Here is a 58,268-nt window from a genome sequence, read left to right on the forward strand (position 1 = left end):
GTGGAAAACAAGGATTTGAAGTAACTTGTTCCATGAGACATAACTAAATAGAAGAGCTTGGATTTGAATCCAAGCCTGTATGAGTCTGAAGTTGATGCCCTTACTTATTTCACTTCATTGTCTCTCTTACTTTTGTCCTATGCTAAACTGACCACTGTTGAATCCTATATCTGTTGTAGAGTGATAACTTTCACTAAAGCCTTCTGCAATAGAGTTTTTTATTGTGACATCAGAAAACAAAAGAGGGAAATTTGGTGTAAGCACTCAGGCTACAAACAAACCAAAATCCAAAGAAGGATAATCCATAAGTGCTTTTTATACAATTTTGAAAGGTGCTGATTCATCAAGAGTCAGGGTGTTTCAACCGGCTGTTTACAATTCTTGGAATAATTACCTATGAGTAAATGACTTACAGACTATCATGGGTTAATGGAAAGACAAAGAACTAAGATCGTGATTGGGAGGCATTTTCTTGTTTCTCTTTTCTAACAATTTGGTCTGTTGGCTCAGGGGTCCTGGCTCTATCATATAATTGCTTTCTGTGGTGTGGGCTACCTGTGATATAGGGTAGATCTCCAACAAGCTTCCCGGGGTAAATTGTTACTTACTTTTGGTAAGCACTTCCTCAGTCCATTGAACAAGTTAGAGCACTCAGTCCTACCCCTTTGATACAAATTCTTAGTGTTTAAAGCCCTATGGATCCTGAGAAACAAATTGGCCTGTTGTGGTTATGGCCTTCTGTGGTTAGGTTAACCCTTTATTCTACTGATAATCTTTATATTTTAATATATGGTTGTTGACAGACTCAATGACCCTTTTGGGGTTGTTTTATGCTTTGTTTTCTGGGTAACCGCTTGCAGCTAGATATGGAGCTATCTGTGCTGGCACAATTTAGGATTGCCCAGGTCCCTGGGAACATAAGGAAAATGGCTGTTTAAAAGCAAACAGATGACATTAACCTGTAAAATTGTTACTCATTAGTTTTATTTGTCAATTCTAAGTGGCATTCAACAAAATCAATTTACTGATCTAAGCCCCACAAGTATTTTATTCATCTCTTTAGCAAACATGTAATTACGTAAATGATTTAAGTGATAAATTTCTGTTATAGGTATAAAGGAGGACACACTCACCCTTCAAAGCTGTGTTTACCTATGGAAAATGAAGTCAGAAGTTGAAGTAATTATCTGGTTGAGTCATGGAAATGCTTTCTATGGGGAAAGCAGCTGGTTTACTGAGTGAGGTAATAATAACCACAATCTGCAACACTTCTTTACCATAAGCAACGCTTTCACATTTTCAGAATTAGCCCTCATCGTAGTCTTATGAGATGCTTAGGTAAGCAATGCATGAACTATTTTACAATAATGTTATATAATTGTGAAAAAAATAAACTGTGAGGAGTGGCACTTGATCGTATTGAGTCACATTGTTTAAGCAATTGGTTAAGAATTAATAAAATCTTAATTAATTAAAGAATTAATAAAGACTGGCTTATGTTGAACATGTGGTTTCTATTCTTTACTTCTATGGTTGTTGCCCTTTGTGTATGTATTTGATGTGTATGTGTGTATATATATAGAGTCGGGCCAATACCCTCTGGTTATAAATCATGTGGAGTTTCTTTTCCCTGAGGTGTCTAATTTAAACATGAACAAATGAATCAGAAGGTTTTAACCTTGAGAGGTGTGTGGAGACTGTAGAAAGGCCATCCTTTCTCTGAAGTTCTTCCTAGAAAAGAAACGTTCTCACCACTTTCTTTATGGATCCAGTGGAATGGACTTTGGCTGTGGCACCAGAAAATCCCAGATCTACCTCTCAAACTATAACTTAGCTAATAGCAAAATAGGGATAATAAGACCTCACATGGACAGTATCCTAGACACTAGGCTCTGAGCAATTGCTTTTTTTCTTGCATTATTTCACTCAGTCATCAGCAGAACACTTTGAAGTGAGCTTTATTATTTTTGTCAGCTTCTGTTTACATTTTAAAATGATGACTAAAACAAAAACAAAGACAACCCAAAACTTAATACATCCTTATTTTTGTTAAACATACAGTTAAGGAATTTTCTGTTGGTCTTTATTATTTTATTTACTTATTTGTTTATTTATTTATTTTAATTAACTTTTATTAAGCTTCAAGTGAACGTTTACAAATCCAACAGTCTGTCACATATAAGTTTACATACATCTTACTCCCTACTCCCACTTGCTCTCCCCCTATTGAGTCAGCCCTTTCAGTCTCTCCTTTCGTGACAATTTTGCCAGCTTCCCTCTCTCTCTATCCTCCCATCCCCCTCCAGACAAGAGTTGCCAACACACTCTCAAGTGTCCACCTGATTTAATTAGCTCACTCTTCATCAGCATCTCTCTCCCCCCCGCTGACCAGTCCCTTTCATGTCTGATGAGTTGTCTTCGGGGATGGTTCCTGTCCTGTGCCAACAGAAGGTCTGGGGAGCATGGCCGCCAGGATTCCTCTAGTCTCAGTCAGACCATTAAGTATGGTCTTTTTATGAGAATTTGGGGTCTGCATCCCACTGATCTCCTGCTCCCTCAGGAGTTCTCTGTTGTGCTCCCTGTCAGAGCAGTCATCGATTGTGGCCAGGCACCAACTAGTTCTTCTGGTCTCAGGATGATGTAGGTCTCTGGTTCATGTGGCCCTTTCTGTCTCTTGGGCTCTTAGTTGTCGTGTGACCTTGGTGTTCATTTTCCTTTGCTCCAGGTGGGTTGAGACCAATTGATAAATCTTAGATGGCCGCTTGTTAGCATTTAAGACTCCAGACACCACATTTCAAAGTGGGATGCAGAATGTTTTCATAATAGAATTATTTTGCCAATTGACTTAGAAGTCCCCTCAAACCATGTTCCCCAGACCCCCGCCCCTGCTCCGCTGACCTTTGAAGCATTCATTTTATCCCGGAAACTTCTTTGCTTTTGGTCCAGTCCAATTAAGCTGACCTTCCATGTACTGAGTGTTGTCCTTCCCTTCACCCAAAGCAGTTCTTATCTACTGATTAATCAACAAAAGACCCTCTCCCTCCCTCCCTCCCTCTCTCCCCCCTTCGTAACCACAAAAGTATGTGTTCTTCTCAGTTTATACTATTTCTCAAGATCTTATAATAGTGGTCTTATACAATATTTGTCCTTTTGCCTCTGACTAATTTCGCTCAGCATAATGCCTTCCAGGTTCCTCCATGTTATGAAATGTTTCAGAGATTCGTCGATGCGTAGTATTCCATTCTGTGAATATACCACAATTTATTTAACCATTCATCCGTTGATGGACACCTTGGTTGCTTCCAGCTTTTTGCTATTGTAAACAGAGCTGCAATAAACATGGGTGTGCATATATCTGTTTGTGTGAAGGCTCTTGTATCTCTAGGGTATATTCCGAGGAGTGGGATTTCTGGGTTGTATGGTAGTTCTATTTCTAACTGTTTAAGATAACGCCAGATAGATTTCCAAAGTGGTTGTACCATTTGACATTCCCACCAGCAGTGTATAAGAGTTCCAATCTCTCCGCAGCCTCTCCAACATTTATTATTTTGTGTTTTTTGGATTAATGCCAGCCTTGCTGGTGTGAGATGGAATCTCATCGTAGTTTTAATTTGCATTTCTCTAATGGCTAATGATCGAGAGCATTTTCTCATGTATCTGTGGTCTTTATTTTTGATAAGAAATGAATTAATTCATCTTAAAGGCCCAGTTCAGCTCAAATTTTTAAAGAAATATCTGGGGGAGTAGGCATGATTTCCAATTGCCTGTTAAAATGCATGTTAGCTGTTCTTTTATTTGTAGGTAAGGCAGTCTCCTGGAGAGAGATGCATTTCCCATTCAAGTCATCCTGGTTCCCATGCCATGACAAGGGGAGGCATAACTAATACATTATAGTCCTCCTTTCCTCAGATCTTGGATGTGCTTCAGAATCCTCCTCGACATTTCACTCTAGGTAGCCACACCTAACAAGTCAAAGCTGGCACCCACTTTAAAAACTATTTGTCACCCCTACCACATGTGAAGGGTTCCCTTCCCCCATATTGAAACTCTGACTGTTTTAAAGAGTTTAACCTCAGTTCTGACTGATGCCTCAAGAAATTTCTAATTTTATATTCTTAACAACAACAGAAGCACTTAAAATAATTTTGATTATGGATGCACCAATACTTCGATGACTATACTGATAACTAATATCATAAACTGGTTTGAGACAAATATCTTTCTCATAATTTCAGATTCTACATGGTCACTGTGTTAGCTTCCACCTTTTCCTCCAAAATATGCAAAACCAAAGCTTTGTAACTGAGTTCATCCTCTTGAGTCTTTCATGGAATCCAAGTGTTCAAAAAATTGAATTTGTTCTATTTTTGTTCTGCTACATTGCAACTGTTGGGGCCAATTTGCTAGTTGTGGTGACCATTGTCAAAAGCCCGACACTCCTGGGATCCCCCATGTACTTCTTTCTGGCCTTCCTGTCCTTCCTGGATGCCTGCTATTCCTCTGCATTTGCACCAAAGATGATTGTGAACTCTCTCTATGAGAAGAAAACCATCTCCTTCAAGGGCTGTATGACCCAGCTCTTTGCTGAGCACTTCTTTGCTGGAGTGGAGGTGATTATCTTCACCGCCCTGGCCTACGACCGCTATGTGGCCATTTGCAAGCCATTGCACTACCCCTTTATCATGAACTAGAGGCTCTGTGGTATCCTGATGGGGGTAGCCTGGACAGGGGGCTTCCTGCATTCTGTGATACAAATTGTCTTTATTTTCCAGCTGCCCTTCTGTGGCCCCAATGTTATTGATCACTTCCTACGTGATTTGTACCCATTATTGAAGCTTACCTGCACTGACACTCACATCCTTGGCCTTTTTGTGGTTGCCAATAGTAGGTTTATCTGCATCATAATCTTCTCCTTGTTGCTCATCTCCTATTGTGTCATCTTGCTTTCGCTAAAAACTCATAGCTCTGGAGGACGGCTGAAAGCTCTCTCCACCTGTGGATCTCACATTGCTGTTGTGGTTTTATTCGTTGTCCCATGCATAATTGTGTATGCCCGACCTCCGTCTGCTTTCTCCTTCGACAAGATGGTGGCCATAGTTTACACCTTCGTAACTCCCTTGCTCAATCCTTTGATTTATACTTTCAGGAAAAAGGAAGGGAAAAATGTGATGAGGAAATTATGGACCAGATTGCTGGGTGTCTGGTGAAAAATAAAACTTAAAAATTTAAATTTGAAGAGGAAAGAAATAAAATGCACTTAACCAAATACTTTATAGGGGCTGGAACTTGTAAGGCAGAACGTAATGTACTGCCATAGAAAAATTCTAACGAGTAGGTCAGGAAATGCTATTACCACCCTCAGATCACTCACATCTTGGAGTTGGCAGCTCAGTATCCTTATAGGTAATCAAAGGAGAATTGAATTTTATGTTTGTCTAGAATATAGTAATGAAAAGAAATCACTAAAAAAGAGGATTCAGGTTATCTATTAAACTTTTTGCCATTGACACCATACTTTGAAAAACCTTTATGGAAAGAAGAAAAAAAATCTTAGATATCATTAATAGGAACTTCCTGAAACTATTTTAACTAGGAAAAAGTTTACTTTACGGTCCTGATCCCAGTTAAGCAGCCCTGGTGGCATAGTAGGTAAGCCCTCAGCTGCTGACATAAAGTGTGATGGTTTGAAACCACCACCTGCTCTATAGCAGAAAGATGTGGCAGTCTCCTTTCCTTATAAAGATCAATAATCTGGAAGCCTTTTGAGTCCAAATTCAGGAGATGGCAATTGTTTTTTTTGTTTGTTTTTTGTTGCTGCTGTTGTTTTTTAAGAAATATTGCTTCCTAGCTAAAAGACATTTCCCAGCATCCAATGTAGTTAGGTGTGACCATGTGAACAAATTATGGCCAAAAAAATGTAAATGAAAGTGACATATTAAATGGTAATTCTGTGAATGTGAAATTGTGGTGGGAATTCAGGCAGCCATCTTGGACTTTGAGGATGTGTGTTAAGGTTAGTGGAAAAGCAAAACTGAAGGATCCTAAAACCCTAATGTTGTAGAGTTGAAATAGCAGCCCCATACTACTTGGCTCAGACTTCCATATGTAAGAGGTAAATAAATTTCCATCCTGTTTAAGTCACTGCTAAAAAAATAAAGTAATATCAAAATCTACGTCATCTATTACATTTATGAGCTAGCTATTCTTTTCATGAATGCTGTAATAGTCCCTGTTAATTTGTTCTCACAAATTTCTTACAGTTGTATAAGGATCCCCAAATTAGTTCACATTAAATAGCCCATACCCGCTAAACATGTTTTTTAACAGCTCAATGTCTGACTTTTTTTTTTTTTTTTGACACCTTGGCATCTGAAACAAATCTTGTTCATACTGCTTTGTTATGGAGATTGGTTGTTACTAATACTAACTGGTAAATGATATGATTACCTCTGTATTAGAATTTGAAAAATTCTCACCTGTTCATGATTCTGAGGTTTAGCAAAGTAGGAATTGAAGGATACTTCAATCTGAGGAAAGGTATCTGCTTAAAAAATTACTACAAGCATCAAACTTAGTGGGAAGCATTGATGTACTTTCTCCCTATTTCAATGAAATAATTTAAACCATCAAAAGAGAATTTTCAGACTCCCACAACTATATCTGTCAATCTGCCAGCATCCATTCAGTTGTATTCTGCCTTCTAACTGCTATTGTAAATGAAGTGTCTGCGACCCTTACCAAAGACAAGCAGTCTCTCTTTTACATGGTACTTCATCTCCTCACTGCTTACACAAGGAAGCTAGTCTATGAATCTCTTCTGATTCTTATTTCATCCATGTTTTCTTCTCTACTGGATGAGTTACATCATCAAAGAAGCAATCTGTTACCTCTCTCATCGTTAAAAATATTTTTTTGACTCTACTTCCTTTATATCTAATACCCCATTTCATTCTCCCTCCTTTGCAGCAAAACTAAGGGATCTCTATAATGTCCATCTCCCATTTCTCTTTAAACTCCTTTCAGTCACATGTCAATAATTAAAATTATTTGAAAATCCTCTCTTCAAGGTCACCACAGACCTCTGCATTGGTAAATTTAACAGCAGTTGTTCATTTCTCATCTTATTAAATCCATTAACATCATTTAAGCCAGTTGATCTGTTCCCTCTTTCTTTCCATAATCTCTTTACATGACCAAGGTTCCCAAATTAATATTGCCAGCCCAGACCTTTTCCTTGAGGTTGAGATCTATACGTCCAACTGCTTCCATGGTATTTCCATCTAAATGACAGGTTGGTTTCTTAAACTGAATAAATCCAAAGCTGTGTTTCTGGTTGTTCTGACCCAATCCCCAAGCAGTCTCCACTCAGGTCATCCTCCATTTCTACCAATGGCTCATTTGGTTCATTTGTTTTTCTCCTTGCCCACATCCACTCTATCAGGAAATCCTGTCAGCTTTAACCTATACCTCAAATTCAAGAACTTCTTTTCATTTTGAGAACTGTCACTTAATTCCAAGCCACCATCCTCTTTCACCTCGATTATTGCAAGTCCCTCTTACTTAGTCTCCCTGCTTTACCTTGTATACAATACTCCAATTCTATCCTTAGCAAGAAAGTTAGAGTTATCCTTTAAACACATAAATCAGATCATATTATGACTCTACTCAACTGCACTGGTGCTCAGGATAAAAGCTAAAACCTTACAATTGCTAAAGATCAGGCAGCAGTCATCTTGCTACCCTTCCACCTCTCTGAAGTCCTCTCTCATGGCTGATCCCTCATTGATTCCCCAGTCCACGTGACCCCTTTCTGTTCTGCTTGGTGGCCAGGCATACTCTTGCCATAGAGCCTTCACATCCATAGGCTATTCCTTCTGTCTGGAATACTTTTCCTTCCCCTGAACTTTCTAAATGACTTACAATCTCATTTTACATTTACAGATTTGAAGAAGTGATATTTTATATAAAACTACCCTTGGACCTGGACAAGCAGAACCGTGCCCCTGCTTGCATGCTTTGAAGTGCCTGCTGCAAAATGTCCACCATTCTCCAGTGCCTGTGACTGGGAAGTCTGTAGTGCCTTCTGGGTAGAGCATCCCAACTTGGACATGACTCTATGGACCCCTGACTATTTCTACTTTTCATCTTGCTCTTCCATACTCTATCCCATCCATGGAGTCAACCAGAATCCTCCAGGAGCTCTTATTCAGCCCCAATCAAGTTATGACTGGTCCTGTGGCTGGGATCCCAGTTCCAGGTACATGGTCTGGCATCCAAATGGCTTCAGCAGGCTGGATCTTTATTTATTTATTTCCACAGGATTACTGTACTTTGGGTTACCAGAGTGGTGCTGACATGCACAGTTCGGGGGACACAAGTTCAGGGCTCAGCTGATCCTTGGCCTTGGGCCCTTTTTGTGGGGCCTTATCAAGCTCTCGTCTGTCTATGCTCTGACTGAGGGTGTTGAGAGTGAAGGAACACATCCTTTACCCTGAGTATCCATCTTGACGGTGCCTAACGAGATCACCCAGTCTTTCCACAGATTCCAGGCCCTGTATCAGGCAGCTGTCTGTGGCTTTCTGTCCTTGAATCACAAGGAATATGGTCCATGTCAGCCAGTTCTTCTGGTCAGAGTAAACCTCTAAAATTTTAATAAAAAGAAAGCAACCCTTGTTCTTTGTTCCCATAGGTGCTTGATGTGAAGGTGCCTCTGGGCCTTAACTTTTCTGATGAAGCACTTCAATTTTACATCTTTCTATGAATTGCCATAGAAGTAGGTAGAGTAAAATGTTTAAATAGTGAATGGAGTAACAAAGTGTTTGGTTTGGCCCCTTTCTGAAGTGGCCTGATGGGGCATCTCCAGGTTTTCCTTCAAACTTCAATCGCAGTGCTACATTTCAACAGAGTAAACTGATCTGTCATTCGTTGTTTTCATATAATATGGGAAGAGAAGGAAATATTAAACAAACAAACAAAACCCATTACTGTTGAGTTGATTCTGACTCATAAGGACCCCATGTGTTTCAGAGTAGAACAATGCCTCATAGGGCTTTCAAGTACTAATTTTTTGGAAGTAGATGGCCAGGACCTTGTTCTGAGGTGTCTCGAGGTAGACTTTTACATCCATCTTTTTGGTTAACAGGTGTGTGCTTTAACGATTTATACCACCCAGGGACGGATATCAGGCTTTTAGTTTTAAAGTCATGGAATATCAAGATCAGGTATGTAGAGAAAAAAATAACATTTGGATTAATCTATATAGTTTTGCATATTTGTATATGAAATATTTCTTAAGAAGCACTCATTGCTACCGCAGCCCAAGAACAGCACATGCTGTCCTCATGTATAGATGCTGTGCTTTATTACAGGACTGAACTCTTGCATTTAGTAAGAACATAGGCGTTTCTATTCCAGCATACACACTGTTATATTCCTGAACAGAAAGGGAAGTGAAAACATCTTCACATAGAATCTCAGGAGTAGGTATAAAAGAAGGAGATTAAAAAAAAAAAAATCACAATTAATTTGGGACCTCGCGATGCTGCCAATGCTTAAATACTTCAAACCACTTAAAAGTGCCTGGGATAATCATGCTGACTGAAATTTTTCAAACCCCCAGGGGCAACTGAGAGGCAGTTCTACAGGTTCATGTTGTCTCAGGGAAACCTTTTTAAATTCCAGTTGGAAATAAAGGAGGAGACCTTTGCTTCTCTGTGTTTTGTTCCATGACAGCAAATTAGAAACAGCAGTTGAGAAGCAATGGGGAACATTCTCTGCCTTGTGTGCCTGTGAGACATTCTCTCTCTCTTAGATGTAGAAATAAGACTTGGAAATGGCATTCCCATTTTATCCAGCCACTGAATGGACTTTTCTCCATAAAGAATAGGAGATTGGCAACACCAGAATTTTCAAAAAAAAAACACGATATATGGTGCGATTTATAATTCACATTTTTGCATTTTCAGAATTATTTAATCATTAATATAATTTTTTTACAGAAAACTTGATTTTCTTTGTATAAAGAAGCTGCCTGAAGTAGGAGTGGATTCATGTGGGTTTCACAGGTACTAAGGGATTACAAAGGTTATTTAAAAGTGCTATGTAGTAAAAAAAAAAAAAAAAAAAATGGCATATCTACACTGTGACCAAATAAAATAATTTCCATTTTTAAAGTAATAAAAGAAAGAGTCAAAGAGTTTATCAGTAAAAGCACATGTCAGCCCTGTTCATGGTAAAAGGGGAATTAAGTGTAAGTAAAAATGTTGACAATTCTTCTCTGTGTCAGTGGTCTGGGGGCTTGATCTCCTGTTGAATGTATTTATGTGTATTGTGTTATCTGATTCTAACAACAGGCATTCTTATTAGCTCACTTTTCAGAGGTGGAAACCAAGGATTTGAAGTAACTTCTTCCATGAGCCATAACTAAATAGAAGAGCTTGGATTTGAACCCAAGCCTGTATGAGTCTGGAGTTGATGTTCTTACTTATTTCAGTGCATTGTCTCCCTTACTTTTGTCTTGGGCTAAACTGACCACTGTTGAATCCTACATCTGTTGTAGAGTGATAACCTCCACTAAAGCCTTCTGTGACAGAGTTTTTTTTGTTGTGACATATCAGACAACAAAAAAGGGAAATTGGCTGCAAACACTCAGGCTACAAACAAACCAAAATCCAAAGAAGGATAATCAGTAAGTGCTTTTTATACAATTTTAACAGGTGCTGATTCATTATGAGCAATAGTGATTCAAGGGGTTCTTCACAGCCATTGGTATAATTGCCTACAAGAAAATTACTTAGATACTATCTTTGGTTTTAGGAAATACAAAGAACTAAGACCATGATTGGGTGAGCTTTTCTTGTTTATCTTTTCTAACAGTTTGGTCTATTGGCTCAGGGGTCCGGGGTCTGTCATATGATAATTGCTGTCTGTGATGTGGGCTATGTGTGATATTGGGTAGATCTCTAACTTGCTTCCTGAGGTAAATTGTCACTTAGTTTAGTTTTGGTAGGCACTTCCACAGTCCATCCAACAAGTTAAAGCACTCAGTCCTACCCCTTTGATACAGTTTCTTAGTGTCTGAATCCCTATGGATCCTGAGAAATAAATTGACCTGTTGTGGTTATGGCCTTCTGTGGTTAGGTTAACCCTTTATTCTATTGATAATCTTTATATTTTAATATATGTTTGTTGACAGACCCAATGACCCTTTTGGGTTGGTTTTATGTTTTTATTTTGTTTGTTTCTGGGTAACAGCTTGCAGCTAGATATGGAGTTAACAGTGCTGGCACAATTTAGGATTGCCTAGGTCCCTGGGAACATAAGGAAAATGGTTGTTTAAAAGCAAACAGAGGACATCGATCTGTAAAATTGTGTATTCATTAGTTTTATTTGTCAATTCTAAGTGGCATTCAACAAAATCTGTTTACTGATATAAGCCCCACAAGTATTTTATTCATCTCTTTTGCAAACATATAATTATGTAAATGATTTGAATGATAAATTTCTATTATAGGTACAAACAAGGACACGCTCATCCTTCAATGCTGTGTCTACCTATGGAAAATGAAGTCAGAAGTTGAAATAATTATCTGGTTGAATCGTGGAAATGCTTTCTATGGGGAAAGCAGCTGGTTTATTGAGTGAGATAATAATAACCACAGTTTGCAACAGTTCTTTGGGATAACCAACACTTTCACATTTACAAAATTGGCCCTTATCGTAGTCTTGGCAGATGCTTTGGGAAGCAATGTATTTACTATTTTACAATAACATTATATAATTTTGGAATGAATATACCTTGAGGAGTTGCGCTTGATCATGTTAGGTCACGTTGTATAAACAATTGGTTAAGAATTAGAAAAGTCTTAAGACTGGCTTATGTTGAATATATTGTTTCTATTCTTCACTTCCATGGTTGTTGCCCTTTGTACATGTATTTGATATTTATTTATATGGTAGGGCCATTACATTCTGATCATAAATCATGTGGAATTTCTTTTCCCTGAGGTGCCTAATTTAAACATGAACAAATGAATCAGAAGGTTTTTAACCTTGAGATCTGTGCGGAGACTATACAAAGGCCATCCTTGCTCTGAAGTTCTCCCCGAAAAGAAACATTCTCACTGCTTGTTATTGATCCAGTGCAATGGACTTTGACTTTGGAGGCAGAAAATCCCAGATATACCTTTTGTTAATTTTTTAACTTAACCTCCCAAATTAAGGTTATTAAGGGTAATAAAATCTAATATGGACTGTATCCTAGAAACTAGGCACTGAGCAATTGCTTTCCTTGCGTTATTTCACTTAGTCAACAACACAACATTTTAAAGTAGGTATTATTATTTTTGTCAGTTTCAGTTTTCATTTTAAAATGCTGAATTAAAAAAAACACAATATATACTCATTTTCTTTAAGCATACAGTTAGGCACTTTTTCCATTGGTCTTTATTTTTTATACGGAATGAAGTACTTCATCTTAAAGGCCCCATTCAGCTCAAACTTTTAAAGAAACTTTTGGGGGAGTGGGCATGGCTTCCAAATGTCTCTTAAAATACATGTTAGCTATTCTTTTATTTGTAGGTAAGGCAGTCTCCTGGAGAGACTGCAAGTCATCCTGGTTCCCATGCCCTGTCAATGGGAGGCATAACTAATACATTATAGTCCTCCTTTCCTCAGATCTTGGATGTGCTTCAGAATCCTCCTCAACATTTCACTCTAGGTAGCCACTCCTAACAAGTCAAAACTGGCACCCACTTTAAAAACTATTTGTCATCCCTACCACACGTGAATGTTTCCATTCCCACATATTGAAACTCTGGCTGTTTTAAAGAGTTTAACCTCAGCTCTGGTTCATAGCTCAAGAAATTTCTTTTTTTGTATTTTTAACAGCAACAAAGGACTTAAAATAATTTTGCTTATGGATTCACCAATACTTTGATGACTATGCTAATATCATATACTCGTTTGAGACAAACATCTTTCTTATAATTTCAGATTCTACACGGTCACTGTTAGCTTCCACCTTTTCCTCTGAAATATGCAAAACCAAAGCTTTATAACTGAGTTCGTCCTCTTGGGTCTTTCATGGAATCCAAGTGTTCAAAAAATTGAATTTGTTGTATTTTTGTTTTGCTACATGGCAACTGTTGGGGCCAATTTGCTAGTTGTGGTGACCATTGTCAAAAGCCCGACACTCCTGGGATCCCCCATGTACTTCTTTCTGGCCTTCCTGTCCTTCCTGGATGCCTGCTATTCCTCTGCATTTGCACCAAAGATGATTGTGAACTCTCTCTATGAGAAGAAAACCATCTCCTTCAAGGGCTGTATGACCCAGCTCTTTGCTGAGCACTTCTTTGCTGGAGTGGAGGTGATTATCTTCACCGCCCTGGCCTACGACCGCTATGTGGCCATTTGCAAGCCATTGCACTACCCCTTTATCATGAACTGGAGGCTCTGTGGTATCCTGATGGGGGTAGCCTGGACGGGTGGCTTCTTACGTTCTGTGATACAAATTGTCTTTATTTTCCAGCTGCCCTTCTGTGGCCCCAATGTTATTGATCACTTCCTATGTGATTTGTACCCATTATTGAAGCTTGCCTGTACTGACACTCACATCCTTAGCTTTTTGGTTGTTGACAGTAGTGGGTTTATCTGCATCATAATCTTCTCCTTGTTGCTCATCTCCTATTGTGTCATCTTGCTCTCGCTAAGAACTCATAGCTCTGAAGGACGGCTGAAAGCTCTCTCCACCTGTGGATCTCACATTGCTGTTGTGGTTTTATTCGTTGTCCCATGCATAATTGTGTATGCCCGACCTCCATCTGCTTTCTCCTTCGACAAGATGGTGGCCATAGTCTACACCTTCGTAACTTCCTTGCTCAATCCTTTGATTTATACTTTCCGGAATAAGGAAGTGAAAAATGCCATGAGGAAATTGTGGGCCAGATTGGTGGTGGTTTCTGATGAAAAATAAAACATTAAACTTAAAAAAATTAAATTTCAAGAGGAAAGAAATCAAAATGGGCTTGACCAAATACTTTATAGGGGCTGGAAACTGTATTGCTGACAGTAATGTAATGCAACAGAAAAATACTAATGGGTAGGTCAGGAAATGCTATTTGCACCCTCGGGTCACTCATATCTTGGAGTTGGCAGCTCAGTATCGTCTTAGGGAATCTGAGGAGAGTTGAATTTTATGTTTGTTTAGAATATAATAATGAAAAGAATTCACTAAAAGACAGGAATCAGATTATTAAGCTTCTTGCCATTCAAACCATACTTTGAAAAACTTTTATGGAAAGAAGGAAAAAAAATCTTTGATATCAGGAATAGGAACTTCCTGAAGCTATTTTAACTGAAAAAAAAAGTTTACTTGTAGAGTACTGATCCTAGTTGAGCAGCCCTGGTGGCACTGTAAGTAAGCCCTCGGCTGCTGATGTAAGGAGTGTTTGTTCGAAACCATCTCCTGCTCTACAGCCGAAAGATGTGGCAGTCTGCTTTCCTTATAAAGATCACAAATCTGGAAACCTTTCCAGTCACAATTCAAGGGATGGCAATGTTTGTTTGTTTGTTTAAGGCACATTTCTTCCTAGCTAAAAGACATTTCCCAGCATCCAATGTAGTTAGGTGTGGCCACGTGATGAATTAAGGCCAATAAAATATAAATGAAGGTGGTATATTAAATGATAATTCTGTGAATGTGGAATCGTTGTGGGAATTCAGGCAGCCATTTTGGACCATGAGGATGTGTGTTAAGGTTAGCGGAAAAGCAACACTGAAGGATTCCATATCCCTAACATAGAGTTGTAATACCAGCCCCATACTACTTGGCTCAAACTTCATTTATGTAAGAGAGAACTAAATTTCCAACTTGTTTAAGTCACTGCTAAAAAATAAAGTAATATCAGAATCTATATCATCTATTACATTTATGAACTGTTCTTTAATGCTGTGATATTCCCTGTTAATTAGTTCTCACAAATTTCGTATCATTCTGTGGGATCCCCAAATTAGTTCACGTTAAATAGACTTTACTCGTTAAGCATGTTATTTAACAGCTCAATGTCTGACTTTTTTTTTTTTTTTTTAGCATCTTGACATCTGAAACAAATCTTGGTCTTACTCTTTTATTATCGGGACTTCTTGTTACTAATACCAGCTGATAAGTTATATGATCACCTTTGTATTAGAATTGGAAAAATTCACAACTCTTTATGATACTAAGGTTTAGCAAAGAAAAGAATAGAAGGATACTTTAATTTGAGGAAAGGTATCTGCCTAAAAAACTACCACAAGTGTCAAACTTAATGGGAAACATTGATGTACTTCCTTCATATTAAATTGAGATAATTTAAACCATCAAAAGAGAACTTCCAGACTCCTACAACTATATCTATCATTCTACCAGCCTCCATTCACTTATATGCCGCCTTCTTAACTGCTGTTTTAAACAAAGTGTCTGTGACCCTTACCAAAGGCAACCATTCTCTTTATTTTTGCATGGGATGTCATCTTCTCACTGCTTACACAAGGACACTTACTTGTCTAAGAATGTCTTCTGTCTTTTATTTCATCTATGTTTCCCTCTCTCTTGGAATAGTTACATTAACAAAGAAGCAATTCATTACCTCTCTCTTCCTTAAAGAAACCTTTTTTTTTTACTCCACTTCCTTTTTATGTAATACCTCATTTTCATTCTCCCTCTTTTGCAGCAGAACTCAAGGGATCACGATGATGCCTGTCTCCCATTTCTCTTCTTCCTTTCTCTTTAAACTCCTGTCAGTCACACTTTAATACCTAATACTATCTGAAAATCCTATTCTCAAGGACAACTCAGACCTCTGCAACATAAAATTTAACAGCACTTGCCAGTTTCTCATCTTATTAAATCTATAAGCAGCATTTAACCCAGTTGATGTAGTCCTCTGCCTTCACATACTCTTTACATGACCACGGTTCCCAAATTAATATCTAAGTCCCAGAATCTTCCTTGAGTTTGAAATCTGGACATCCACCTGCTTTCATGGTATCTCCATCTAAATGACAAATAGATATCTCAAACTGAACAAATTCAAAGCTGTATTCCTGGTTCTGCTCCCATCCCCAGATTGATTCCACCTATGTCATCCTTCATCTTGACTGTTGGCACATTTGATCTATTTGTATTTTTTCATTCCCCACATCCACTCTATCCAGAAATCCTGTTGGCTTTAACTTTAACATGTATCCCAAATTCAAGAGCTTCTTATCATTTTGGGAGCTGTCACCTAATTCCAAGCCATCATTGTAATCACCTGGATTATTGCAATTACCTCCTACATAGTCTCCCTGCTTTTATCTTTGAACCCTCTACCCCAATACTCTACCCTCAGCACAGAGAAATGATTTAAAACCATAAATAAGATCATATCATGACTGCAACTGCACTCCATGTCATTCAGGGTAAGTTAAAACATTACGGTTGCTGAAGATCAGGCTGCAGTAATCTTGCTGCTCTCGTACCTCTCTGAACTCCTCTCTCATAGACAACCTCTGACTGATCTTCCAGTCCATGTGGCCCCTTTCTGTTCCTCTTAGTGACGAGTCATGTTCTTTCCATAGGGACTGTGCATTCATAAGCTATTCCCTCTGTCTGGAACAATTATCTTTCCCCTGACTCTATAAATTGCATCAATTGTCACTTTATGTTCATAGATTTAGAGAACTGGTATTTTAGAGAGCAGTATGGTATCAAAATGACAGCAATGTGTTACCCTTAGACCTGGGCCAGCAGAACACTATCCTTGCTTCCACACTTTGGAGTGTCTTCTGAAAATTTTCTAAGCTCTCCAATGCCCAGTATTGGGAAGCTGGAGGTGCTTTCCAGATGAGGCTCCCCAACCTGGACTTGACTGCATGGACCCCTTCCTATTTCTCCTTTTCAAGTTGCTCTTCCATACTCTAGCCCATCCATGGGGTCAACCAGCAGCCTCCATAAGCTCTTATTCAGCCCCAATGATGTTATGCCAAGTCCTGTGGCTGGGACCCCAGCTCCAATTGGGTCATCTGGCAAGCAAATGATTATTGCAGGTTGGACATTTATTTTTTTCACAGGATTGCACCACACTGAGTTACCAGAGTGGTGCTGACATGCTAAGTTTGGGCGACATAGCACATGTTCAGGGCTCTGGGATAAAAATGGTCCCCTGCTACTCCTTGGCCTTGTGCTGTGTGTGTGGGCCCTTATCAGCTCTCACCTGTCCATGCTCTGACTGAGGGTGTTGAGAGTGGAGAAGACATTCTTTACCTTGAGCGCCCCTCTTGCTGCTGCCTAGCCAGATCACCCAGACCTTCCACAGGCTCCATGCCGTGACTCAGGCAGTTCCCTGGGGATTTCTGTCTGTATCACAGTATGTGTGGTCCATATTGGCCAGTTCTTCTGGTTGAGGCAGACATCTAATATTTTAATAAAAAGAAAACAACACACATTCTTTAATCCCATAGGCAACTGATGTGAAGGTGCTTCTAGGCCTTGACTTTTCTGATGAATCACTTCAATTTTGCATCTTTTGTGGGGTATGAATAGCCATATAAATAGGTAAAGTAAAATGTTTAAAGATTACATGGAGCAACAAACTGTTTTGACCCCTTTCTGAAGTGGCCTTATGGGTCAAAACCAGGCTTCCCCTCAAACTTCTATGGATCTGTCATTCATTCTTTTCCAATTAAAGGAAAAGAGAAAAAATTCTTAGAAAACAAAAACAAAAACAGTTGCTATCAAGTCTAATCTGCCTCACGGGGAACCCGTATGTGTCTGAGAAGAACTGTACATCATAGGGTTTTCAAGAACTGATTTTGTGGAAGTAGATGGCCAGGTCTTTCTTCTGAGGTGCCTAGATGTGGATTGAACTTCAAAGTTTTGGGTTAGTAGCTAAGTGTGTTAACCATTTGTTCCACTCAGAGTCAGAAACCAGGCTCTTGGTTTCAAAGTCATGGAAAATAGGGATCAGTTATTGAGAAAAAGAGATAATATTTGTATTAATCTATAACCCTGGTAGCAAGGTGGTTAAGTGCTATGGCTGCTAACCAAAGAGTTGGCAGTTCGAATCTGCCAGGTGCTCGTTGGAAACTCTATGGGGCAGTTCTACCCTGTCCTCTAGAATCGCTATGAGTCGGAATCGACTCGATGGCACTGGGTTTGGTTTGGTTGGTTTTTATACATTTTTGCATATTTATACACGAAATGTATTATTCTTTAATAAGCATTCATTGGTCCCCAAACCTGAGAACTAGATATGCTATCCTCATGGATTGATGCTGTGCCTTATCCCAGAACTCAGCTCTTGCTTTTAATAAGAACATAGGCATTTCCATCCCAGCATACACAGTGTTCTCTTCCTGAACATAAAGGGAAATGTAAGCACCTTCAAATAGAAACTCAAGAACAGCTAAAAAAAGAAAAGGCAGGAGAAAAAAAAAACCTAATTACTCAGGGACATAAAAGTTTTGCAAACAGTTAAGCAAGTCAGACCACATAAAACCATGTCTTGCAGACTCATACTGTTGGGAAATTTTCACACCCCAGGGGGCAACTGAGAGACAGTACTATAGGTTCATGTCCTCTCTGGGAAACTTCTTTAAATTCTAGCTGGAACTAAAGTAGAAAACTTTTGAATCTTTATTTTTTGTTCCCTGAGACCACGTTGAAGGCAGCACTTGAGAAGCTGTGGGGAATATTCTCCACCTTGTGTGCCTGTGAAGCTCTTTCTCTCTCTTTCAGGTGTAGAAAAAAGGCTTGGGAACAACCTGCACCTTTTATCCAGCCACTGAATGGACTTTTCTCGATGAGGAATATGAGATTGCCATCACCAGAGTTTTCAAGGAACTGATACATGGTGAGATTTATAATTCACAATTTTGCATTTTCTGAGGGAGTTTCAAAGTGTAATGTAGCACTTAAAGTATGAGTGTAGCATTCAGGCTACCAAGTATAATACATGGGTTTATCAATGACGTGCACACTTGGGCTAGTTACATCATCTCTCTGGTTCTCAGGTACCTCATTTATAAAGGGGATAATGGTATTAGCAAAGTTTGTGGAAACATAAGAAGTAACGCACAACTAATGCTGCACAAATAACAGCTAAAGTAATAGAAACCTTTTTCTGGGTTGACAGTACCAATTACTTAAAATCTAATGAAACTAGATCTGTCTTCAGCTTGTCATCTTCAAGTTAAATCCAAATAACTTAAAAGTGCAAGAAGTTCATATTTTTTCCTAGCTCTCGATATGGCATTTTATTTATGCTTTCTGAATATATTCTCATTTATCATTTCTCCCCTAATACTCTGCCCATCCTGGAGTTTTAGGCTGAAAAGTGGGATTTGTCTGAGATTTTAAAGTATACTGTTATAGGAGCCTGGTATCTTGAGTGCTGCTTTTTCATTTACGCAGCTCCTATATATAATATCTCCTTTAATGTTTCCAGAAATATTTCAGGGCAGGGCATTGACAGTAAGGAAATATGATTTATTCAAATCACAGAGCAGAGCCTTGACTTTGAAATTTTTCCTAAGTGTGTTTGATGTCATAGGTAGCACTAGGTTTCTGTCTCAGAATTGTTCAAAAATGTCTAAATGACTGAAGCTCTGAACTGCTGTGGTGCTAGTTGGGGCACCTTGCGTCTCTCTCCCAAAATAAACTAAACTACTAAGAGAAAACAAATAAGGCTCAGGTATCCATCAGGAAGTATACAGGTGGAGAGAGGGGTTAGTATTTTTTTTAAGTCCAGGAATAGAGTATAAGATGAGATGTTTAGAGAAACCAGTGGAGCAACACTGAAAGAGAGAAAAGCATCTGCAAAGTGAAGAGATTTCCCACGCTATTAGGGAAGGGAATATGCTTAGGTAGACAGACAACGTATAATTATTGCTGAAATAAGTGATAATAATAATCTGGATCAAAAACACAGTGGACTAAGAAACAACAGGGAGGATGATTAAGAATGGAATTTAAATCTATTCTTTTAATTTATAGTAACCATGTTTATTTACCTATGCATATACATATGCAGGTATGACTTATATACACATATATGAACATTTAAAGGATTCTAAAATATACGTTTATATCTCTATTGCATGAAAGACAATAACAAAAACACTGCTTATACCGACAACCTTAGTACTAAATCTGCACATAGCTTTGAATGTTATATATACTTCAAAGTTGAAACAGAAGTTTCTATTGTTTTTCAATGGTTAGTATTAGAATTAATTTTGCTGTTTCATATTCAAACTAATAGGTTGGAAATAGTGGTCATGGGGGCAATTTGGGGCTGCGAGGAAAACGTCCAATATCACAGTCCCAAGAGATGTCCCAGAGCACACAGTTCACAGCTGGCCTTGGGGGGCCCTAAGCAATCTCTCATGCTGTGTATGGCTATCAAGAAAGAAGAGACCATGGAATCCTCTCAGAGAAGTGTGGACAGAATAAACTGCTTCCTTAGAAGGAGATATGAATTTAAAATTGATATCAGAGTGAGTGTAGGAGCTGGGTAAGGCTTACCTCATGGTATGGCTATTTATGGAAAATTTATAACAATTGTAACATTTTAACGTAATAGTCTAACCCCTATTGTGTTAGCATCATAATTCTACTTACACAAACAAATTATATTAGTTTATGAAGTAATCCCCAGATCCCACCTCCTTTTTATGAACTGTTTAGTTGATGGAAAATATGGTGTTGTGGGTTTAACCTTGATTATAACTATTTGAAATATCCTTATAAGTATATAAACATACATAATGAAAAGGAAAAAATCTCTACCATTTTCATGTGTTCCCGTCTAGATTTTAAAATGATATTAATATGGCTATTTTTTTTATACAAATAGGCGTGAATGTTAAAATTTTCTCCTGCTTTTCTCATTTAACATACTGTAAAAATACTTCACCTTCCATGTCTGTCTATTATCATTAGCATTTTATTCACAGTGTCATGCCCTATTAATTTGAAGTAGTCTGATTTACGTAAACATCTTACTGTTATTGGACATTTTGGGCATTTCTTTAAAATTTTATTTTTATAAGTGACACTGCATCACCTTTTGTTATAAAACTTCCTCCACCTCATCTCACTTTTAGAATAATTGTTTAGAGTTCGGGTAACTAGTATACATGATACAAAGGTGTTTAAAAGTCAGAAATATTTACTAAATTGTTTTCCAAAAGGATTACACGAATGGAAACAGTTTCTTTGCAATTTAGCAAGGAGTATAATTTTTTTTTAAAGTGATTTTAACAACGTATAATTTATTCTTGAGGCAGAGTCAATTTTCTAGCTCACTCTGTGTGTGTAGTCACTGCTTGAAAATAATTCCGACATCACTCTTTCACGTGTTTAAAGCTTCATACTTTGCCAGTCACTGTCCTATTAACCTTCTTATTGGACTCTCTTAAGTGAGGCAGCTTGAACAAGTGTTACTCTCCCTACTTTATAGGTGAGAACACTGAGGCTGAGTGTTTCGTTCAAGGGCGCATGGCTGTTCCATGATGAAGCTGGGATGGCTACGTTTTTGACAGCAGAAACAAAGTCATTACCTTTTTCTTTTTTAAAAAAGGTTTTAATCCTGAGTAATTTTAAATTTAGAGAGAAGTTGCTCAGATTCTGTAGGGAGTTATTGTGTACTCCTCACCTAGCTCCACCTAATGTTAACATCTCATGTAACCCTGAGTTCATTTGGAAAATCTATGAAACAGACCTTGGGATATTACTGTTAATTTAATTGCAGACTTTATTCATAATTCACTACTTCTTTCACTACTGTCCTTTTTTCCTGTTCTAGGACTCAATACAGGACAATTAACTTTTAAATGACTTAAAATCATGGACTTTGTGATCATAAGCCATGAGGACATTGTATTCTCCATTATAAACATTTTAATACTAATTTTGGAAATTCTTTTGATCTAAAAGCAGAGGGGGCTGATTTGTTTATATCTAAAGCGCTTTTTTTTTTTTTAAAGCGCTTTTTAGTTCTAAAACTGCATTACTCTTAGAACTCCCCATATAGGGGAAATGAAAAGATTAAGATTTATTTAATTATTAATATAGATTCAATTTAAAGTTCTTTGTCTAAAGAAACTACCTGAGTAGAAGTGGATTCATGTGAGTTTGAGAGATACTAAAGGACTACAAAGTTTATTTAAAAATTCTATGCATTAAAAATTAGCATATCTACACTGTGACCAAATGAAATCATTTACATTGTTAAATAAAAGGTTGAGTCAAAGAGCTTATCATTAAAAGCACTTACTAGCCCTGTTCATGATAATGTGGGAATTATAAATAAAAATCTTGGTAATTCTTCTCTGTGTCAGTGGTCTGGGGGCTTGATCTCCTATTGATCATTTTTATGTGTATTCTGTTATCTGATTCTATCAATAGACATTCTTATAATCACCAGAATCGTGTAAACCAAGGGTTTTAAGTAACTTGTTCCATGAGACATAACTAAATAGAAGAGCTTGGATTTGAACCCAAGCCTGTATGAGTCTAGAGTTGATGTTCTTACTTGTATCACTTCATTGCCTCTCTTGCTTTGGTCCTTGGCTAAACTGACCACTGTTGGCTCATATATTGATATTTTTTCATTTTTAATAAATGGTTGTTGACAGATCTAAGGACCTTTTTGGGTTTGTTTAATATTCTTGTTTTCTGGGTGACAGCTTGTAGCTGCATATGGAGTTAATAGTACTGCCACAATTTTGAGTTGTCTAGGCTACCGGGAACATAAGGAAATGGCTGTTTTAAAGCAAGAGAACAGAAGACATTAACCTATACTATTGAATATTTGTTAATTTTATTCTTTAATCTAAGTGACATTCATCAAAATCAGTTCATTGATAATTCTCACAATAAGCCCCACTATTCTTTTATTCATCTTTGTTGTTGTTAGGTGTCACCAAGTCAGTTCCTACTCATAGTGAACATTTTGGACACTTCCAAAATTTTATTTTTAGAAATGTCACTGCATCACTTTTTGTTGTAAAACTTCCCCCACCTGATTTCACTTTTAGAATAAAAGTGTACATTCATCTATGTGCATCAAACATAATTATGTAAACTGTTTGACTGATAAACTTCTACTCTGTGTACAGGTGAGGAGGACACAGTCATCCTTCAAAGCTGTGTCTACCTATGGAAAATGAAGTCAGGAGTTGATGTAATTGTCTGGTTGACTCATAGTTGCTGTCAATTTATATCTGTATATTATGTGTATGGTTAAGAGCTCGGTTGATAACCCAAAGGTCAGCATTTTGAATTCACCAGCCACTCTTTGGAAATCCAATGGGGGCAGCTCTACTCTGTCCTAGAGTGTTGCTTTAAGTCAGAATTGATTCCTCAGCAGCTTTTTTTTTTTTGGTTTTATGATGAGTATGTATAGATCTCCAGCTCTTTGCACGTCATTATAATACTTTATTTTGTCTTCTCGAGAGGCCCTTTGAAATTTTCTGTTCAGTTCTCTTACTTCATCAATTCTTCCTTTTGCTTTAGCTGCTTGACGCTCAAGAGCAAGTTTCAGGTTCTCCTCTGACATCCGCCTTGGTGTTTTCTTTCTTTCCTGTCTTTTCAGTAACCTCTTGCTTTCTTCATGGATGATGTCCTTGATGTCATTCCACAACTTGTCTGGTCTTCAGTCACTAGTGTTCAATGCATCAAATCTATTCTTCAGATGGTCTCTACATTCAGGTGGGATATACTCAAGGTCATATTTTGGCTCTCGTGGACTTGTTCTGATTTTCTGCGGTTTCAGCTTGAACTTGCATATGAGCAGTTGAGGGTCTGTTCCACAGTTGGCCCCTGGCCTTGTTCTGACTGATGATATTGAGCTTTCCCATCGTCTCTTTCCACAGATGTAGTCAATTTGATTTCTGGGTGTTCCATCTGGTGAGGTGCGCGTGTATAGTCTCTGTTTATGTTGGTGAAAGAAGGCAATTGCAATGAAGAAGTCCTTGGTCTTGCAAAATTCTATCATTGGATCTCCAGCATTGTTTCTATCCCCAAGGCCATATTTTCCAACTACTGATCCTTCTTCTTTGTTTCCAACTTTTGCATTCCAATCACCAGCAATTATCATGTGCAATTAATATGGGCAAAGACCTGGAGATGGAAAACCAAAAGGGAAGAACACGCTCAGCGTTTCTCAAGCTGAAATAACTGAAGAAAATATTCAAGCCTCGAGTTGCAATAGTGAAGGATTCCATGGGGAAAATATTAAATGATGCAGGAAGCATCAAAAGAAGATGGAAGGAATACACAGAGTCCTTATACCAAAAAGAATTAGTCGATATTCAACCATTTCAAGAGGTGTCGTATGATCAAGAACTGATGGTACTGAAGGAAGAAGTCCAAGCTGCTCTGAAGGCATTGGCAAAAAACAAGGCTCCAGGAATTGATGGAATATCAACTGAGATGTTTCAACAAACAGATGCAACACTGGAGGTGCTCACTCATCTATGCCAAGAAATATGGAAGACAGCTTTCTGGCCAACTGATTGGAAGAGATCCATATTTATGCCTATTCCCAAGAAAGGTGATCCAACCAAATGTGGAAATTACAGAACAATATCGTTAATATCACATGCAAGCAAAATTCTGCTGAAGATCATTCAAAAACGGCTGCAGCAGTACATCGACAGGGAACTGCCAGAAATTCAGGCCAGTTTCAGAAGAGGATGTGGAGCCTGGGGTATCATTGCTAATGTCAGGTGGATCCTGGCTGAAAGCAGAGAATACCAGAAGGATGTTTACCTGTGTTTTATTGACTATGCAAAGACATTCCACTGTGTGGATCTTAACAAACTATGGATAACACTGAGAAGAATGGGAATTCCAGAACACTTAATTGTGCTTATGAGGAACCTTTACAAGGATCAAGAGGCAGTTGTTCAGACAGAACAAGGGGATAGTGATTGGTTTAAAGTCAGGAAAGGTGTGTGTCAGGATTGTATTCTTTCACCATACCTATTTAATCTGTATGCTGAACAAATAGTGCAAGAAGCTGGACTATATGAAGAAGAACAGGGCATCAGGATTAGAGGAAGACTCATTAACAACCTGCGTTAGGCAGATGACACAACCTTGCTTGCTGGAAGTGAAGAGGACTTGAAGCACTTACTCATGAAGATCAAAGACCACAGACTTCAGTATGGATTACACCTCAACATAAAGAAAACAAAAATCATCACAACTGGACCAATGAGCAACACCATGATAAACAGAGAAAAGATTGAAGTTGTCAAGGATTTCATTTTACTTGGATCCACAATCAACAGCCATGGAAGGAGCAGTCAAGAAATCAAAAGACGCATTGCATTGAGCAAATCTGCTGCAAAAGGCCTCTTCAAAGTGTTGAAGAGCAAGGATGTCACCCTGAAGACTAAGGTGCATCTGACCCAAGCCATGGTATTTTCGATTGCATCATATGCACGTGAAAGTTGGACAATGAATAAAGAAGACTGAAGAAGAGTTGACGCCTTTGAATTGTGGTGTTGGCTAAGAATATTGAATATACTATGGACTGCCAAAAAAACAAACAAATCTGTCTTGGAAGATATACAACCAGAATACTCCTCAGAAGCAAGGATGGCGAGGCTGCATTTTACCTACTTTGGACATGTTGTCAGGACGGATGAGTCCCTGGAGAAGGACATCATGCTTGGCAGAGTACAGGGTCAGCAGAAAAGAGGAATATCCTCATCAAGTTGGATTGATACAGTGGCTGCAACAATGAGCTCAAGCATAACAACGATTGTAAGAATGGCACAGGACCGGGCAGTGTTTTGTTCTGTTGTGCATAGGGTTGCTATGAGTCCGAACCACTCGACGGCACCTAACAACAACAACAACAATGTATATGATAAGGCCGTTACCCTCTGATTATAAATCATTTGCAGTTTCTTTGCCTTTAGGTGACTCATTTATGCATGAACAAAGGAATCAGAAGATTTTAACCTTCAGAGGTGAATGGAGACTGTAAAAAGGCCATTCTTGCTCTGAAGTTCTCCCTAAAAATTCTCATCCCTCTCCATATTAAGGAAACCATGGTGGCGTAGTGGTTAAGTGCTACAGCTCCTAACAAAAGGGTCGGCAGTTCGAATCCACCAGGCGCTCCTTGGAAACTCTATGGGGCAGTTCTACTCTGCCCTATAGAGTCGCTGTGAGTCGGAACTGACTCGAAGGCACTGGGTTTGGTTTTGGTTTTTTGGTTTTCCATATTAATTCAGTGGAACCAACTTGGGCTTTGGAGCCAGAAAATCCAAATCTACCTCTGTTATTCTTTTGAATATAACCTCTCAAACGATGAGTTTGTTACCAGTAACACATAGATAATAAGACTTAACATGGACTGTATCCTAGACACTAGGCACTCAGAAATTGCTTTCCTTCCGTTGCCTTACTTAGTCATCAGCACAACATTTTGAAGTAGGTATTATTTTTTTTATCAGTTTCTGTTTTCATTTTAAAATGATGAATTAAAAGATCAACCCAGCACTTAACTTATTACTTGCTAAGCATACAGCTAGGCACTTTTCCACAGGCCTTTATTTTTTATAAGGAATTAATTAATTCATCATAAATGTCCAGTTCAGCTCAGACTTATAAAGAAATATTTGAGAGAATAGGTATGATTTCCAAGTGCCTCTTAAACTGCAAGTTATCTCTTCTTCTATTTGTAGGTAAGGCAGTCTTCAGGTGAGAGATGCATTTCCCTTGCAAGTCATGCTTGTTGCCTTGCCATGCCAATAACAGGGAAGAGTAAGACATTACTGTCCTCCTTTCTTCAGAGCTTCGATGTGTTTCAGACTCCTTCTCAACAAGTCACTTTTGGTAGCCAATATGGGCTAATCAGAGTCAGCACCTAGATTAAAAAAAAATTTTTTTCATCCCTACCACATATGAGTGTTTCCCTTCCCTCATACTGAAGCTCTATTTTAAAGTATTTAAGCTCAATCCTGCCTGATGTCTCACTACCACCTTCAAGAAATTTCTAATTTCATATTCTCAACAAAAATAGAAGCACTTAAAATAACTTTGCTTATGGATGCACCAACCCGCTGATGACTAGTTAATACCATATACTATTCTGAGACAAATATCTCTTTCTCATAATTTCAGATTCTTCAAGGTCACTGTGGTAGCTTCCGCCTTTTCCTCTGACATCATGCAAAATCAAAGCTTTGTAACTGAGTTTGTCCTCTTGGGGCTTTCACAGAATCCAAATGTTCAAAAAATAGGATTTGTTATATTTTTGTTCTCCTACTTTGCAACTGTTGGGGGCAATTTGCTGATTGTGGTGACCATTATCAGCAGCCCAGCACTCCTGGGCTCCCCCATGTACGTCTTTCTGGCCTTCCTGGATGTGTGCTATTCCTCTGCATTCGCCCCAAAGATGATTGTAGACTCACTCCACGGGAGGAAAACCATCTCCTTCGAGGGCTGCATGACCCAGCTCTTTGCTGAATATTTATTTGCTGGTGCTGAAATAATTATTCTCTCTGCCATGGCTTATGACCGCTATGTTACCATTTGCAAGCCATTGCTCTACCTCTCTCTCATGAACGGGAGGCTCTGTGGTATCCTGATGGGGGTAGCCTGGACAGGAGGCTTCTTGCATTCTGTGATACAAATTCTCTTTACTTTCCAGCTGCCCTTCTGTGGCCCCAATGTCATCAATCACTTCCTCCGTGATTTGTACCCATTACTGGAGCTTGCCTGCACTGACACTCACATACTTGGCCTTTTGGTGGTTGCCAGTAGTGGGTTTATTTGCATCATAAATTTCTCATTGTTGCTTATCTCTTATTGTGTCATCTTGTTCTCGCGAAGAACACATAGCTCTGAAGGCCGGAGGAAAGCTCTTGCCACCTATGGATCTCACATTTCTGTTGTGGTTTTATTCTTTGTCCCATGCATATCTCTATATGCCCGACCTCCATCTGCTTTTTCCTTCGATAAGCTGGTGGCCATATTTTACACCATTGTAACTCCCCTGCTCAATCCTGTGATTTACACTTTCAGGAATAAGGAAGTGAAAAACGCCATAAGGAAGTTGTGGACCAAATTGCTGGTGGTTTTTAATTAAAAATAAAACACTAAACATAACAAATTAAACCTTCCAGAAGAAAGAAATCAAAATGGGCTCAGACAAGAACTTTGTAGGGAATGGACCTCGTAAGACAGAAGGAAATGTAATACAACACAAAAACACTGATGTGGAGGTCTGGAAATGCTCTTTGCATCCTCAGATTACTCATCATCTCAGAGTTGGCAGCTCAGTATCCTTTTATGTAAACTAAGGAGAGTTGAATTTTTTTTTGCAGTTTTTTTTTTAATAATTTTTATTGTACTTTAAGTGAAAGTTTAAAAATCAAGACAGTCTCTCACACAAAAACCCATATATACCTAGCTACACACTCCCAATTACTCTCCCTCTAGTGAGGCAGCCCATGCTCTCCCTCCACTCTCTCTTTTCGTGTCCATTTCCCCAGCTTCTAATCCCCTCCACCCTCTCATCTCCCCTCCATGCAGGAGATGCCAACATAGTCTCAAGGGTCCACCTGATCCAAGAAACTCACTCCTCATCAGCATCCCTCTCCCACTCATTTTCCAGTCCAATCCATGTCTGAAGAGTTGGCTTCAGGAATGGTTCCTGTTCTGGGCCAACAGGTCTGGGGGCCATGACCACCAGGGTCCTTCTAGTCTCAGTCAGACCATTAAGTCTGGTCTTATGACAGTTTGAGGTCTGCATCCCACTGCTCTCCTGCTCTCTCAGAGTTTTTCTGTTGTGTTCCCTGTCAGGGCAGTCATCAGTTGTAGCTGGGCACCATCTAGTTCTTCTGGTCTCAGGATGATGTATTCACCGGTTCATGTGGCCGTTTCTGTCTCTTGGGCTCGTAATCACCTTGTGTCCTTGGTGTTCTTCATTCTCCTTTGATCCAGGTGGGTTGAGACCAATTGATGCATCTTAGATGGCTGCTTGCTAGCGTTTAAGACCCCAGACGCCATTCTTCAAAATGGGATGAAGAATGTTTTCTTAATAGATTTTATTATGCCAATTGACTTAGATGTTCCCTGAAACCATGGTCCCCAGAACTCTGCCCCTGTTACGCTGGCCTTCGAAGCATTCAGTTTATTCAGGAAACTTCTTTGCTTTTGGTTTAATTCAATTGTACTGACCTCCCCTGTATTGAGTGCTGTCATTCCCTTCACCTAAAGTAGTTCTTATCTACTATCTAATTAGTGAATACCCGTCTCCCACCCTCCCTCCCTCCCCCCTCTGGTAACCACAAAAGAATGTGTTCTCAGTTTCAACTATTTGACACGTTCTTATAATAGTGGTCTTATACAATATTTGTCCTTTTGCAACTGACTCATTTCACTCAGCATAATGCCTTCCAGGTCCCTGCATGTTATGAAATGTTTCACAGATTCCTCACTGTTCTTTATCGATGCGTAGAATTCCACTGTGTGAATATACCACAATTTATTTATCCATTCATCTGTTGATGGGCACCTTGGTTGCTTCCATCTTTTTGCTATTGTAAACAGTGCTGCAATAAACATGAATGTGCATATATCTGTTCGTGTAAAGGCTCTTATTTCTCTAGGATATATTCCAAGGAGTGGGATTGCTGGATTGTATGGTAGTTCTATTAATAGCTTTTTAAGGAAGTGCCAAATCCATTTCCAAAGTGGTTGTACCATTTTACATTCTCACCAGCAGTATAGAAGTGTTCCAATCTTTCCACAGCCTCTCCAACATTTATTATTTTGTGTTTTTTTGGATTAATGCCAGCCTAGTTGGAGTGAGATGAAATCTCATTTTAGTTTTGATCTGCATTTCTCTAATGGCTAATGATCGTGAATATTTCCTCATATATTTGTTAGCTACCTGAATGTCTTCTTTAGTGAAGTGTCTATTCATATCTTTTATCCATTTTGTAATTGGGTTACTTGTCCTTTTGTAGCTGAGTTTTCCAGTATCATGTAGATTTTAGAGATCAGATGCTGATCAGGAATGTCATAGCTAAAAACTTTTTTGCAGTCTGTACATAGTCTTTTTACTCTTTTGGTGAAGTCTTTGGATGAGCATAAGTGTTTGATTTTTAGGAGCTCCCAGTTATCTAGTTTTTCTTCTACTTTCTTTATAATGTTTTGTATACTGTTTATGCCTTAGTGGTTGGTGCATAAATTTGAATAATGGTTGTATAAACTGGTCTTCCTTGTAGGTTTATAGGTATTATCCTATCACTGACAACATTGTACTTCAGGATAGATCTTGAAATGTTCTTTTTGGTGATGAATGCAAAGCCATTCCTCTTCAAGTTGTCCTTCCCGGCATAGTAGACCATATGATTGTTTGCTTCAAAATGTCCAATACCTGTCCATTTCAGCTCACTCATGCTTAGGATGTTGATGTTTATGTTTTTCATTTCATTTTTGACAATTCCCAGCTTTTCTAGATTCATACTTCATACATTCCACACTCCAATTATTAATGGATATTTGCAGCTGTTTTTTTCTCATTTTGAGTCAGGCCGCATCAGCAAATGAAGGTCCCAAAGGCTTGACTCCATCCACATCATTATGGTCGACTCTACTTTGCGGGAGCAGTTGTTCCCCAGTCGTATTTTGAGTGCCTTCTAACCTGGGGGGCTCATCTACAGGCACTATATCAGAAAATGTTTCACTGTTATTCATAAGGTTTTCACTGGCTAAATCTTTTCAGAAGTAGACTGCTTTGTCCTTGTTCCTAGTCTGTGTTAGTCTGGAAGCTCAGCTGAAACCTGTCAGCCATGAGTGACCCTGCTGGTATTCGAATACTGGTGGAATAGCTTCCAGCAAGAGAGCAACAGGCAAGCCCCCACAGTATGACAAATGACAGACACATGGAGTACATGCATATGAATAGATTGAAAATAGAATGGCTTGATTCAAATGCACCTTAGTCATCAAAGTGACGTTTTGCGTTTTAAACTTTAAAAGGGTATTTTGCCACAGATTTTCCCAATGCAATACATCATTTCATTTCTTGAGTGCTGCTTCCATGGGTGTTGATTGTTGGTGTGTTAGTATTACTAAACTCCAGACTGTGTTTAAATCTCACAAGTTTTCCTATCAATGTCCTCTCTCTGTTTCATGATCTAATTCAGCGTATCACATGGCATTTAGCTATAGTCTCTCCAGTGTCATCTGGTCTGTGACAGTTTCTAACTTTTTTCTCATTTTTCTTGACTTTGAAAATCTTAAAGAGCACTGGCTAGATATCTTATAGAATGTCCCCAAATCTAAGTTTGCCTGATGGCTTTCTGTGATTAAGTTGGGATTTTGAGTTTTGAGGAAGACTTTCACACAGGAGAAGTGCCTTTATCATCACATCATATCAGGGAGTGCATGATATGCCCATGGCATCACTCGTAATGGTAACCTTCATCATTTGGTTAAGGTAGTTTTGCACATTTCTCCACTATAAACTTAAATGTAGAATTTCAAATGCAATACAGTTAATAGCAGCTATTTATTTTTTATATGTTCTTTTTTCAAACTCTGTAGTTCATGTTTTCTTCAAGAAATATGAATTCTTTTAATAATTTAATTTCTAAAAGAAGACTAATGGAATAGATTCAGTAATTATCCTTAATGATTTTAAAGAAAATACATCCACCGCAATGACACAAGAGAGAATTTCAACTAATTGCTTGGTTCGTGGCTCACTGAGTAATGTTCTAGTTATGATTCTCTGGGGTCTATATCTCCACGGTCATGGCAACCCAAACCCTCCGTGCCATCGAGTCGATTCCGACTCATAGCGACTCACGGTCATGGCAGCGGATATAAATCCCAGAGACTGGGAAGTTTTGGACTGTGGATTTGGGTTCAGTTTTTTTTTTTTTTCTTTTTAATCTCTGATATTTCTTATATCTGGGAAATAAAATGCCATTTTCCTGGCACACTCATTTAAATGTACTGTCACTTGTATTACAAACCTCAGGTCTGTTAGTTTTTTAAAGAATGTTCAATTACTGAGAAGAAAAATGCCTGGAATTCATTAATCTTAAAAGGAAATCCTCATTAAATTAATTAATCAAAATCTCCTGGTTTCAGGTCAGTTCAGTTCTCTTCTGGTATTTTTCTGTTAAGGTAGAAAACATGGAACACCAGCTCATACGGATTAAAAAATGTAATAGATCCCTTTTTATGGTTGGACCTGTTTGAATTTTCACTAACAGGGCATGAAATGATCCTGAGAATTATACTGTGTGTTGCAGAAACTGGCAGTGGTGACACTACTGAGAACTAATAGAGAAAAGTGGCAGAAGACTTTGGAGATGTTTGCTGATTTTGAACTCCCCTCGTCCTAGTTTCCATTTGAATAAAATCCTAATTCTAATCCATAGGTTTTCAACAAGTTTATTTGAAATTGCTAGGGCACAACGTCAAAGTTTTCTCTGTGTATCTTTTTGTTATGGACGTAATAAGTGTCTTAAGTAGTAGCAGAGATAGTAGCCATCTCCCTAACTTGCCAGGGTTTTGCCTAGTTAAAATAGGGTATATGTTCAAATGTTGAGGGAGAGCTTAATTATTAAAATAGCGTGAACAATAATGGATGTTTAAAATGTATCTACCCAGTCCCTTTTGTTATTGGGAAGAATATGCTCACGACAAATACTCTGTGTCGGGGCTACTTGTAGTACATGTAAAGTAGGCACTCCTGGGGCTGAGTCCAGGCAAGGCTATAAAGTTGAGACAGATCACTGATGTGTTTTAGCTCCAGCCTCATGTCTATATCCTGGGGACAGTCATTTTGTGTGTTACTATTCTCATTGCCAAGTTTATCTCATCATAAAAGAGGGCTTGCTTCGTATTGGCTAAGAAAATATATAATTTGCAGTGTAGAATTTTTTTAATGGAATTATTGTTGGTGAATATAAGATAGATATGCTTTCTTGAAACTATATATGTATATATGTGTGTGTATACACACATATGCATATGCATAAGAAAGAAATTACTTTAATTTTTTACTACTTATAAAATTTTAATTAATTAAATTTAATTAATAATAAAAGTTAAGCACAACAATCAATAGAAACCCCATAAAATATTCAGGAGTCAGTGTACCATTGATGGAGGTTTTGATGACAGAGACTACACGAGCATCTCAGGGATGAGGTTATGTGTAGAAATCTGAACTATTAAGTGAGAAGTTGGGCTAGATACATTTTAAGGTATATTTCAACTCAAAAATTCTGTAAGTATTTAATTCCATGCTATGCCTAGACAAGGTGGAAAATTTAAAAGTAAATAATTCTAAAATTTTTAAAGGTTCTTTGTGCTTTTATTGTACCACCCTGGATTCTGGTTTCTTTAATTTTCTTTTATGCCCTATATGTATATGTTAGTTTCATATTAATAATACTAACAAAGACTAACATTTAAATAGTTATATGTATATGTAATATATATAAAAAAACATATAATAAAGAGTAATATATTAAAGACCCACTGCCGTCGAGTCAATTCCAACTCATAGTGACCCTATAGGACAGAGTAGAACTGCCCCATAGAGCTTCCAAGGAGCACATGGTGGATTCGAACTGCCTACCTCTTGGTTAGCAGCTGTAGCACTTAACCACTACACCACCAGTACTTCCAAAGTTTTATATATAGAGAGAGAGAGAGAGAGCCCTGTCGTTGTAGTGGAAACTTTGGTGGTCTAATGGTTGACCTTAGAAACTCTCCTTGGAAACTCTATGGGCAGTTCTACTCTGTCCTATAGGTTCAGTATGAGTTGGACTCTATTTGATGGCAAAGGGTTTGGTTTTGGATTTCGTTGGTGTAGTGGTTGAGAGATCGGCTGCAAAACCCTAAGGGGCAGTTCTACTCTGTCCTATATTGTCTCTATGAATCTGATTCAACTTAATGGCAACAGGTTTTCTTCATTTATATATTTTTCACACCAGTGTTTTTCACACTTTAGCATGCAACAAAATCACCTGGAGGCCATACAACCCAGAAATCCCACTCCTCGGAATATACCCTAAAAATACAAGACCCTTCACACAAACAGATATATGCACACCCATGTTTATTGCAGCTCTGTTTACAATAGCAAAAAGCTGGAAGCAACCAAGATGTCCATCAACGGACGAATGGGTAAATAAATTGTGGTATATTCACACAATGGAATACTACGCATCGATAAAGAACAGTGACGAATCTCTGAAACACTTCATAACATGGAGGAATCTGGAAGGCATTATGCTGAGCGAAATGAGTCAGTTGCAAAAGGACAAATATTGTATAAGACCACTATTATAAGATCTTGAGAAATAGAAAAAACGGAAAAGAACACATACTTTTGTGGTTACAAAGGGGGGAGGGAGGGAGGGAGGGAGGGAGGGAGGGAGGGAGAGGGCTTTTTATTGATCAATCTGTAGATGGGAACTGCTTTGGGTGAAGGGAAAGACAACACTCAAAACATGGAAGGTCAGCCTAATTGGACAGGATTAAAAGTAAAGAGGTTTCCGAGATAAAATGAAAGCTTCAAAGGATAGCGAAGCAGGGGCTGGGGTCTGGGGAACTTGGTTTGAGAGGACTTCTAAATCAATGGGCAAAACAATTCTATTATGAAAACACTCTGCATCCCACTTTGAATTGTGACACCTGGGGTCCTAAATGCCAACAAGCAGCCATCTAAAATACATTAATTGGTCTCAACCCACCGGGAGCAAAGGCAAAGGAAGAACACCAAGGTCACACGACAACTAAGAACCCAAGGGACAGAAAGGGCCACTTGAACCAGAGACCTACAATATCCTGAGACCAGAAGAACGAGTTGGTGCCCGGCCACAATCGATGTCTGCCCTGTCAGGGAACACAACAGACAACTCCTGAGGGAGCAGGAGACCAATGGGATGCAGACCCCAAATTCTCATTAAAAGACCACACCTAATGGTATGCTTGCGACTAGAGGAATCCCAGAGACAATGCTCCCCAGAACTTCTGATGGCACAGGACAGGAACCATCCCCGAAGACAAATCATCAGGCATGAAAAGGACTGGTCAGTGGGGGGGAGAGATATACTGATGAAGAGTGAGCTAATTAAATCAGGTGGACACAGGAAAAAAAAAAAAAAATCACCTGGAGGCCTGATTTCACCCCAAATTATGAGCCTCATCTCAGAGTTTTTATTTAGGAGGTTGGCAGTAGGGCTGAAGAATTTGCACTCCTAATAAGTTCCCAAATGATTCTGATGTTGCTGATTTGGGGGCCATACTTTGAGACTCACTGTTTCATATCACTCCCCACAGAACCACATGAAACCTCTTTCCTCTCTCTGCTTCTTCCTAGTCAACTTGTGTTTTTTCTCCAACAGAAATCATGTTATCTGAAGGAAATCAAAGTATCATACCCACTTTTATAATGTTGGGTTTTTCAGAATACCCAGGACTCCAGGTTCCACTCTTCCTGACTTTCTTGTCCACCTACACAGTCACCGCGGTGGGGAATCTAGACATGATAATAATTATCAGGATCAGTCCAAAACTCCACACGATTATGTACTTTTTCCTCAGTCACTTACTTGTCTTTTGTGGATTTCTGTTATTCCACTGTAGTTACACCCAAACTGCTGGAGAACTTGATTGTGGAAGGCAGAACTATCTCTTTCTCTGGTTGCATCATGCAGTTTTGTCTTGCTTGCATATTTGGAGTGGCAGAAACATTCATGTTAACGGCGATGGCTTATGACCGTTTTGTGGGAGTTTGTAACCCCTTGCTGTATACCACTACTATGTCATAGAAGCTTTGTGTTCTGCTGGTGGCTGGGTCCTACACATGGGGTGTAGTGTGCTCTCTGACACTCACATACTTTCTTCTCACAATAACTTATGGTGAGTCTAGCATTATAAATAATTTTATCTGTGACCACTCTGTAATTGTTTCCGTCTCCTGCTTGGACTCCTACATCAGTGAGATGCTGTGTTTTATTGTCACCATAATCAATGAGGTGAGCAACCTGATGATCATCTTTACTTCCTATGTATTCGTTTTTATCACTGTCATGAAGATGCCTTCTACAAGTGGACACCATAAAACCTTCTCTACCTGTGCCTCCCACCTGACCGCCATCACCATCTTCCATGGGACCATCCTTTTCCTCTACTGTATCCCTAACCCCCAAACTTCCTGGCTCATAATTGAAGTGGATTCTGTGTTTTATACTGTAGTGATTCCCACATTGAATCCGTTAATCTACAGCCTTAGGAACAAGGATGTGACGGACACATTCAGAAACTTAGTTAAAACAAAACTCCTTTTTCAATCACCATGATATTGTTAGGTTCAGTATTTTATATTCCAAAAATAATTTGATTCATTATGTTAAAGATTCTTCAACTCGCATAGTATAATTTATTATTCAGATTATTTTACCCAGTAGCCTGTGAGTTAATACATCTACAGTAGTAGCATATGTATGATTTTATGATGACTGATGTTTCCATACATCAATGTTTAGTGAAATAGCTCTAAAGCACATGTAAACCAAAAATTAAAAAAATAAAATAAAATTCTCAACTTGTTGCAATATATGTGAATTATTTTAAAATACTTTACCATATATGGTGTAATTTTTTATGTGTGTTCCCAAAGTAAATCAAATTCCTAGTTTATCAAATATGCACAAATCCAGGATATTCCCCTAGAATTCTAAACAGAAATTCTGTCCTCTAGAGGTGGCTTTAACAAGTGCTTCAGCTTATGGTGTCTTGTACACAAGGCAACCTTTTGATAGTTATTACACTGAATAGCAGAATTCATCTTTATTAAATAAAAAATATGGCCTGTTCACTAGGAAACCCAATTTAATTAAAGTATTGTTTTACCAGCCTAATATTCATTTTATCATTTTTTTCTAAAGAAAGTATTTGAATAATTAAAATAATAGGCTAATGGAGTAAGGAGATACCTATAGATCAATGGAATAGAATAGTGTCCAAATATACTCATACATTTTTTCTCATTTAAATTTCAACGGAGAAAGGATACTTTCTCAACAAAATAATTTGGGAACAATGAGATACTCCTATTGAAAAATTAACCTTAGGTCTTACCTCACACCATACACAAATATTAATTTGAATTGAAAGTTAAAACTTAACAGAAATTAAAAAATGGCAGAAACATTGGAAAATTTTTGAACACTTGGCGTAAGGACTTTTTTTACATAGAACAAAAAGAATGAATTAAAAATTGATAAAATGAATTTTATCAACATGAAAAATGACTTCTCTTCAAAGACACCATTAAGAAAAAGGAAAGGTCAGCCACAAACTGTGAGAAAATACTTGCAATATATACGCCTGACAATTGATGTATATGTAGAACATACACAGAAGTTATCCAACCAGCCGATGAGCACTTGAAAAGCTACTCGGCATCATTAGTCATCAGTGCAACGTGTATTAAATCTAAAATGAGACACCACTACTTACCCAATGGAATGGCTAAAGTTAAAAAGATAGAAATGTCAAATATTCCTGTGAACACGGATGAGGTGGAATATTCATGTACTTCAAATGGAAATGTAGCAGGTAAAATGTACTTGAAAAACAGTTTAGTGGTATCTTATGAACTTACACAGGAACTTTATATAAAATTGAGCAGTTTCTTCCTTAAGTGCTTATTTACCCAAGAGAAATGAAATCAAATATTTTAACTTTAGGAGAAAATGGTTCTTGTTAATGTATGCAACTATATATATAAAAAAAACTATATAGTGGAGGAAAAAAAATACAGTGGTGTGTGTTTGTGGGTGTGTGTGTGTGTGTGTTCCTTTTATGAATACTTTTTGCTCTTTTCTTAAGTGATATTTCAACAAGAGGTACATTTTCTTTCATGATGAGTTATCAAGCATAAACAGGAGAAGGCAGGAAGGATAGAACAACCTGTTGTCATTTTAATCCAGGGAAAAGGAAATATAGTGACTGGATGGCACACAACAACAATGCCTTCAAAACCAAAAAAACAAACCCCGCTGCCCTAGAGTCAATTCCAACTCATAGCGACCCTGCAGGACAGAGTAGAAGTGCCCCGTAGCGTTTCCAAGGAGCACCTGGTGGATTCAAACTGCTGACCTCTTGGTTAGCAGCCGTAGTACTTAACCACTATTGCACCAGGGTTTCCACACACATAAATAAAATATATGTCTATAATAGGTAAATCTGCACCTGAGTTGTGCCTTTGCTGACCTTGATCTTCTCATAATTCAAATTCATCTAAGTTAAGACGTTTTGGGAACTGGACTGATGAGGTATAATTCCCCTCTGATATAAGTGTCTTGTCGAGATCAAAGGTGAAGTTGTGGTTTGTCTAAAAAGGGATGGCTTTTCAATGGCAATTACTTCTGATATAGGACAGAACACCTATATAACTCAATGTTTGGATCAGGACAAGAAAAACAATTCCTGCTTTTAAACAGGCAGAATTTAGAACAGCAATTGCTCTTAAAAGTATTACAAGGTCCACTGGAGTAAAAAAGATGCCTGAAAAGAAGAGAAAAAAAATCAGATAGTTCATTTTTGTGGTGATACCAGTTTCTTATGACCCACTTTTTCTTCTGACCCTAACCACTCAGAGTTAGGTCAGATCTCAAAGATAGAGAGCACAATCCTCCAGAGTCCATGTCTCCTCAAGACCTCAGATATCAGCTGCAAGTTAGGGGGTCTGCAGCCCCCTCACATCTGACCTGTTAACTCCCACAGCTCCCTGAGGTTTGAGAATTTGCTAAAATGACACACAGGAATCAATTCCAATTTCATTACGGCAAAAAAGGATCAAAATGAAGAGACATATAAGGAAAGATCTGGACATGTCATTGACTGCTAACCTAAGGGATGGCAATTTAAACCCACCTAGCAGCTCCTGGAAGAAAGGCCTGGCAAACTGCTTCCATAAACATCACAGTCAACAAAACCATGTGGAGTAGTTTTACTCCGTAAGACATGGAGTTGCCATGAGTTAGAGTCAAATGGACGGTTTTTTGAGGGGAGGTTCAAAACTCAGTTTGTCTACATGGTCACTGTGGTGGGGAACCTGGGCATGATTGTGATCATCAGGATCAACCCCAAACGCCACACCCCCATGTTCTTTTTCCTCAGTCACTTGTCTTTTGTTGATTTCTGCTACTCCACTATAGTTACACCCAAACTATTAGAAAACTTGGTTGTGGGAGACAGAACCATCTCCTTCACAGAGTGCATCATGCAGTTCTTCTTGGCTTGTATATTTGCAGTTGCAGAAACATTCATGTTGGCAGTGATGGCCTATGACTGTTTTGTGGCAGTTTGTAACCCCCTGCTTTACACCATCGTCATGTCCCAAAAGCTCTGGGCATCATTAGTCGGTGGGCCCTATGCATGGGGTATAGTTGCTTCCCTGACACTCACTTATTTTCTCCTGACATTATCCTTTTGTGGCTCTACCATCATAAATAACTTTGTCTGTGAGCACTCGGTTATTGTTTCTGTCTCCTGCTCTGATCCCTGTATCATCCAGGTGCTTTGTTTTCTCTTTGCCATATTCAATGAGGTCAGCAACCTGGTGATTATCTTCGCTACACTTTTCATTTCTGTAACTGTCATAAAAATGCCTTCCAATGGGGGGCGCCAAAAAATCTTCTCCACCTATGCCTCCCACTTGACCGCCATCGCCATTTTCCATGAGACTGTCCTGTTCCTCTATTGTGTACCCCACTCCAAAACCTCATGGCTCATAGTCAAAGTAGAATCTGTGTTTTATACAGTGGTCATCCCCATGCCGAACCCCCTGATCTACAAACAAAGATGTGAAGGAGACTGTCAGAAAGTTCATGAGCCACCTAACACAATCTTGAAGATTTATGTATTTTTCTGGAGAGAGTTTGCTTTATGATGTTAAAAATCATTCAATGTTTCTAGAAGAGATGGTAATTCAAATTATTTAGTCAATTTACCCATCTGATTTTTTAAATCTATTGCAGCACACCAGTTATCTAATAATTTGATTTTTAGTCATTTCAATCTTTACTAAAATAGGTTTGAATCATACGTGAAGTGAATCAAGCATAGTGGATTGAATAGCATCTCCCCCCAAAATACTCATACCCACCTAGAACTTCAGAATATAACCTTTTTGGAGACAGATTCTTTGCAGACGTAGTTAAGGATTAACATAAATTCATATTTTCTTAACACTAAAACCCATTGCCTCAGAATTAATTTCCACTCAAAGAGACCTTATAGGACAGAGTAGAGCTACCCCATAGGAATTCCAAGGCTGTAATCTTTATGGAAGCTGACTGCCACATCTTTTTCCTGTGGAGCAGCTGGTGGGTTTGAACAGCCACCTTTAGGTTAGCAGCTAAATTCTTAACCACTGTGCCACCAGGACTCCTACATGCTCTCTTAGGGCAGGCTATGAATCCAGTAAGTCTCATTATGAGAACCAGACAAGGACACAGAGTCACACAGAGAAGAAAGCCATGTAGAGATGAAGGCAGGACTTGGAGTTACGCTACTACAAGCCCAGGAATACAAGGACTGATGGGAAGCTGGAAGAGTCAAGGAAGGATTTCCTTCTAGAGTCTTTAGAGGGACCATGTCCCTGCCATTACCTTCATTTCAAACATTTGGCCTCCAGAACTGTAAGCAAATAAATTTCTGTTCTTTTAAGCCACCAAGTTTGTGGTAATTTCTTGTGGTAGCCCTAAGAATCTAATATTTAACAAGTAAACATTGAATCATAAAACTCAAATTGTTTGACACACATATTAGCATGGTACATGATTAAAAAACAAACAGCAACAACAACAGCAGCAAAATTCTTCAATCCTCTTTAAACAATGTGCATGTCAAAGTTACAGAAAATTCTGAAAAATTATAGCTGACTAGGATTTTGGAGCCCTGGTGACACAGTGGTTAAGAGCTACAGATGCTAACCTAAAGGTCAGCAGTTTGCATCCACCAACCACTCCTTGGAGACCCTACGGGGCAGTTTTACTCTGTCCTATAGGGCTGCTGAGTCAGAATCAACTTGACACCAAGGGTTTGGTTTGGTTTATGGAGGAGTATGCATGTAGGAGAATTACCACTAAGAGCCTGGAGGCACTATCTCTAAACTCCAACCAAGTTCTTTCTTTCTTTCTTCCTAAGGCCTCATATATGTTTGTTATTGTACAGGAAGTGATGGTAAACATGATACCACCAAGTGTGAAGAAAAAATGTTGATTTCTATGTGAAGGTCCTGATGGGTAACCAAGGTAACAAAAGTGAAAAAAAAGTCATAGTTAAGAATCTCACAAATCTCAGCCTGTTACGTCAAACACTCTCCTTCCTCATGCCAATAGCCTCTTAGTAACAACATTTTAGAGAAAATAATCTGCGGCTAAACAACAAGGGATCTTACGTTGATATCAATCTTCCATGTATCATACCAAGGAGCACATAGAAAGAGACAGAAGAGCAGAAAACGGACAGGTAGAAGCAAACATAAAATGATCAGCATGATAGACGCTAAAAAATGTGTTGAATTAATGGATGAATGAGTTCAATCTACTATTCTATTCTCATTTCTAGCATCCTGTTAAGTATACAGAAGACAGGGCAAAAAAAAAATACTGGATCTTACCATCTTACCAACATGATTTTAGCACTTAGCAGTGGTTTTTACACTTTAAAGTTCCTATGTGTCACCCAAGTTCCTTCTTAAATGTGGATACTGTTGAGTCCCATTCCTAGGAATTCTGATCTCAGAAGTTTTGGGGGCCTAGAAGACTAGAATCCTAGGCAATTTTATTACAGATGTGGTAAGAACCTTTGATGTGAGAAATCCTGCTTTAGCTTAAAAAGCAACCAAAACCCAGTGCCGTCGAGTCTTAATTCCATAGGACATTTAGTAACGTGCAAATAAAGGCTGGTAGTCAACTTCGTGCTACAACTTTTCTATGTGATTACAAGGAAATTCCAGTCTTTGACGATGGTACAAAGAACCTGGCTCTTGTCTTAGTTAATTGGCTTGAGGCATAGTTGCTAGTGATTCCCCAAAGTTGGAGTCCCAAGGGCTGTAGAGGTAGATGTAATCGCTGCGGTGCTCCCGAAATACTCAGCTTACAGTGGTGGCCTGTTTCTCTGCAGCAGGTGAGTTGCCTCAGGTTTTTTGTTTTTTGGTTTTTTTTTTTTAATGAAATAGTGAAAATATTATTTCCCTGATATGATAATAGGACGTCCTTTGATTTTTTTTCCAATGTTAAGTCACTAAAACTGTTAAGTCTATGCCCAATCATATTAAGGAAAGAACTTAATAATCATGGACATATTTGGCTTTATTATCCATTGACAGGCATTTCACAAAGAATAGAATAAATTTTTTACTTGAAAATGGATATTTTCCCATATCCTCTTTATATGCACCTTAAATTGGTATATAAACTTTTTATAAGAAAGAATTGACTAAGCAAGCTGCAATTCATATGCAAACATAACTTTCTGGTTAGTCCTGTCGTAACTCTAATTTGATAAATCTCGGAACCTCTAAAATATATACATATACACATGTACACATGTGTGCATATGTGCATGTATGCATGTGTGTATTATGAATGCATATGCATACTTACACATCTATGTGTCTGTTGTCAAGTCGATTGCAACTCTTAGCGACCATATGGTAGAGAGCAGAACTCCCCATATGGTTTCCAAGGTTGTAAATCCTTATGGAAGCTGACTACAACACCTTTCTCCCTCCAGAAGCTGGGGGTTTGAACTGCCAGCCTTTCAGCTTTAACCACTACTCCACCCAAACCAAAACCAAACCCATTCGCATCAAGTTGGTTTGGACTAATATTGACCCAATAGGACAGAGTACAACTGTCCCATAGGTTTCTAAGGAGTAGCTACTGGGTTTGTACTGCTGATCTTTTTGGTTAGCAGCCAAACTCCTAACCACTACTCCACCAAGGCTCCTCATGTATGTATAATGCCTGGGCTATGATAGAAGCTAAGCTTTAACTGATAAATTAAGCCATAAACCCTAATAGAGTGGGTATACCTCTCAGGTCAAAAGGAAGTCATTGCCCTCTTTAGCCTCAACCACTGGGCAACTAAGCAATTCAACAGAAGTAGTAGCCCGCATGGATTAAAAAGTGCTAATGAGATCTCGACGGCAGTGGGTTTTGGTTTAGGAATGAGATCACTCTGCTTTCTTCTTAGGTTGTCTGGTATCTTATTTTAAACTTAGAAGTATATTCCTTTAAATATTTTATTTAATTTGAGTATATAGGCAAAAAAGTGCAGCAGCATATTTTGTTTCTCGAGGCAAAAATTTTACATTTTTTTCACAGAATCTCACTAGCTTATGTGCTGTAGGTATGCGAAAAAGTTTGCTCAGTACCAGTTATGTGTGTTTGATGCTACTATCTAATGTGCGCATCCAAGGATAAAGTTAACTCGTGTGTCAATATAACTCCTATACACTCAATATCATAAGTACTTATAGGAAACCCATATTCCAATATACCAAAAGACAATGGAAATGCTTTGACATTTTAGACATCAGCTTGGTTTGGTATACACATTGCAGTTATTTGGGTGAGGCATTTTCTACATGGAGAGAACTAGTTCCAATAACTGTTTCTTCATGTTATCTTTTCTCTACCAGAACAAATCATAACACATTTGTCATTCACTCCCCACATCTTCTCTTTTGGCAGGAACAACTCTCTCTTCTCATCTCTTTCCATTGAAAGGAAGTGTGACAATGGCTGAAAGAAACCTGAGTGTGGAGACAACCTTTGCCCTCTTGGGATTCACAGATTACCCAGAGATTCAGATCCCTCTCTTCCTTGTGTTTCTGATCACATACATTGTCACCGTGGTAGGAAATCTTGGGATGATAGTGATCATCAAGATTAACCCCAAATTTCACACCCCCATGTACTTTTTCCTTAGTCACCTTTCTTTTGTTGATTTTTGTTACTCCTCTATCGTTACTCCAAAGCTGCTTGAAAACTTGGTCATGGCAGACAAAAGCATCTTCTACTTTAGCTGCATGCTCCAGTTCTTCTTGTCCTGTACTGCAGTGGTGACTGAGTCCTTCCTGCTGGCAGTGATGGCCTATGACCACTTAGTGGTCATCTGCAACCCTCTGCTCTATACAGTGGCCATGTCACAAAGACTCTCTGCCCAGCTGGTGGCTGGCTCATATCTGTGGGGGATGTTTGGCCCCTTGGTACTCCTTTGCTATGCTCTCCTTCTAGACTTTTCTGGTCACAATGTAATCAACCACTTTTTCTGTGAGTATACTGCTCTCATAGCTGTCTCTAGTTCTGATATACACATTCCCCAAAGTCTGCTTTTTGGGTTTGCCACCTTCAATGAGGTGAGTACACTACTAATCATTCTTACTTCGTATGTTTTTATTTTTGTGACTGTACTAAAAATCCAATCTGCCAGTGGACGTCGCAAAGCCTTCTTTCTCCACCTGTGCCTCCCACCTGAATGCCATCACCATCTTCCACGGGACCATCCTTTCCCTCTACTGTGTGCCTAACTCCAAAAACTCTCAGCAAAGTGGCCTCTGTATTCTACACAGTGGTTAAGCCCATGCTGAACCCGCTCATCTATAGCCTGAGGAACAAAGATGTGAAGGTTGCCTTCTGGAAATTAATGGACACAAAAGTCCTCTTTCGCTGACCCAATCACAAAACATGAACTTTTGTATGATACAGCAAGTGGGTATGACTAGTTCCAATCTCTGAACAAAGTGTTTCAAGAAGTAGCCTACTCGGTGAGCTACTTTTTATAAAATTAACAATTTTACTGCATGTTTTAACACACCCATGAGTTTCTGTAGAATTTCTCTGGATCCCAAAGCTCCTTCATGCTTAGAACAATGATTCCACATAGCATCATTATTAGTAGATTGTAACAGTTATTTAATGACTGTGCTATGTTTTCCAATTCCGTATGCTCTTCCTTCACTTGTGATTCCTTTGCAGGTTTTCCAGATAAATTTATATTGACCAACAATGCAGGTTTCTAATTCCGTAAAAATATCTAAGCAACTTGAGTGCGAAGTTAAATTTAAACAACACAAAAAGTCGTCCATCAAATCATCTTGCCATGCATGTCTGACATAAATTAAAAGTGTTCTGCCGCTTTCAATATCAGTGTTTCTTACATTGAATTCTCAAGATGTGCCCAATGTCCATGGCTGTCAATATTGAGTCTGATTTTCAAAATCCATAGGTGGTTTAAGATGTTGTTGTTGTTAGGTGCCGTCGAGTGGGTTGAACTCATAGCAAAGCTGTGCACAACAGAACAAAGCACTGCCCAGTCCTGCACCACCCTTACAGTCTTTGTTATGCTTGAGCCCACTGTTGCACCCACTGTGTCAATCCACCTCGTTGACGGTGTTCCTCTTTTCCACTGACCCTGTACTTTACCAAGCATGATATCCTTCTCCAGAGATTGATCCCTCCTGGCAACATGTCCAAAGTGTGTAAGACCCAGTCTCTCCATCCTTGCTTCTAAGGAGCTTTCTGGTTTTACTACTTCCAAGATAGATTTGTTCATTCTTTTGGCAGTCCGTGGTATATTCAATATTCTTCCCCAACAACACAATTCCAAGGCTTTAATTTTTCTCCCATCTTCCTTATTCATTATCCAGCTTTCACATGCATATGATGAAAATACCATGGCTTGGGTCAGACACACCTTAATCTTTGAGGGGAGGTCTTTGCTTTTCAACATTTTTAAGAAGTCCTTTGCAGCAGATTTGCCCAGTGCAATATAACTTTTGATTTCTTGACTGCTGCTTCCATGGGTGTTGATTGTGGATCCAAGTAAAATGAAATCCTTGACAACTTCAATATTTTCTCTATCATGATGTTGTTTTTTGGTTTAGTTGTGAGGATTTTGGTTTTCTTTATGTTGAGGTGCAATCCATACTGAAGGCTGTGGTCTTTGATCTTCCTCAGTAAGTGCTTCCAGTCCTGTTCACTTTCAGCAAACAAGGTTGTGTCATTTGCGTAAGGCAGGTTGTTAATGAGTCTTCCTGCAATCCTGATGCCTTGTTCTTCTTCCTATAGTCCAATTTTTCAGATTATTTGCTCAGCATACAGATTAAGTAGGTATGGTGATAGGATACAACCCTGACACACACCTTTTCTGACTTTAAACCACACAGTATCCCCTTGTTCTTTCGGAACAACTGCCTCTTGATCTATGTTCAGGTTCCTCATGGACCCAATTAAGTGTTCTGGAATTCCCATGGTTTGCAATGTTGTCCATAATTTGTTATGATCCACACAGTCGAATGCCTTTGCATAATCAATAAAACACAGGTAAACATCCTTCTGGTATTCTCTGCTTTCAGCCAGAATTCTTCTGACATCAGCAATGATATCCCCCGTTCCATGTCCTCTTCTGAATCCGGTCTGAATTTCTGGAGGTTCCCTGTCAATATACTGCTGCAGCCAGTTTTGAATGATTGTCAGGAAAATTTTGCTTGCATGTGATATTCATGGTATTGTTCTATAATTTCTGCATTCAGTTGGGTCACCTTTCTTGGGAATAGGCATAAATATGGATCTCCTCCAGTCAGTTGGCCAGGAAATTGTCTTCCATATTTCTTGGCATAGATGAGTGAGCACTTCCAGTGCTGCATCTGTTTGTTGAAGCATCTCAATTGATATTCCATCAATTTTTGGAGCCTTGTTTGTCACCAATGCCTTCAGAGCAGCTTGGACTTCTTCCTTCAGCACCATCAGTTCCTGATTTTATGCTACCTCTTGTAATGGTTGAACATCATTGACTAATTCTCTTTGTTATAGTGACTCTATATTCCTTCCATCTTCTTTTGATGCTTCCTGTGTTGTCTAATATTCTCCCCATAGAATCCTTCACTATTGCAACTCCAGGCTTCAATTTTTTCTTCAGTTCTTTCAGCTTGAGAAATGCCAAGCATGTTCTCTCATTTTGGTTTTCTATCTCCAGTTCTTTTCACGTGTTTTTATAATACTTTGTCTTCTTGAGCCTTCCTTTGAAATCTTCCATGCGATTCTTTTAATTCATCGTTTTCCTTTTGCTTTAGCTGCTTGACATTCGAGAGCAAGTTTCAGAGTCTCCTCTGACATCCATCTTGGTCTTTTCTTTCTTTTGTGTCTTTTCAATGACCTCTTGCTTCTTTCATGTATGATGTCCTTCCACAACTCGTCTGATTTTTGGTCATTAGTGTTCAACACGTCTACTCTATTTTTTAGATGATCTCTGAACTCAGGTGGAATATACTCAAGGTCATATTTTGGCTCTTGTGGACTTGCTCTGATTCTCTACTATTTCAGCTTGAACTTGCACATAAGTCGTTGATGTTCTGTTCCATGGTCGGCCCCTGGCCTTGTTCTGACTGATGATATTGAACCCTTTCCATAGTCTCTTTCCACAGATATAGTCGATTTGATTCCTGTGTGTTCCATCTTGAGAGGTCCGCGTGTATAGTCACTGTTTATGTTGGTGATAAAAGGTATTTGCAATGAAGAAGTCGTTGGTGTTGCAAAATTCTATCATTTGACCTCCGGCATTGTTTCTATCACCAAGGCCATTTTCCCAACTACCGATCCTTCATCTTTGTTTCATATTCCAATCACCAGTAAATATCAATGCATCTATCAATGCATCCTGATTGCATGTTCAATTTCAGACTGCAGAAACTGATAAAAACCTTCAGTTTCTTCATCTTTGGCCTTAGTGGTTGGTGTGTAAAATTTGAATAATAATCATATTAACTGGTTTTCCTTGTAGGCATATGGATATTATCCTATCACTGACAGCGTTATACTTCAAGATAGATCTTGAAAATTTCTTTTTGACAATGAATGCAACACCATTCTTCATGTTGTCATTCCTGGCATAGTAGCCTATATGATTGTCCAATTCAAAATGGCCAATACTAGTCCATTTTAGCTCATTAATGCCTAGGATATTGATGTTTATGCATTCCTTTTCTTTTTTGACCATTTCCAATTTTCCTAGATTCATACTTCCTACATTTCAGGTTCTGATTATTAATGGATGTTTGCAGCCGTTTCTTCTCATTTGGAGTCATGTCACTTCAGAAAATGAAGGTCCTGAAAGCTTTATTCCATCCATGTCATTAAGGTCCTTTCTACTTTGAGGAGGTAGCTCTTCTCCAGTCACCTTTCCAGTGACTTGCAAACCTGGAGGGCTCATCTTCCAGCACTATATCAGACAATGTTCCACTGCTATTCATAAGGCTTTCACTGGCTAATTCTTTTCAGAAGTAGACTGCCAGTTCCTTTTTCCTAGTCTGTCTTAGTCCGGAAGCTCAGCTGAAACCTGTCTGTCATGGGTAACCCTGCTGGTATCTGAATACTGGTAGCACAGCTTCCAGCATCACAGCAACGCACAAGCCCCCACAGTATGGCAAACTGACATGTGCGTGGGAGTGGTTTAGGATATTACATACTTAACACATGTTTTTTTTATAATGAGTGTAAAAGCTATAGGACACAGTCTGATATATAATAGATATTCATCTTCATGATTTTTTAGAATTATGGTTTAGGATATCACATACTTTGCCCATAATTCTAAAATATCATGAAGATGAATATCTATTATATATCAGACTGTGTCCTATATTTTTTGCACTCACTATAAAAAAAATTACTTCCATTCTACTAATTTAAATTTTATATTATTAACCATCTCATTTTACTGATGAGGAAGTCAAGGCTCAGAAATATTTAAAGTTTTCCAAGATTATCTGGGTTAATAAATAACAACAAAACCCAAAACCTCTTACTTTCCAGTCATTTCAGGCTCATGGGAAAGCTGTGTTACAGAGTAGAACATCTCCAGAGGGATTTATTGGCTGTAATCTTTATAGAAGCAGACAGCTAAACTTTTCTTCATCAGCCCCTCCGTGTGGGTTCGAACCACCAACCTTATGTTTAGTAGTCGAGTGCAAACTGCTTGTGCCACCCAGAGACCTAATAAATAACAATGATGTGACTTTTTAAAAATAATTGTACCATCAGTATTCTATCCTGCCATGCTTGCGTCTTTAGGTTATTGGCTATACTCTTTCTCAAAAACAGTAAATATGATTTTTTAAAAATAATTCTTTCTCTAAATTATAGATTTTTAAGACAGTTATTTCCTGTTTTGTTGGAGTAATTTAGAAGCTAGTGATTAAGTGAAACAATTGAATCACCAGTAAATTTCCCATGTCTAATTCACTACTTTCAATGTCATTACAAAAATTATAATGATAAGCAACAAAATAACTATCATTATCAACATTGTCGTGGGTTGAGTTTTGTCCCCCAAAGTATGTGTCAACTTAGTTAGGCCATGATTCGCAGTATTGTGTGGTTGTCCTCCATTTTGTGTTAGTAATTTTCCTGTGTGTTGTAAATCCTAATCTCTGCCTGTGGTTAATGAGGCAAGATTAGATTATGTTGAAGAGGATAAGGGTAGGATTGTAACACCATTACTAAGATCACCTTCCTGATCCAAGGTCAAAGGAGTTTCCCTGGGGCATGGCCTGCACCACCTTTTGTTTTACATAAGATAAAAGGAAAGGGAAGAAGCAGGGAGTGGGATTTTATACCACCAAGAAAGCAGAGTCCAGATTGAAGCTCCTAATGCAGGGAAAGACTGCGGACCAGGGCCTCCTTCCAGAGCCAACAGAGAGAGAAAGCCTTCCCCTGGAGCTGATGTCCTGAATTTGGACTTGCTGCCTACTACACTGTGAGAGAATAAATTTTTGTGTTAAAGCCATCCACTTGTGGTATTTCTGTTATAAGCAGCACTAGATAACAAAGACAGACATCATGTGTTTGTTTTTTTTTTTTTTCAATTATTTTCTATATACATTATGTAGGTGATAAATTTTTTATATACCCATTTTTTAAACTATTAAACATATAAATAGGAAAGGAAAGCATTTATATTACAGTAAAATGGTCCTTACTCAGTAACTGATATTTTGAATCCCAGAGATCATGGTGGAATGATATAAGTGGTTGGAAAGAAGTAGGAGATGTGTCAGAAACCATATGGGGATTGGCAAATGGGTGATGAGGGAGGTCTCAAGCATTTCTGGGCTTCAGTGAACAACTAACTTCATAGATATAAAGGGTATAATGAGATTAATCTTTATGAGCCTAACATTGAGAAGAGTCTGTGAATATTGAGAAGAAGATGGGTTTGAGGGTTGTTATTAGATTCGGAAATATTCTGGAGACACCCTGTCTCTTCCTATCCTGGGCTTTAGGAGTAGAAGCCTCCTCTGAGTAGTCAGGCACTCACTTGAATTCTGTTCTATTGCAACCTGCAGGAGTTTCTCATACTCCACGTCTATTTAGGTATGGCCCAACTTTATATGAGTAGACATTTGAACCTCACTTAAAGAGAAAAGTATTGACTAAACACTGTGAAAAACAGGGACTACCTGAAATTGCCCTGGATATGAAAATCAATTTCTCATGCCTGTTGTGTTGGCATCAAGGAATGTTATGGTGTCCTGTTTGAGATGTATCTTAAACATTTGTTCTCAGAAAAGCTGGAAATTTGATTCAGGAGGGCAAATTCTATTTATCAAAATGGCTTACTTATTAAAACTGTCATTTTTTTGCTACTTGTATGAAGACATATGAGTGATTTTTGTATATTTATGTATCAAGTAATTTTGCAAAACTATCAATTTTTTTTATCAATTTAGTATACATATTCTTTTGTAATATATATATTTTTTCTTTTCAAGGCATATAGTATTAAACATGGCACATTTCTGTTTCTATTTACTATAATTATTTGCTTGTTTATTTATATATTTGTTCATGTTGCATAGTTACTTGCTACTCCACTATGCTAGGTAAAAGTTACAGTTCAGTGACTGACAAAAATAAGGACTGCCTGCAATACTATGTTTTTTGTGATTTCTAAGATATATATTTGTCTATATCTACATGATTTTTTTGATATTAAAATCACATATCTTTGTCAAATGCCTCTTTAATTCCATCAATTATGTTCACTGGGTTGACTTTTTTTAAAGATTTAATTGTGTTTTAGGTGAAAGTTTTTAGGGCAAATTAGTTTTTCATTCAAAAATTTATACACAATTTGTTTTGTGACATTGGTTGCAATTGCTCAATGTGTCAGCACTCTCCCCCTTTCCCTGTCCACCTTAGGCTCTTGGTGTCCATTCGTCCAGTTTTCATGCCCATCCTGCCTTCCCATCTTTGCTTTGGGCAGGTGTTGCCCATTTTATCTTGTATACTTGATTGAACTAAGAAGCACATTCCTCACAAGAGATATTGTGTATGCAGAGGTTAAGAGCCTGGCTGCTAAAAGATTGGTAGTTCTAATCCACCAGCCTCTCCTCAGAAACCCTATGGGGGCAGCTCTACTCTGTCCTATAGGGCCACTATGAGTCAGAATCAAACTGATGGCAGTGGTTTTAATCTTTGGCTGCAACGATGGGCTCAAGCATAACAACGATTGTGAGGATGGCACAGGACTCTGCAATGTCTTGTTCTGTTGTATACAGAGTCGCTATGAGTTGGAACTAACTTAACAGCAGCTATCAACAACAACGATAATCTTTGGCTGAAGGGTAGACTTCGGGAGTGGCTTCAGTTCTGAGTTAGCAGGGTGTCTGTGGGCCACAGTCTCAGGGGTTCCTCCACTCTCTGTCAGGCCAGTAAGTATGGTCTTTTTTTGTGAATTTGAATTGTGTTCTACTTTTTTTTCCTGCTGTAAGGGACCCTGTGTTGTGATTCCTGTCAGAGCAGTCAATGTTGGTAATAGGGTACCATCTAGTTCTTCAAGGCTCATGCTGATGGAGGCTGTGGTTCATGTGGTCCATTAGTCCTTTGGACTAATATTTTATTTGTGTTTTTGGTTTTCCTCCTTCTTTTTTGCTCCAAAAGTGATGAGACTAATGGACGTACCTTAGATGGCTACTTGCAAGCTTTTAAGATCCCAGATGCTACTCACCAAAGTAGGATGTAGAACATTTTATTCATGAACTATGTTATGTCAGTTGACTTAGATGTCCCATGAGACCATGGTCTTCAGTCTCCAGCCCAAGTAACTTGGTCCCTCCAGGTGTCTGGATGTGTCAAGGAAACTTCTATGACTTTGCCTTGGTCAAGTTGTGTTGAATTTCCCTATATTGCATATTCTCTTTCCCTTCACCAAAATTACCTTGTCTATTTAGTTAGTGATTTACCCTCCCCACTCCAACCCTCCCTAGTAACCACCAAAGGCAGTTTTTTTTTTCTGTGTGTAAACCTTTTTTGGGGTTTGAGAATGTAGTCTCATACGATATTTTTCCTTTTGCTGAGCATCAGAATATTTAAGAACTCTCCACTATGTAATAATGTAAAGAATCTTGTATTCAAATGGAAATACACTGTATCACAAAATAATCACAAGGCTGATATTTATGAAAATAGCAGCGAATATGGATTACCATTAAACATAGAAGTGTTACCACTTAAACCCTTAAAACCATGGCTGTGACTCAGACCTTGAATAAAAACTGATAAACTGCATTTTAACAAGTTTCTGTCACCTAATCTTCCAAATTATGATCATGCTACATATTTCTGTTTATTTAATTTACTTTAATTTTTGTAGTAAAAGTTTTATATATATATATATATTTTCTGCACAAGTCTCGGACATCTTGCACATCCTTCGATACTCGATATTTTTGGGGTTATATTTTTTCATGTCATTTGCAAAATGTGTGTTGCTTTTAGACTAGAATACAATTTAATTTTACATTAATTTTCCTTCTTGTCACTCTAAGATTTCCTTAAAGCTTTACACTTTACTTGTAGATTATTTTAGATTTTCCACATGCATATAATTAAATATTTTGGGTTAAATATATTGTGATTTTCTTGTTTCCAATCTTATCTTTTAATTGTTTTTTCTTGCATTATTTGACGTCGGTATAATTCAGCAACATCACGGATAATGAAGAAAAGACTGAAATTGTCAAGGATTTCATTTTACTTGGATCTTGAATCAATGCCTATGGGAGCAGCACTCAAGAAATCAATGCATTGCATTAGGCAAATCAGCTGCAAAAGGCCTCTTTAAAGTGTTAAAAAAGAAAGATGTCATTTTGAGGACGAAGGTGTGCCTGAACCAAGCCATAGTGTTTTCAATTGCCTAATATGCATATGAAGGCTGGATAATGAATAAAGAAGAAGTGATGCTGTCGGTGCTGGCAAAGAATATTCTTCTGGACTGGCAAAAGAATGAGCAGACCTGTCTTGGAAGAAGTACAACCAGAATGCTCTTTAGAAGTGAGAAAGGCAAGTCTCGTTATCAGGAGGAACCAATCCCTGGAGAAGGACCTCATACTCAGTAAAGTGGAAGGTCAGAGAAAAAGGAAGCACCTAAGAAATGGATTGACACAGTGGCTGCAGCAATGAGTTCAAGCATAACAACAATTGTGAGGGTGGTGCAGGACTAGGCAGTGTTTCATTCTGTTGTACATAGGGTTGCTATGAGTCAGAGCTGACTCAATGGTACCTAACAACAACAAAAACAATGTTGAATAAAAATGATAAAAGTGTGCTTCCCTGACTTCCTGATCTCACAGGGAAATTATTTAATATTTCCTATTTAAGAATGTGTTTTGGTGTAGGTTATTTGAGATTCTTTTCCAGATTGTTAAGCCCTGTGCTGTTGTATGCGTATGTGTTTTTTGCTTTTTTTTTGTTTGTGAGTAGATTATTTAATTTTGTCAACTACTTTTCTTCATAAGACAACTTATGCAATTTAGCTCTTTTAATATTTTAAAAAGGCAGCTTAAATTCCTTGATTTTTTAATATTGAACCAAATTTTCCTTCTTGCTGTTGTTATCGTTAAGTGCCATCCATTGGTTCCAACTCATAGTGACCCTATGTACAACAAAAGGAAACACTGCCCAATCCTGACCCATTCTCACAATTGTTGTTATGCTTAAGGCCATTGTTGCAGCCACTGTGTCTATCCATCTCCTTGAGGGTCTTCTTCTTTTTCACTGCCTGTTTAATTTACCAAGCATGATGTCCTTCTCCAGGGACTAATGCCTCCTAACAACCTCCCCAAGGTATATGAGATGTAGTTTCGCCATCCTTGCTTCTAAGGAGCATTCTGGTTGTACTTCTTCCAAGACAGATTTGTTTGTTCTTTTGGCAGTCTGTGGTATACTAAGTATTCTTCTCCAACACCACAATTCAAAGGCATCAGTTCTTTTGTTTTCCTTATTCATTCTCCAGCTTTCACATGCATATGAGGTAATTGAAAACACCATGGCTTGGGTCAGGCCCACCTTAATCTCCAAAGTGATATCTTTACTTTTAATACTTTAAGACGATCTTCTGCAGTAGATTTGCCCAATGCAATGCATCTTTTGATTTCTTGACTGCTGCTCTCAGGGGTGTTGATTGTGGATCCAAGTAAAATGAAATCCTTGACAACTTCAACTTTTTCCCCATCTATCATGATGTTCCTTATTGGCCCATTTGTTAGGATTTTTGTTTTCTTTATGTTGAGGTGTAATCCATACTTCAGGCTGTGGTCTTTGATCTTAATCAGTAAGTGCTTCAAGTCCACTTCACTTTCAGTAAGCAAGGTTGTGTCATCTGTGTAATATAGGTTATTAGTGAGTGTCCTCCAATCCTGATTCCCATTCATCTTCACATAGTCCAGCTTCTGGGATTATTTGCTCAACACACAGACTGAATCTATATGTTGAAAGGATGTAACCTTAAGGCACACCTTTCCTGACTTTAAACCACACAGGATCCCCTTGTTCTGTCGGAACAACTGCCTCTTGATCTATGTACAGGTCCTTCACAAGTACCATTAAGAGTTTTGGCATTTCCATTCTTCAGTTTTATCCATAATTTGTTATGATCTACACAGTTGAATGCTTTTGCATAGTCAATAAAACACAGGTAAACATCTTTCTGGTATTCTCTGCTTTCAGCCAGGGTCCATCTGACATCAGAAATGATATCCCTTGTTCCATGGCTTCTTCTGAATCTGGCTTGAATTCTGGTAACACGCTATGGATATACTGCTGTAGCTACTTTTGAATGATCTTCAGCAAAATTTTACTTGCATGTGACTAATGATATTTTTTCAATAATTTCCCCATTCAACTGGATCACCTTTCTTGAGAATGGGCATAAATATGGATCTCTTCCAGTTGGTTGACCAGGTAATTACCTTCCAAATTTCTTGGCATAGACGAGTGAGCACTTCCAGTGCTGCATCCTTTGTCGAAACATCTCATTTGGTATTCAGTCAATTCCTGGGGTCCTGCTTTTTGCTAATACCTTTAGTTCAGCTTCGACTTCTTCTTTCAGTACCATTGTATCCTGCTCATATGCTATCTCCAGAAATGGTTGAATGTTAACCCATTATTTTTGGCATAGTGACTCTGAGTATTCCTTCTATCTTCTTATAATATTCCTGAAATTTTTAATATTTTTCCCCATAGAATACTTCAATAGTGCAACTCAAGACTTGACTTTTTAATTCAGTTCTTTCAGCTGGAAAAATGCCGATTGTCTTCTTCCCTTTTGGGTTTCCATCTCCAGGTTGTTGCACAAGTCATTATAATATTTTACTTTGTCTTCTTGAGCCACCCTTTGAATCCTTCTGTCCAGCTCTTTTAATTAATCACTGTTCCTTTCACTTTAGCTACTCTATGGTCAAGAGCAAGTTTCAGGGTCTCTTCTGACACCTGTTTTGGTCTTTCCTTTCCTTCTTGTCTTCTAATGACCTTTTGCTTTCTTCATGTATGATGTCCTTGATGTCATTCCACAACTCATCTGATTTTTGGTCATTAGTGTTCAACACATCAAATCTATTCTAAATTCAGATGGGATATACTCAAGAAAGTGCTTTGGCACTTGTAACTTGTTCTGATTTTCTTCAGTTTCAACTTAAATTTGCATAGGAGCAATTGATGGTCTGTTCTGCAGTCAGCCCATGGCCTTGTTCAGAATGATGATATTGAAAAGCTGCCTCCTCGAAGTGGAGTTGACCTTATTGATGTGGATGGAGTCAAGCTTTCAAGAGCTTCATTTGCTGATGTGGCACGAACCACAATGAGAAGAAACAGTTGCAAACATCCATTAAAAATTGGAATGTGGAATGTATGAAGTATGAATCTAGGAATGTTGGACTTAACCATACCAAACCCATTGCCATGGAGTCAATTCCAACTCATAGCGACCCTATAGGACAGAGTAGACTGCCCCATAGAGTCTCCAAGAAGCACCTTGTGGTTTCAAACTGGAAAACTGAAAGTCATTAAAAATGAAATGAAATACATAAACATCAATATCCTAGGCATTAGTGAGCTTCAGTGGACTGGTATTGGCCATTGGGAATCAGATAATCATAAGGTCTACTATGCCCAGAATGATAGCTTGAAGAGGAATGGTATTGCATTCACCATCAAAAAGAACATTTCAAGATCTATCCTGAAGTGCAATGTTGTCAGTGATAGGGTAATATCCATATACCTACTAGGAAGATCAGTTCATATGACTAATATTCACATTTATGCAGCAACCACTAAGGCCAAAGGTGAAGAAATTGAAGATTTTTACCAACTTTTGCAGTCTGAAATTGATCGAATATGCAGTTATGATATATTGATAATTACTGGTGATTGGAAGGGAAAAGTTGGAAACGAAGACGGGTCAGTAGTTGGAAAATATGACTTTGGTGATAGAAACAATGCCAGAGATCACATGAGAGAATTTGGCAAGACCAATGACTTCTTCATAGCAAATACCTTTTTTCACCAACATGAATGGCAACTCTACACTTGGACCTCACCAGATGGAAAACAGAGGAATCAAATCAACTACATCTGTAGAAAGAGATGACGAAAAGCTCAGCTTTGCTTCTAAGGTGATTTATATGTGACATATTACCCTTTTTATTGATTGATTATTTTAATGCATCAATATTTTGTTTAGAATTTTAAAATCAATGTTTATGAGTGAAATTGTTCTGTAATTTATTATATTGTAGTGTCATTGTTAGTTTGGGGCATCGAAATTATATTAGCTTCTCAAAACAAATTGCAAATTCTATCTTCAGTGGAAAAAAAACTTAAAGATTAGAATTCACTGGGGAATAGGAAAGTATTCAATTGCATACTTTTTTTTTTAATTATAGATTTGCTTTCTTTGATAATGGTCAGAATATTATTAACTCAATTTCTTCTTCATTTTTATTAAATTTTGTCTTTCCTGTAATTCATCCATGATAACTAAGTTTTCAAATTTAATGGTACGAGTTTTTTTTTTTTTTTTTTTAATAAAAATCTCTTTGAAAATGTGGCAGAATCCACAGGGATGATCATTTCCCATGGGTGGTATTAGTGAGTTTTGACTTCTTTTTTTTTTTTTCCTCCTGATTAGTCTTTTGAGTGCCTAATACATTTTATTAGTTTTCTCAAAGAAACATTTTTTTTATTTGTTGAATCAGCCTATTTTATGTTTGCTATCTGCTAATTTCTTTTCTTCTTTTAATTTTCCCTTTGTGTAGTTTTTTTTTTTTTTAATTATAAATACCCATGAATCTCTGCTTGAAGGCTTTTATTGTTCCTTTTTTTTTTTTTCCTGAGTGAAGGAGTGTCATCTGTTCATGCACAGGGAGCTTGAAAGTGCCAGAGTGTGAATACCTCCAGGAATGTCTCTCAAACAACAGGAGATGGTAGTTGGTGGATGAAAACACCAGCTTTCTCACCCCTTGTGTGGGATGATTCTAAAACTGGTCCTATAGAGTCTTCCAGAGATCCCTAGTGGAACTGAGCACCAATTTTTCACAAAAAATAATCTGTTCATTACTGCATTTTCTATTGTCTGTCTTTCCTTCCCTGTCTCATTATAAAACTTTCCTACAGGTACTTGGTACCATTGTCATATATATATATGACAAATATATATATATATATATTTGTTGTTGTTGTTTTTAGGTGATGTTAAGTTGGCTCTGACTCATAGGGAGCCTGTGGATAACATCGTGAAGAATGGGAATTCCAGGACACTTAATTGTGCTCACGGGGAACCTTTTTGTAGATCAAGAGGCAGTTATTTGGAGAGAACAAGGGAATAC

General features: G+C 38.2%; 3 protein-coding genes and 3 pseudogenes across 3 annotated transcripts; all 6 read left to right on the forward strand.

Annotated features, from left to right (window-relative positions):
* The first annotated feature begins 3,924 nt into the window (after positions 1 to 3,924).
* Positions 3,925 to 5,633, forward strand: LOC135230188 (olfactory receptor 4C15-like; annotated as a pseudogene).
* A 4,506-nt stretch (positions 5,634 to 10,139) lies between these two features.
* LOC100672503 (olfactory receptor 4C15-like) lies at positions 10,140 to 15,070 on the forward strand. The gene has a single exon (XM_023542698.2). It carries the CDS (start codon positions 13,037 to 13,039, stop codon positions 13,970 to 13,972), a length of 936 nt encoding a protein of 311 aa, XP_023398466.2. The 5' UTR covers positions 10,140 to 13,036; the 3' UTR covers positions 13,973 to 15,070.
* A 12,113-nt stretch (positions 15,071 to 27,183) lies between these two features.
* Positions 27,184 to 28,542, forward strand: LOC100672215 (olfactory receptor 4C15-like). The gene has a single exon (XM_010602681.3). The coding sequence runs from the start codon at positions 27,210 to 27,212 to the stop codon at positions 28,128 to 28,130; it is 921 nt and encodes a 306-aa protein (XP_010600983.2). The 5' UTR covers positions 27,184 to 27,209; the 3' UTR covers positions 28,131 to 28,542.
* Positions 28,543 to 34,449: 5,907 nt separating this feature from the next.
* LOC100671919 (olfactory receptor 5D13-like) lies at positions 34,450 to 36,869 on the forward strand (annotated as a pseudogene).
* Positions 36,870 to 38,369: 1,500 nt separating this feature from the next.
* LOC100671635 (olfactory receptor 5D13-like) lies at positions 38,370 to 39,983 on the forward strand. Its single transcript, XM_010602680.3, has one exon. It carries the CDS (start codon positions 39,126 to 39,128, stop codon positions 39,981 to 39,983), a length of 858 nt encoding a protein of 285 aa, XP_010600982.2. The 5' UTR covers positions 38,370 to 39,125.
* A 3,266-nt stretch (positions 39,984 to 43,249) lies between these two features.
* Positions 43,250 to 44,779, forward strand: LOC135230187 (olfactory receptor 5D14-like; annotated as a pseudogene).
* The last annotated feature ends 13,489 nt before the right edge of the window (positions 44,780 to 58,268 follow it).

The sequence above is a fragment of the Loxodonta africana genome, unplaced genomic scaffold (assembly GCF_030014295.1).
Source record: "Loxodonta africana isolate mLoxAfr1 unplaced genomic scaffold, mLoxAfr1.hap2 scaffold_85, whole genome shotgun sequence".
Taxonomy (NCBI): domain Eukaryota; kingdom Metazoa; phylum Chordata; class Mammalia; order Proboscidea; family Elephantidae; genus Loxodonta; species Loxodonta africana.

Excerpts from the sequence above, each read along its gene's own strand:
- LOC100672503 (XM_023542698.2), top strand. The coding sequence starts at position 13,037 with ATGCAAAACCAAAGCTTTATAACTGAGTTCGTCCTCTTGGGTCTTTCA.
- LOC100672215 (XM_010602681.3), top strand. The coding sequence starts at position 27,210 with ATGCAAAATCAAAGCTTTGTAACTGAGTTTGTCCTCTTGGGGCTTTCA.
- LOC100671635 (XM_010602680.3), top strand. The coding sequence starts at position 39,126 with ATGGTCACTGTGGTGGGGAACCTGGGCATGATTGTGATCATCAGGATC.